This window comes from Pollicipes pollicipes, unplaced genomic scaffold (assembly GCF_011947565.3).
Source record: "Pollicipes pollicipes isolate AB1234 unplaced genomic scaffold, Ppol_2.1 Scaffold_56;HRSCAF=61_pilon_pilon_pilon, whole genome shotgun sequence".
NCBI classification, from domain to species: domain Eukaryota; kingdom Metazoa; phylum Arthropoda; class Thecostraca; order Pollicipedomorpha; family Pollicipedidae; genus Pollicipes; species Pollicipes pollicipes.
The window spans coordinates 342,931-414,851 of record NW_023596737.1 but is presented as its reverse complement, the minus strand read 5'-3'; the positions used below and the strand labels follow the sequence as shown (position 1 = coordinate 414,851).

Sequence of the window (71,921 nt, the reverse complement as noted above, 5' to 3'; positions counted from 1 at the left end):
AAATAAGTAGAATGAAATTCAGTTATCTAGCATCAGAAATCTGAGACATCTTTGGCATCTATACCCATCATTTTAAGTCCAGTAAAGCCCAAAGACATCATTTATTTCTGCAGAACAAACAAATAACACTGACATCAGCCCATATCAACGTATTTGAGCAGTAAAATTGTCTCAAACAATGCAGGCAAACCGCGGTAAAAGTTTGGAATGTATGTGTTGCAGCTGCAGAAGATGGCGACACTAACTGAAGTTTTTATGTACCACATTTTTAGCCTTCACAGATCAGTTACCTAGATCGCATTACACATTTGGTAGGGTGGCGTAGCCTGTCAAAGGGTTAAAAACATGCACAGTAAGGCTCTGAGAAGTGCCTGGGTCTTCGTTGCTTTGTTCTCCATCCATGCCCGAAAACCGAGGGATCTCGCGAGGAACGCCGACCAGGCGCACCTCCAACGAAACAGGGATTATGGCAGTCATGAACAATTCCAGGATTTGGGCAATGTGTCTTTGTGTGAATCATGTCATTGGTGTTACTCCGTTGCAAAGTGTCGAGTATGATCTCCGCTGGCATTCCAAGAAACACCAGAAATATCTGGTAATCGCGAATGACTGAACGAACTTTTTACGAGAACAAAGCGACTCCGAACTTCCGGGAAGTGCGGGCGGCAAACACAAAGCTGCAGAAGAGAACCAATCACAGCTGCCGAAGGAAACCGAACCTGACCCAATTGAGCGGAAGCGGCTACCTTTGACCACGAAGTCACGTTGCAGAGCATCAAGGCTGCAAGCGCCCCGTGGTATGACGTGGTCGCGGTGATGGTTTATCAGTCTGGCATTTTGGCTTGGGGCACGACAGGAGGCCAGGAGATTAGACCGAGAAGCAAGGATCGTGGACATAAGGAAGTTATATGAAATCCCTATGCCTTCAGTGCATTAATCAAATGGAAAGTTCCTACACCACTTACACTAGCATATATATATATATATATATATATATATATATATATATATATATATATATATATATAGTATAATTATTTTATCATGTAAATATTTACGGCTTTATGGATGAGAGTGGCATATAGAAGTGATATAAATATTCTGCGTGTGCATTTGTATACAACACTACGTTGGCAGTATTTCGAGATGCCCGTATCGCTTTTCGAAATACTGCAACATCTTTAATAAACTTTGCGCAGTCAATTTTGGGAATCGCCTTTTTGTTCTTCACACGGTACATAATAACTGCCACCGTGGTAAAAAATAATTATACTAGTATGGAACTGCTAACATCATTGGCATGTGGCCGCTGTCACAGTTCAACTGGCTTATAAACAAAAGGAGTGAAGAAGGGCAGAAGCTAGCATCAGGTAGTTTATGTTGCTTAACTTCTGTGTGTGGTCATTTTGCCGCCCCCACCCCTACTGAAATCTCCTAATCAACCGGCCGATATACCATCCAAGGTCTGAAACCGGCCGCCGAGCGAGAGGAGCACACTTGTAACGTATTAAAGTTCTGACACTTTTATCTATGGCACCCTCAACTGGTGAAGAAGTGAGGCAAGGACACATTTTGTACTGTCGTGTGTTTAGTGAAGCTAAACGATCTGTGAAAAAAGGGACCCACTCCTGCACTTATAATGTATAATATTATAAAAAGCACAAGTTGTATGCGTGTCAGTGGCTCATAAACCATACACAGGGGAAGAATTAACGCTTGTAGTTTATGCATTTTTCAAACATCCGACTTAGCATTCCTAGGAATCACTACGCATACTAAATGAAGTCATAAATCATCATTTTACTAAACAATAAACGGCTTAAATCCTCATTGACAGTCCGGTATGCTTAAAGTATGGTTAAAAGCACAGGTTATTAGTTCGTATTATTTCGGTGCTAACAAAATTATGACGATGACCTGGCTGTTTACACGGGAAAGTTTGCAAGAACACACTGGACAGTCACTTTTGTCTGTGGCGGGAATAGGAATGATCAACGGTAGGCCAATATAATCACCACTCAAGTTCTCAATTCAAAGCCTTTTACGCCAGTGTACACGAATTGCTTACCGAAGTAAAACGGATGACGCCCTTGCTTACGTTTCCTGACTCCCCCTTTAACGTATCGTCAGACAGGTGGAAAGCAATGTGGCAATGATCGACTGATCGTAGTGCCAGGCCCTAGAACTCCGTAAAAACTTGGTGTCAGAATGTTTGCGCCATCCATATTCCTTAGCATCGCCCTGGTTCATCCTGATGTGCCCCTCGGGCATGCTACTACTGTCCATGCGCTTGGTATTTCCTTCAATATGATTGCGTAGCGTCGCCTGTGCAGATGTAATCTTGTTAGCTGTGCCTGTGTATTACCTGCATGCACTTGATTGCTGGAAGTCTTTGGTAACCCCTACCGACAAGATTGCGCTGCTTCCAAAGATCTTAAGTATGGCTTATGAGGAAAAATTAGTGCCGAAACCCCTCCCCATGTTGCTCCGGAATACACCGGGGGCTCAATACGGGCCGAATAAAAATGGGGTTTGCCTTCTTTTTTCTATTCTTTTTGTCACATGGATGCTGTTAACTGTTGATGGGAGCGCAGGTTGTTAACCGTAGAGGTGCTCTCACTCAGCAAACCATTTCAGATCATTTACCTCGTCCAGGTCGCACGATATTATCTCTCATTAGCATTGCCTATGCATGACTGAAGCAGTTCGGCAATAGTTATTCATGCAAAATGTTTGTTTATGCATGAACGGGCGTGGTGCAGAATTTTTGTAACGAGGTGTCCAAACTTTGAAACGGAACCCATAGGTTTACAGGGGTGTCATTTACAGGTTCTCGATTTCGTGGACGGAAACTGGAGGACGTTGACACACCAGACGGCAACGATCAGTCGCATGAATTAATGGGTGGATGGTACTGGTGGTAATGCAATCCGGGGGAAGTTCTTATGTATGTTCACCAAACCAAAGGTCATAATCTTCAGGCAGGCGCGTTCATATCTGATTCATTAGTTATTAGCAGACCTGATGAGCCTGATGTTTTGACGCCATTACAACTGCTATCTCTCCTTCGCTCGGCGAGCCTGCGACTGCGGACTAACGACGGAACACAGCTTTGCAGTTTATTTTTGTGGAAGTTGCAACAGATTTGGCCGATGATGCTGAGCTCCCAGAAGCGGGGCTTTATCATCAGGCTTCATCATCAGGCTTCATCATCAGGTTTCTCATTTTATTCAGCCGATCCTGCTTTCCTCCAGAAACGGGACCGGCACGGTGTATGCTCCTAACATGCGGGAGCCATATAGGTTAATCGTTAGCAATCATTTTTGCGTGTCCTAGGTGAAAATGAAAGATGACAGATGGAGCGAAACCGTCTAATGCTTGGAGATTTAGACTCCGATCGTGAAAAGTCCGAGGAGTTGCTGACCCCTTCTGTGCCTTCCCGTCCATGCATAAACCTGGTCACTGTCAGAGCCGCTCCTTCCCGGGGGTATCTGACCACAGCCGCACAATGGAAGGAGCTCTCGTCTCCACCCTATGGATAGCGTGACTTGAGAAACCCCATTTCGGCAGCGTAGTGCTGTTAATAGAAGCTTTGCGCCTCACGCAATAGTAATGGCTGGCTATGTGCTGCACACGGAAACCGCAACGAAAGATACGAGCTCTCCGTGAGTTCTCCGCGCCCAACCGGTCTCAGCGTGGAGCGCCTGAGAACGCCGGCGATTGCGGCGAACGTGCGCAGTGTCGCGGCACGGGCGTCGCAACACTGCCACCGCATGGGCGCTGGAAGGGGTGTCGCACCGCGCCGGTTCACACACCGAGCGCAGGTCTTGCCGCACTACTCCTAAGCACCGCATCCGTACCCCCGTACACCAGTGGAAGGGGGGGGGGGGGTAGCCAGGGTTACCCACTGGCGTGCTTTGCGAATGCAGGATTCACTGAATGAACTGCCGGCCGAGGTTCATATGGGTGGTACTGCTGCATTGCGTGGCTTGCTCGGGAAATTGGAAGGCCAGGCGAATTTAGATTAAGCTTGGAAGTGGATATATATATATATATATATATATATATATATATATATATATATATATATATAGGCCCTGACCAAACCAAGCCAATCATTACAGCATCCGCAAGCTTATTGCTTTCGCATCGCGTGTCCCCATTCAGTACAGATTCAACCGGAAATTAAAACTATTGGCTAGGTACGGCAGTCGATTTACACTGTAAATGTGTGAGCTATTTCAGGCAAGTATGATTTGTGTGGCGACAGCGTTACAGTCTTCAACAGCATATAAGTCCTCAGCAATGCTAACGTGACCTAGTGAGAACTGTTTGGGTTCCGGAGGTACACAGTTTCGCGAGTGAATGGTGGATCCAGAACGCCGCCCTGGGTTGGAGGGGCCACAAAGGCGTGGGGTGCCGAAAGATCCCAAAGTGTCCTGATTTTCAAAAGCTCGTCGGGTTTCACCTCCTTGTATCTTGCTGATTGTTCTGAAACCAATCCCTCTCAGTAAAATTCCAAGTGTTACTCTGTCCTGTTCCAGTTCTAAGTGTCCTCTGTTACTGTCCGGAAATGTGTCGTTTTTGGCCTGAATTTCGCCATCTTGGAGCGGAGGGAAATGACACCGTTTACCCCGCCCCGGAATCCACTCTCGCCACGAGCAACATTCACCAGCCTTTCCATAGTTGTCTCAAATCAGCAACATAGTTACGTTCGTTAAAAAGTTATGTCGCACCGGCATTGGCAAATGCCAACAGTCTGATGAAACGCAGTGGGAATAGAACGACAGACCACTTTCCAGAAGCGAATACTTCTACGGTCCGCGACTTTATTGCAAGTTGAGTCACAGCTATGGATTCATGCCACTATGAACAATTGTGAATCACAATATAATGGATTCATGCAATTGTGAACAACTTATTCGGCGCAGCAACGTTCAGCAGCGCTTAAATAAAGTCAGTTACAAATAGGCGTGTAAATGTATCATGGATAGATCTATCTGTCCGTGGTTTATATATATATGTGTATCTACACATATATATATATAAAAAATATATGTATATACACATATATATGTGTATATACATATATCACGGAGAGAAAGGTAACGGCAGATATTGATACAACAACTTGAACCAATGGCTTCTCAATGCCTTACGTCATCCATAACATGGCACTGCCGGCCTCCCAGTAGCACTCGTGGCTCCTGTGGTTTCCACCACTGGTCGCGTGCCGCGGGAACGAGTCTTGCTGGTACACCCGCGTCTCCACAGCGGTCAAAACACGCGGCAACCCAGCACGACGACGGGGTCGCTAAGACGGCCACCACAGCACTACCAGACGGCGACCAAAGCATGTTGAATCATCATCATCACCTCGGTAAGCTTAACACACCCGTTTAAGCTGTTTATGTAGCGACGCGGCCGCCTGAGCACCAAACAAATTGGTCTGGACGAGCCCCAGCCCCGTGGCATGACTCTGCAGGGCCGGCCGCCGGGCCCGCGGCAGTCACGTTGCGTTGACAGCCGGCCCCCATGACCTGTCACCCGTCGCCCGTCACCCGGTGCCGCACCGTCGACCACCTGCGGCGCCGCTCGCTCCCCCGGCTCGCTGTCGCAACGGCCGGGCGACAGAAGCCGACAGAGGAGCGCGCCCGGCGGCTCCCGCGGACAGGAGCTGCCGGGCGCGCGGCTCCCAGCCCGGCTCCCGCAGTCAGCAGTAAGGAGTGGGGAGTGGGGTGGTTACTAAGGCTGTCCGGACGGTCCGCTGAGAGGCGGGCGGTTACCACGGCCGTCCGGACAGACCACCGGGAGGCGGTGATTACTACGGCTGTCCGGACAGCCCACCGAGATGCGGGTGGTTACTATGGCTGTCTGGACAGTCTACCAAGCGGCGGGAGGTTACTATGGCTGTCCGGACAGCCCACCCACAGGCGGGGCGGTTACCACGGCTGCCTTGCGCGCAGATTAGCATAGCTGGGGTGTGTGCGTGCGACGAGCACCGCGCACAGCAGCGAACGAACGGCGCTTTCCCATGGTCGAATACATTACGGGTCGGGCAGGTGACGGAGAGCGAAACCGTACAGGTCCCGGGTGATGAGAGAAATACCGCTCGCGCAAGGCGCAGTGATCACAATCGTGTGGGGTCTTATGTCGCACACCGCCAGAGGATGACGGCGACCATCTGGGGCGCGCCGTGTCGGTATGCTTCTGATCTGAGTGCGGCGTGTCGGCATGTTTCTGAGGACGATGTTGCCGGACTGGTCCAGCTGGGTCCGGTCGTGGCCCAGGCGTGTCGCTGTCAGTGGCACTGTTCGCCGCAGTCACTGATCCGGCTGATCACGGACGACTGACGGCGCTCAGCCAGCGGAGACCGCGGGTTAGTCCAGGGCTCTGCCAAGTCATTACTGACAGCTCTACATATGAAGCGTTGTCGTGTTTTTGCGCATGATTTCTGACAGAGTTCCGACAGACAGCATGTTCCACCCAGACTGACTAGCAGCAAACCCAGCGTTACGTCCACACAAGTCACCACCGGCCCCACCATCGCTCCGGGCTTGAACAGAGTCTTTTCAACAGAGCTCAGTAGGCGAGACAACTCTGAACACTTTCCAAATTCCAGTAGCTCCCACAAGTCTCACAGGCTCCGAGTCATCATCACGATCTCCTCCGCAGCGACATCGGATGCCCTGAGGGAGCTCAATGCATCACAGGCGCACTCGAGCCGTGCAGGGGGCTAGCGCCAGCTGCGTCACCGTCACCAGGCCTCTCCACCAGCCCTGACCGGCTCCTGCGTGCGTCGAGCCTCGTCGCGAGAAGCGCTCGCCCGATCGCACGCTCTCAGCGGCGCCGACCTGCCTGACGGCACGCCCGCCCGCGTGCAGCCCAGCGGGAAGCGGGCAGGTGCGCTCCGACGTGCCGTCCCCGCCCCGTCCGCACCGCCGTCTGCCGGTGGCGTACCTGAGCACGGCACGCCGCACCCGCGCCCCGCCCGCGCCGGGCCGCCGCGCCGGCTTTGTGCCCGCCCCGCCTCGCCATTGTGGCCATTGTGTCCGGGAGCGAGCCGTGGCACAGATCACCGACAAAACGTAACAAATGACACGAGCGCGCGCGCCGCCCGCCCGCCCGCCCGGCGCGCTCGGCGCAGTGGCCGGCGGCCGCATCCTGGTCTTGTGAGCGAGTGTCAGATGCCGTCGGTGGCGCGTGACAAATCTGGCCGCCTTGGAGGGGCGCCGAGCTCTGGATGGGAGGTGGATGTTGAGTCCGTGGGGCGGTGGCGCGATCGGCACGCCAGGAGAGTCCCCGATCGGTCTGCGAAGGCCGCGCAACACCGTCAAAGTTCAGGGTTGAAATAGTCTTGCGCGGAATCGTGTCAGCATCCGGATGCTTGGGAGCCCCGCGTCGCCACATCAAACGCGCTGGCTTCTCCTTTTTCGAAAAGCTCCCACCACCGACCATTGTTGCTCGTCTTTAGTGGAAGGTTTGCAGTACACGGCATGGTACAGCTTATGACTGATTGGCCGCAGATCATAGAACCATGTAATCACTGGTCTTCAATCATCTGGTGAGCGGGCTTCACACTCCGCGCAAATCGCGGTCTGACAGATTAGTTCCGTGTTATTGTCAACGGTCAATACCAATCGCTGCGTGGAAGGTGCAACCATTTGCTCAAGTAACGGTGGCAGTGTTGTCTTATTTGGTAGCGGAAGGTGGAGAAGTGCGGATCCGAACTGGACTCTAGAGAGCAGACCCAGAATTCGCGGAAAAACGTCGCGATGACCGTTGTGAAGCCGGTATTTTACGGCCTCATGTGGAGAGCTGCGGTCATAAGCCTGAGCTATGCACATTTCACGAAAACTTAAATGAAAGCCGAACGATTTAGCAGAGTGCTGTCAGGAGTCTGTTCCATGTTTGAGGATTCGGCGAAAGGTTTCGGGAGAAGTGAACTGCAAAATGAGTGTTGGCTGAACGTCTGAAATACTAAAACTTGTGTTTCATGATGACAGGCTATCCTACGAAATCGCTTTTAGTACACCGTGTTGGAACTGATGTGCTGCTGCAGTAGGCATCAGCAATGACAAGCTATCCACGCGTTACATCAACTAGACCGTGAACTCGCGCAGATGCTTGGTCTGCTGTTATTAGTACGGTAGACGTTTGCCCTGGTGGATTGCCCGCGTATGTTTGCCGGTCTCCTCTACGCTAAGATGGTTTTAGCTCGAATAAGAAGCGTTTATCCCAGTTAAGATCAAACATGAGACCCACAACTTAAAACTGCATGGATGGGTTTTGCGATGAGACGGCGGAACCCTGTTTGAGCTGATGAGTGTTTTGTTTTTTTGTGACAGAACTTTTGCAAACATGAATGTTCGCGCACCGAGATCTGTTTGATAAAACCAAGAAATCGAATCTGCATATTTGCGGCACAAATACTGGCAAGCCAAGTCTCGCGCAGCCTAAAATAAAACAATTTGCTCAGAAACTTCACATCGCGACTCCATCAATGCGTTATGCGTTGCGTCATGCTGCGGTACGGGCGCAAGGTACAGCCACACAACCAGCAGCAGCCCGGGGCATGCTCTAGTCCGCGCTGTGGTTCATATCCCGTCTGCAGCCGGACGGGACGGGGACCAACTGGTGCCCGTCCTGAGCAGCTCCTTGCTCACGGATGACGGCGGTCGGACAATCAGCGCCGCATCGCCGCGATTAGTGTGATTACTGGCGTGATCACCAGCTATTCTCCACAACACCGTAAGGACACAGCGCATCTGTCGCGTTTGCAGCCGCAGCACCTCCTCCGCGGATCTGGGGCTCTTTGTCATGCTTATCAAGTTGCCACGGCGTCTTAGGTGGGATATGATCAAACTTTTTTTGTAGATAAGGTCTGGTGTTGGCGAGGGTGCTAGGTGTCAGCAAGTATCAAGTCGTGACATCAGAGACTCAGCTGTATGTTGGCTGTGCAGAGATTCAAACCGGTTGTCTCACGATGGCACATTGTGGGTTAGCGGCGGGCTCAAAGGCATGACAGAAACTAGTCATGTGCCTTCCCTGGTCGGGCTTTGTGTACTCTTACTGAGAGCACCAAACTTTCGAATTACTTCCGCTAAGGCTTTGATCTAATGACGATGGGGTCCCGACTGAAGCTGCGTTATGTAATCTACCGCAGTGACGTGGCGTCTCTTGGCTTGATTGAGGTCTCTATAATACATAATTTAGCGGTCGAATCATAGCAAACTCATAGCACAGCTCAAACCTTTGAGTCAGCTGATGAGGACCTACGTAGCATGCCAGGCGCAGAGATAACGTGGGCACAAGCGCAACCTCAGCAGGTTATTTATGTCATTTCATAAAAAGCGAGCAGCCATCCAGCGTGTTAGTGCAAAAGACGAGTGCGAGAAATCGAGATATCAGCAAACGTCATGTGCCGACAACAGTTCGAGGAGCGTGCAGATCTCCGGCGCGATTGGCCACGAGATCCAACGTTTAGCTGGCACTCCAAACGCCGGGAGCGGCAGACGGTCGGGGCCAGCTCGGTCCCCGTTTCCGGCGCGGCCCCAGCCGGCCCCGCCCCGTCCTCCGCCAGACCCGCGCGGGCCGCGACCCCAGCGGCCGGGGCCCGGCGGGGCCGCGCGGTCGCCGGCGCGACGCCTGCAGCCAGCCGCCGGCAGCGGCGCCGTATGGTAGCCGGCGCCCACCGGGCCGGCGGAATGCGGCCGTCCTGAGGAAAACGGCGGCGCGCTGGCCGCCTGCGTCACACGGGCCGTTTTCCTCCGCCGGCGGACCGGCGGGCGGCGGTCCGTCACTGGCGCCGCGCGCCGCCGCCGAGCGGCCGCCGCCGGCGACGCGACGTCGGGCGCCGACAGGTCACGGCCGGACGACGCGCGCCGCCGCCCGCCGGCCCAACGGCACGGAACACTCCGCAGGCCCGCGCGCCACGACAGTCTCGTTACCGTGCCGGCGACTTCCAGATGGCAAATTCCGACAGCTTCAACGTGTTCTGTTCCGTCCCATTAAACAGCGACAGCTTGGCCAATCAAAGCGCCGCGACATGGGACATTCGTTCCACCCCCACAAACCAGCGGTTCCAAACCAGCCGGCCCCGCAAGCGGCATCAGCAGAGACAGCGGTCGCATTTCCGGTGGTCTGGGCAGGCTCAGCGGATGCAGGTCAGGGCTGCGGCGCCAGCTGCTCCCCAGCGGCCGCTCCCCGACAGATGGACGTCGCGTGGATGGTCAGATTCCATCATAAAGACGGCGTCCATCTGCCCGCGAGAGCGTAGCAGCGTAACATTCCGGGCGGCACACGCCTCTGAGGCCGGCAGCAGCGGCGCCCGACGGCCCGCCGCCCGCCGGATGTGAGACCGGCGAGGCGCGCGCGACCGCGGCTGGCGCACGGCCGCCGCTGTTATCGTTACACCGTTCAGGTCCATGGAGTACCCGGACGTCACGCTGCACGTGTTAGACGCGAAGAAGGCTTAATTGCTGGATGCTTTAACGCATGCGGCGTACTAGGCCAATTTCACAACATTCTGCTCCAATTGGTATCTCTTTACGGCTCAAAGAAAGTTTCGCCAGATGTGTAGTTGGTGACGGAGTGTCACCGAACAACTCCGGAGCATCGCGGTTGGCGCAAAGAGCATGAGCACTAAAGTTCTCGACGCAGGCAGCTGCCGAGGTCACTTGCGTTGCAGTCTCCCTCGTCGGTTGCAGCGGGGGCACCGAAACGTGTTTGACGGCAGGTCTCGAACCCATAACCGAATGGTCGTGATTCGCTCTTTCCACCGGCGCGCGATGGCATCCCATTGAAAAGTTCCCTGCGTCGCAAATTAACCGACCTTCAGAAGACATTTTTCCATTCGCGCAGACGCCTCAGCGGCCAAGGCTTCGCTCCCACCTACCCCTCCCTTCTCCGGAAGTCGATGGTATTTCCTCGGACCACTGACCGTGAGCTGGTTAATCTTAGTTATCTGATGCTGGATGTTCTCACGGGCTGCACAGGTGGTGCACGCCCGCTCGGTGCGCTTTCGAATCATATCCGTGCTGGCGCACCCCCGACAGGCGGTGAAAAACAAAGCAACGGATAATGATGCATGTATCTGAGGTCAGACACCGGTCCGTTTCTGCGATGAAGAAATACATAGATGAAGTTGTGAATCAAATAATGAATGAAGTGGTCTCCGAATAAATCAATAGGGTGTGAACTGGCCAATAAAGTAAGTTACGTTTTGATAAGACTTAATAGCCTTATTCCTCTAAGAATAACCAAGGAAGTAGAGTTTGTGTGTATATTTGTACGCATTATGTTTGTCTGTTGTTTCTTTCTCACGTGCATTATTTGCATGTATTTTGTATCCATTGATGTTTCGGCTACACGTCTTTATCAAAGGGAATATCAGTAGCGATGTCCTAAGCACGCGGTGAGCGGACGATATCAGTGGTCTGACATCAATGGACCTGTGATATTCGTTTCGACAAACGCATGTAGCCGTCAACACATCTGTCTTTCCGTGGTCGTGGTTATTTTACGGGGAATTAAGTTATTCATACTGTCTTATCTATATGTACAACGTTCCTCGCAAATGCTATTAACCACTTACGTGAGTTACGTTTCGATACACGTTTTGAGCTCTATGTAAGCGTCAAACAAAAAAAAGTTTTGAACTCTATATAAGCGTCAAAAAAACAGCACTAATTTAGAACAACGCTTTAAGGGTTAAATTACAGCTGACTTAGATATCCGGTATGCTATCCTGACTGGGGAGCACCAAAGCTTAGGTCAGCCGTTGCGTGTGATAAACGCATGTATTTAGTTGAGGTTCGTCTCATTCGAACACTAGAGGCATGTCCTCAACTTGTTTCCGAGTGTTTACGTCGTCCACATGAAATCTGATTTTCGCGGAATTCCTTCCTGAGACAGTTTTGCAAATCACTATCAAAATGCACACTTCTTGCTTGACAATATTAACCATGACTTCATCTTCTGGGCAAAATATTTAATTAGTGCACTCTGACATCATACTACTTCACATGAAGACTAGTGTGAACACTTAATGCCTTGCTTGGATCTAGCCGCTTTATTGATTTAAATTATTCAGCGGGGTCGTGATACACTAAGGATTCCAAGCATGCGATTTAATCACGTGAGCACTTCGGCATCGCTGAACCTCTCAGTCATCTATTCTCTGATTAGCTATGGGCCAGCACACTGGTGCTGCCAGTCTTGGCTGTGGTCGAGTTGCGTTGTTTAGTTTTTGCCGCTCTGAATGCCTTTTTACGCTTGAAATTAATCCAAATGGTTTGTTTACCTTGGGCCCAGGTAAGCTTTCTAGCGTAACGTAAAGTGCTCGTTAGTGCCGTGCTTGTGCTGCATATGGTTTTTGTAACAGTCTCCAAAGATGCTACTCTCCCTTTAATGCCATGTTGATGATGAATTAGCCTGCGGCATGGCGACAGCCAGCACCAGAGAAAACTTCCCAGGTGTCTTTAGTGTTTATAATGGGTTGTTAACTAGCTCCGCGCCTGGCCATTATCAGCGTCACCTGGCTTCTCCCACGCGGCGGCTGACGGAGGACGCATTGTTCGCGGCCGGGTAGCCCGGCTCAGAAGCCAGCTCAGCAGCCAGCTCAGCAGCCAGCTCGCGGCCCGGCTCAGCAGTGCAATATTCGGGCCGAGAGCTGAGAGCCGGCGCAGGACGGGACGGAAGCTGTCGTCGGCCAGCTGACGCGACTTCTCTGGACTACTGTGACGACTGTCAGACAGATTGGCCGCCAGACGGGACGGTCATCGGCGAAGCGGAGGAGCGAGGCCGACCCGCTGCTGCCGCCGGGCCGGAGAAAGCCGGCGCCGGTCGGCCGCACCCGCCGGCGTACGGCGGCCCGGGTCAGACTCAGGTTGGGGTCAGGCTGCGGCCCGGATCAGGCTCTGACTCGGGTCAGGCTCCCGCTCGGGTCAGGCTTCGGCCCGTGTCAGGCTCCCGTTCGGGTTAGGCTCCCGCCCGGGTTAGGCTCCCGCCCGGGTCAGGCTCCGGTTCGGTTCAAGCTTGGGCTCGGGTCAGGCTTCGGCTCGGGTCAGGCTCCGGCCCGGGTCAGGCTCCCGCCCATGTCAGGCTCCGGCCCGGGTCAGGCTCCGGATCGGGTCAAACTTCGGCTCGGGTCAGACTTCTGTCCGGGTCAAGCTCCCGCTCGGGTCAGGTTCCTGCCCGGGTCAGGTTCCTGCCCGGGTGAGGCTCCCGCCCGGGTCAGGCTCCCGCCCGGGTCAGGCTCCGGCTCGGGTCAGGCTCCCGCCTGGGTCAGGCTCCAGCCCGTGTCAGGCTCCGGCTAGGGTCAGGCCGCTCGTCGCCCCCGGCCATTGTTCCATTGTGCACGGCATTGACGAATCAGGCATTGTTCCCGCCGGGGAGGCGAGCGGTCGAAAAACTGATCAACAAGGCCGGCGCGCGGGCGTGCAGCGAGTCAGCTCGCGGTGAGAGCGACTGGTCGCCGGCCGGACGTCAAAACAGATTTGTCTGTGTCGAGCGAATTAGGGGCGCTAATAGGCCGACAGTCGGCATCTCCATCCGTCTCTGGCGGGGCCACGTCAGGACAGGGCGGCTGGGGGGACACAGCGTGCGTGGGCTCCCACGCCGTGGCCCCCGGCCGCTCTCACGCGCTTTATGCGAGAGTCCACTCCACACAGCGAAGGCCATGGGCATAACGCACGGTGCATGCACCGAGCACACGCCGGGATGAGGGAATGCGGGCTGGACAAAGAGCGTGTGAAGTCAAGGACGTGAAATCAGGTTAAGAAAATGCTGTGTCCACGCCGTAATACACGTAGCTCGCTCATATGATTATGTTGTGACGCGAGGTTGATACTACTTCTACCTGGTGCTCGTACTTCGTGACTACGGATTCAACCGACCATCCATAAACTGCCTCCATAAGCTTGCTTAATTCCTCGAATTGCTACTGAACAACATGAAGCACTGAAGGCAACATCACTTTGTCGAATTGGTCGCAACTATAGCGCCCTCTTCACACAGACTATCCTAAATGTGGCAGGGCTTAGGGAAAATGATAGCCGATGGGAAGCATTCCACGTATTTTTCAGCATTGCTTTTGGTTTCTCTGTGATTGCTAGCTGGGGGGAGGGACGCTGTCCAAACAAAATAATAATGAAAACAAAACGGGTCTGGACGGGAATGCATTGAAGAGACAACGCACATTGAACCAGCAGCAACAGTGAAGAACCACCACGTGAAGAGTCCATTATCAGTCAACGCTCAGCACGTTCCAAGCGAGACCATGCCATAGCAGCCAGCTGAAGCCGACGGGTATGCAATAAATCAGAACGTGTTGGCGCAGTACGGGACGCCGGAAATGCCCGCGGTGCATTGTCTAGTGGGGGGCAGTCGCGCGAGCGGGGACAGGACTTACAAAACAGGAATCCCGTGCACTTCTCTGTTATCTGACATCAGGAAGGCCGGAGAGGCACATGTTCGGGCGGCGGCAGCACGCTCCCACACGATGCCGGTCGACGAGGGCAGTAAGTCGTGCAGAAGTCCCCCATCGTTAACCGAATAGATGCGATCGTTACAGGAGTTTCGTGACAGGCGAAGGGAATGTTCCACATTTGTGCGCGATTCCGATCACTTGCATAGTCGGATTGCTTCGAGGGCTTGGTTATGTAGCCTTTTGACAAGGGCATGTCACACATAACCCATTTGCAGAGCTAAGATTATGATCTGCAAGCTGTCGTAAATCTCCTTGAATTTCGCAAAACCTTAGTTTCACATGGACTCGGCATACGCTGTCCGTCACCCACCCCGCAAAACAAGCTCAAGCTTCACAATGAACGAGATATTGGAACTTGATGGCAACGTTATCATTCAAAATTACCCAACTCCCGATAAAAAATGTGTTTCAAAGCTTTTCACAACTATCTAAGACGATGGTGGCCATATGAAGCAATAATTGGCCACCACCGTCATAGATACGTTTTCCTCTTGTACTTAAACGAAACAAGTATAATATACATATATATATATATATATATATATATATATATATATGTATATATATATATATATATATGTGTGTGTGTGTGTGTGTGTGTGTGTGTGTGTGTGTGTGTGTGTGTGTGTGTGTGTGTGTGTGTGCGTGTGTGTATATATGCGAGAGACGTACCCGTAAGCCAGATGAGAAGCAGACAGCACTGCAGACAGGTCTCAGGCGGACGCGCGGTGCAAGAAAGTCGATGGAGAAAAAGCAGGCGACGCAATTGCGATTTTAAGCCATCGTTTCTCATTTCCCAGTCTCAATTTGCACGATGCGCGAACAATTTGCAGAATCACTCAACCAAGTGGTTTAACCCGATTAAGTATAAGTGCAAAAATTCCGTCGGTCATAAACAACGTGGAGGCATCGCAAAAGCAAACGCAGAACTTACCACACCGGTCAGAGATGGAGCGGAAGGGCAGCAAGAGACAGATCTGAGCTGTTCATATTGGACGCACAAAACAAGCTCAGAATACGATGTCACGGTCACACATCGACGAACTCACGATGAACAGTGGCAATGCATCAAAGTCAATGTCCACAATGTCCAAAGCCCAATATTCCAGTCCATAATACTGAGCACTGGGGTCGTAAATTACGGAAAAAGGCGAGAGGCTTGTCTCAGGAGAATAAAATGCTGAAATAATTGACTTGAAAACTATTTTCATTTTGACCCCCCACCCCCACCCACTTCTTGTGATACAATCCACCTGTGGGTTTCACTGTCCTATTTTCGCTAAAGCCACAGAAGTGTGGGGTTTATTGATGCGTTAAGAAGAGCGCTGCACGTGTACCAGAATAGACTGGCGGGAGTAAAGGGTATTCGATCACCGGCGATCTCTTTGAGGGCCAAGAATACTAAGGGGGAATGAGTTTACAACGCGGTGAGATTGGAACTGCAATTACTTGCCGTGCGCTAGTGTAAAGCTTGCCGTTAAGTATGAGACAGCACACACAGCCTGCTGATTGATTGATTGATTGTTGACACAACCTGTTGACTGAAAAATAACGAACAGGCTGGTTTTAATGCTTGTTTACTTTTTCCGTTCGAAGGAAATAAAACTGCCCGTAAAATACGGGCTCGTCCGCCGTGTTCCGTCTGGTGTGCGAGATCGATGTGCACAGTAGCTTGCCACATTGGTTTTCAGTATAAACTTGTAATAAGAGTCCTTACAACAAACGCGTCCATGTTTATAAAAGATGACAGATTGTATTTCTGTCGCGAATTGCCGGAGTCGTTGCATCACCCTTGTGACATGCTGGTGCTGTGCCAGTGTTTTGAAGAGGGGTCCAAAGTTCCTTAACTCCTTGCAATGTGATTTTGAATAATCAACAGCCCGTTTTCGGTGGCCCTAGTCATGCCACTTCATCCCATGGTGATAATATTAGAGCGTGAGGTTAAAGTGACAAAAAAATAAGTGTGTACAAATAAATTATATGGAATCGGTTAAAACCCTAAGGTAAGCACCTTTAAAAGCATGAACACGGTGAGGATTGTTTCAACAAAAGCGCTGTTCTTTGTCTTCAGCGACTCCAACACTGATTCATCCATAGAAAGACTGCGATTGGTTTCAACGAGACAATGAATGGATGCAAGACGCATTCATAGTACAAACTTCGTGGCATCTTTTCCAGATCGGCACCGTGCCAATGGCGTGTGGCGGGGAGCATGAGTGTAAATTGGGCAATCCCGTTTGCAGCAAGCTGATGGTCATCAGGTCTACTAGTCAATAATGGAGAGGGACTCCTCCACTGTATGACAAAAGCACGTTCAGACAATGAGAGAGAGCTTGTCTTCTTTGTACATGCAGGCTAGGGGTGGAGAAGGTCAGCAAAATTGGGAGTGTCAATGCCGACAAGATAGACACTTTTCAAACGACAAAAAAGGTTAAGTGTTAAAATGATGACCACTTAAATAAGCGTTCATGGCATGACCGCTGCCATATCTGCCATATCGCACCCTCGTCTTGTGCTTGCAAAGTGTACAAAGATGACGCCAAATGTCCCTTATAGGGGAATCTGGATCGTCACATCGATCTACATGATATACAAAGATTCGTATCGTATAGAACTGCACTTGTTTCGATGTATTTTCCTCGTTTCATTTTGCCTGTGGCCTCTAGCCAGCTTAGCCGCCCACAAAAATCTGAACTTGCGTCTAAGCGTGTTTTCACTCCGTGCCTGCACAGGGGTTGCAGTGACGGTTCAACCTTCCGAGCCTGCTTTTTGCCTTTATAAGGAATAGTTCATAGTTCACGGTGATGTGAACTTTTACACCAAACAGCAGATAACATCTCAGCCGTCGGTTGTGCAAAGTAGCAAAAGGGGCATGCGACGCTCCTGTAAAGTCTCAGTCATGACAGTCTCCGAGACCTAATGTCAACCCAATCAGAGCTGTTTTGTATCAGGCCGAGGATAAATACGCACTCGTTCGCCATGCGTGGCCGTTTAGCCACGCTTTTAGAAGCTTGGGTTGCGCAATAGGCAACGGGTTCAATTACACATGGACATCTCAAGGCCTGTACGAGCATGCACAGGTCTGGTGTGTGGACACCCGACACACCCAGACAGACCGCAGCTGACAAAAATACATGATCGCCGCAGCATCGTCTTGCAGCGCCCAGAGGTTACGGCTGAACATCCGCCAATTACGAGCCGGTGTCACCACACAGACCACACCGCACCAGTCACCACACAGACCTGTGCGTCCGCTCACACGGCGTGGTGGGCGGCGCGCGCGATCCGGTGCTGTATCGCTGCCGCTGGTCCGCGCAATCGCCATGCGCATCCTTGATTGGCATCCGAAAATGTCCGTGCCAGTTCCCGACCGGTGTCATTGGACGGTCGCTTATTGAGCTCCAGTCGCTAATTATTCGCCGGGTGTACGCCACGACTTCCTCCAAAGGTCGTTACGGGAGGAGGCCTCGGGGCCGCGGCGTGTATGGGTGGCGCAGTCCGCGTCTCGCGCCACTTGGACGGCGGAGGGCGCCGCCCGGGAGCCGCGGCGCAGTCGGCTCCGATCCGACGCAATGACGAAATTTAATTAGACGGTGCGAGTCACAGGCAGAGAACGCTGAACGACGACATCGGGCCTCACAACGTGACAGATTGCGCAAATTAATCGGTATAAAGAATGGTGCAGTAAGCGTTCTGTCCAATAGTACACGGCTGTGTTTAACCTTTGTGGCCTTCTGTGTTTCAAAACGCCAGTCCGGGGTGAAAGAGGCCTGGCTGTACCAATTAGCACTAGGAACACCCATAACGCTATCCGGTGTGGTCGCTGTTGCGCGAGAAGACCAATTAGCTGCGGTTTTGGAGCAAGAGGCGGTCGGGGCGCCCACATAAACTTAATGCCTCACAAACAGACCGCATGCGCCGAGCGAGCGTAATGCCAGGTAAATCATATTAAGTCGGCATGGTCTGGCGCCCGAGATTCAATTTGCAATGCAGAGGCGGTACGTGTCGGGCGGCGGCGGCCTGACTCGTGTTGAAACGCGCCTGAGACGTGCAGCCCGCGCGCTCGGCGATGAGACGCGTCCGCACTGCCGGGCCTGTCGGCGCGCTGACGGCGCTCAGTCACGCGCGCGCCCGTCCGCCCCCTCTCAGACGCGCTAAATATAGCACGGCGACAGCGATTCACGGCGATGCGACTGGCGTGAGCGTGCGAGCGAGCGAGCGTGCGTGCGTGAGGGGGACTCGGAAAAGGTGCTGGAATGTGGATTCTCTCCGTGTCCTAATTGGCGTAATCTTATTGCACGACTGGGAGAAGCTCTGCTGATGACTCCACCAGCTAAGTGGCGTCTAACCTTATGCCCACTGTGTACACACTGTTAGCGGGAGTATGTGCACAAGCGGTCCAGTGACGACGATCTGACATGCTCTGGGACTGCAGCAGAGATGTCGGCAGACGCACTTTTTCGCCCGAAGAGTACAGCGTGTGTAGATCGTGGTGGTGGCTGATTAGCGAACAAGGAACAGCAGGATACCTGTGGCCAGTGCAAACGCAGCCCGACCAACCGAAAATGACGAGAACACCGACCATGCTCCGGTGTGCGCTCGCTCCCTCCGGAGCCGCTGGCGTGTGAGGCTGCGCGCGCGCTGTCCACGCCCTGCAAGACTACGCGCCGGCCTCGCAGGGCGCTGGCACGTCCGCTTCCCCGCGTAGAGCGGACACCGCGAAGATGGAACACGTCCGGCTTACATTGACAAGCGGGAGGCCGGCGTTTCCTCTCGGCAGAACAACACCGCCTTGTTAATCGACCCCAGTGGGACTCCACCGCCTACAACGCCACTTTATAACGGGTCATTGTGCGGCGGCAGGAGCCGGGCCGGCGCCGCGGGCCATCCCTCGGCAGGCAGAAGCCAGAACAGCTCCTGGTGGCACACTTCAGTCGACAGAGGAAGCCTGAAGCCGGTGTTTTAACCATTTACCGGACGGCGAGAGCGGAGATTTTCACTGGCGCGCCGGGGAAGGAATGAGGTGGTTCGCTGTTCGGTCTCAAATTGAAAGCCCACGGGACAAGAAAGCAGAGGGTGTGTGCACCCAAGGAATTCGACAACGCGTACAGTTTCTTTTTGTGTTCATCCAGACACTGAATCTGATGCAGGACGGGCCGCCACGTGCTCATTCCACCATTGAAGTAGAATTATTACGTGGCCCTGATGCCTGTCGTGATGGCCCCACCGCCGTGACGGGCCCAGCCACCGGCCGCCGACAGGGACCCACCCGGCCGTCGTGACGGGCCCAGCCGTCGGCCGCCGACGGGGACCCAACCGGCCGTCGTGACGGGCCCAGCCGCCGGCCGCCGACAGGGACCCGCCCAGCCGTCGTGACGGGCCCAGCCGTCGGCCGCCGACAGGGACCCACCCGGCCGCCGCGGCCCCGGCTGGTGGCCAGACCGATTGTCAGCCTGATTGGCCCACGGCCCGGCCCGGCCCCGACCGTAATTCACCGCATTACGCGTAATTGAATGATGCGGCGGCCATGTTTCGGCTGCGTGTCAGAGGTGGTGCCGCCGGCCGTACCGGCACCTTACCGGGTCACCGGCACAGCGGGCCGGCCGGGAGGACCGCTCCGGCCGCCCGGCCGCCGCACCCACAGCCCAGTGGAGGCCGCGCGGCGGCCAAGGTCGGCCAATCAGGCTCATTTCCTGACGACATCGACGACGAGATTGCTTCTGATTTCGACGCTGTTAACGGTTTAATTGAGCGGCGAAAAAAACGCGCCGGCCGTTTCACACGGGGTCGGAAGGTCGTCCACGAGATGACACCCGGTCTCAAATTCGTTGTTTGGAGGCTGTGTGACACGTATGCTGGGGTTCGATCCAGGCAGTACTTCCCACCGCGGTGCAGCTTTCGATGCCGCCCAAATTCATAGTAAAGTATGTTTGAAACCCAGGCTCTGAGCATCGTGATTGTCTACATTTAATTGGTGGTCAACAAGCGCTAGTATTTAGTGAGTGCCTGCACCGATCCAGTACAAGTACCTGTAACTGACAATGAAAACCTCTCCCATGATTATCTAATCATGTGGAACTCAGCTCTCACGTTTGGCTTGTTTATCCGCATAAGGTCGTGCCCCGTTTTTGCGCGGTGCTCATAATTTCTTCACATCGGCACGCCAATGCTGATTGAGTTCGAGTGGGTAGGCACGTGAGGGGAGGGCATCATATCACTTACATGCTTTCCACGCATCACTTTGCGGTAAATGATGGCCTTTCAAGAGAATCATGAGAGCGTTTCTCTCCTTGTTCGTGTGCCAACGGTTTGGCTCCAAGTGTGTCTCCATTTCTCACATGTGCTCGAGTAAAAGGAGCGTTACATTTTTACAGCGACACATGTAATGGCAATAGCGCGAAATGCTCCTGCGTTGCTTAACCCTACCAAGGCAATGCCATGAAATTTGTACGATACAAGACATCTCGTACAAGTACCGTTGGCCCTGGTTTAGAAATCTGTAAAACCTAAAGGAACACACAACGGCATATGGGTTAGATATAAATGAATCAAAGTCTCAGTGTCTTATGTTTGCAACTGCCCGTTTTGTACACCTTTCGGCGAAGCGGGGTGGGTTTCTCCATCGACGAGGATGCAAATGATAACGTACCGCTTGATCTTTGCACACGCCTCAAAGCGTGAAAAACCTGCGCGGATTGCGCCGAAACCAAAGCGGAACACAACTGACACACATTGCCACCCTTGGTCCCCTAGAAAATGGGTTTAAACAACGGACACTCGGTTAAGCAAAGGATGCAGTTAGGATTTGTATGGCCCTTGGCCATAGCACTGCTCCGGCTGTGGATGACTATAGCGGTAGCTATGTACCATGATAGCAACAGGACAGCCGCAATGTCAGGGTGCTGGAATTCGAATTACCGCTTTGATCCATGATTGATGGTCTATCCAACCCGAAAAAACATAACAGAATGCGACATGTCCGCCTGGGTATGTAATCCACATTCAAATGTTTGTCTCTTTGCCACGATTAGAAAGGCAAAAACGGCACGGCCGGTACAGTCCGAGTCGCGTGGCTCAGACTTTCCGCATTTTCAACATGCAGGTTAATGAGAACGAAGTCATAAATCAGTGACTCCTTGACATGGTCATGGTGCATTTGGCACTGCTTCATCTGTACCGACAGTCGTGGATGATGACGCTAGCGCCTCTCACGTCTCCGTCGCCGTGAGACCTGAAGTGTCGACACGATAGTATTCTAACACCGCCAACGTCCTCATAAACAAATTAAAACACGGGCATCCGAGATGCTTTAGCCCTCGCCGAAACAGCCCAGGAGAAACCCATGCCCGTGTGGGTGTCGAAACAGCAGTGCTGCAGAACAGAGGACTATTGATTAAACGGATATCACTGCCGGGCAAAACTATCAAACCAGCGCCCTTCCCATCTTCCGAGCAAAACTGATAAGTTCATGATATTATGCAATGGTGATGGGGAGTTGCGCGCCTCCACTGCTCATCATCACCAGATTGCCACCAGCGGCCATCGGCCAGTGGGCTCACCAGCAGCGGCTCATCACTCGGGGGATTATCGCCAGATGTCAAACCGCGGCACCTCCCGGGCGGAAACTTGTCACCGTTTTCAGCCGGCAAGTGCTCCCAGATGGGGACCGTCGTGGGGACAACAGCCCTCCTTCTGGTGACCTTGTCTCTTTCAGAGCACTCGAAATGCATAGCGCTCTAACGCGCTTAATGCGTTGTCATGGAATACGTTTATCGTATTGCTTCGACCGTAGATCGGTCTCCTCAAATGATTAGGGGCAATGTTGACTAGTGTAGTAAAATATCAGCTACAAGGGGTGGTAAGCACACACTGTGTGCTTACCACCCGTTGTAACCCGTCGTACCCGTGTAAACCCGTTGTAATGTACCGCGTTTTGCATGTCAGTCTGCGGCCCATGATTATCCCTTCGTGTGCGCTTCTACTGTGCGCGATGTACATTTATCGCCTTGCATGGTCAAATCATGACAAATCGGTAAGGCTGCTCATATTGGCTGCAATGATGCAATACAGGAAAGGCGTAGGAAAACGCTTGAAAAATGCGAGTTCATTCCTTTTACGAACACAGTGCCTTGAGTTCATATCAAGTATTGTTATCGGTTGCAGGATAAGGCTATGGATATGCTGATAAGGATTTGCAACACCACAGGCTTGTAATGTGTGTCATGGCCAGGTCTGGCCCTGACATTGGGGCTTAAGCCCTATTGGGGCTTTACGACGCACCCAGCTGCTGAGGCTACATGGCTTCGCCTGCCTCCCACCCTGGCAGGAAGGACGGATACCACGGGGAATCGAACCCCGAACCTCTGGTTTCCCAGACGCGCAGCGGTTAACACAGACGCGTTAACCATCATACTACCGGCACCCTTCCATGTCTTGGTGCCGCGGTATTCTGACATAAAATAAGACAGTCTGGGCTACACTACACATTATGCGGGCACGAAGGCCACCACTCATGACAAAACTTCGGAGGCAAATAATATACTACTCCGTTGATGGTGTGCTCCAAATACTGATCAGCCATTTGACGCACAGCGAACCGAAAATCGATTAGACTTATGACGGGCCGTTTCAGCCTTGGATGAGCTTTGCAAATGCGTTTGAATCCGATCTTCTTTCGTCTCCGGTTTGAGATGAACAGGAAGATCCTGCAACAGCCTCGGGTTCCACTTCACTTCAATGGTCCTCAAAATAGAGTCGAATCTTGCTCACAATCATCGAACCGACTGTGAAACGCAGTTGCAGGCAGGAAGTTCCCGACGATGAGGCACCGTCCAAAACTTGATTCTAAATGGATCCAAAGAACGGACCAAACTCCGCGAACTTCACCTGACCGTACTCGAGAGATTCTCTCGCTCATGTCAGCTGGTTGACATTTGAATGCCGCGCTCGCCGATGACAGCAGAATAATGGAGCCTCGAGCCAGCCGCAAGTGGACGCGCGCCCACAGCTGAAGCGAAGGGGAAGCCATTGAGCGGTCCCGGGTGAAAGCGCTGAACGCCGAACTGCTTCAGTTCTGATGTTGTCACGAGCGCACACACGCCGCGAACTGTGGCGCTTGGGAGTCGCAGCTCGCGCGGTAGAAATCACCTCTGAAATTCATGTTCGCGCATGCAGATGTGGGACGACGTTTTAGAGAGTTTCCCGTGACCGAATGGTTCGTGTTCCCGTCTGACGCGGTGGCGATGACTGGCGCATTTACGAAGGTAGCTTGCTGCTGCTAAAATGTTAAACATTCGTAAATATGCTTAGAAACTTCCCATGGTGCGCTCGACAATGACCTTTGAAGTACTGTTCTAAGCTTCAACAAAACAAAACTCCGTAGGTTAGCCGTTGCGCACGCATAAGCGTGACAAGTCGGCGTGACGCGCTTCTAAGCCACCTCCCCAAAAACCTCATGCACTTCCATGCCGAGGCCTCGCGTTTTGCAGTCGTGAATCACCTGCAGTGTGTGGCGCAGTACTGCCAGTCCCGGATCACCCTTCAAATGTTCCTCGGATTGTAACCGGCGGATGCGCCGCCGGGCTGCGCACTGGTCTGACGCCCGGCCGGTAAGTACGGCTGGCGCCGGCTCATTTCGCTCACTCGCCATCCATTAGTGAGTGGCGCGTGGTCCAGAGGTGGCCGCCTGATGAATGGCCGCGCGGATCAGGCGGCGGCCCACCCCCCGCCAGCTGCCACGCGCCGACCTCGCCGCCCGCCCCGGCCCGGTTAGCGTGCCCGGTCCGGCCGCCGGCGCCGGCGCGCTCGATTAGCCGCGCTCGCGGCCCGTGACCGGCTGGGCGGCACACATTCGACACCGCCGCGCCGTCCGCCCGGCGGCCGGCCGCGACCGGCGCCGAGGTCATGACGTCAGCCGCCGGACGGTCGCCGTCTGTACGCCTCGTCTTAGCTGCATGCTCGTCATTCTGCTCTCTGTCGCCACCTTCTCTGATCATGAGCCTCGTACTTTCTCAGATGTTGTGTTTTCCTTTCTTCACATGGATCTTCCCTGTCCTCACGGAATTTCATTCACTTCAATAGGTGCGCCTTTCCCAAACTCTACACAAACGTTTCAGACGAATTTTTGTGTATGCCTTACATATATGGCTTTTGGTTCGGTGCTTGCTAAGCGTGGTTTATTGGACCCTGGCTCAATAACCCTGGTACACCGATACCAACGAGTCATGGAACAGGGCCTTCTTGAAATATTGTGGTGGGGAAGGGAAAATCCCGACAATATGACCGATCTCAAATAAGGATTCATCTAGCGTACCACTAAATTCCGATTTCTGTTCGGATTCAGGCCATTTTATTCTTGTGTTCAGATGAAAAGCGAAGACAAAGATGTAGCAAATTGGCCGCGTTGTATGACGGGGCTAAAACCCAAGCAGCAAAAGCACGTGCTACATTGAAAATGGTTGTTGTAATGGCGAACCATGCGCAATCACTTTAGCGCATGTACACCAGCACTCTGGTGATCCAAGTTTGGTACACAGTCGCCACTCATTTCATCACATGAAGGGCAAGGTTTTCAGGGCATTATAATATTGTAACGGTCGTTTCTGGCAAAAATGTACATTGTAAAGGTGAGCACAGTTTGACCTGAGCTCATTTTTTCGCATACGTGGCGAGCGGATACAGTTGTCCGCAGACCGAGCTTGGTCACAGCTAGAATAGCTGTGAGCAGGACGATAATTGGTCCGGGGGGGGGGGGGGGCAGAACTTGACCGAGTGCAGGGCATTCTCCCCCCTCCCCTCCACACACACACACAAACCCTCCACATGTTGAAAAATGTTCTGCCTTGCCATGTATCGCCAACACGGCTACCAACATCAGTCTGACTCTCCCATCCTTCGCTCGCAATGCGGGTCATGTAGTGCTGTTTCTTGAACACATACCTACATGTTCCTGGGCGTCTGCCCGGCTCAACGTACTGACAGCTGAGCTGCACGGCCGGCCGTCAGGCTGATTCTTACGGCAGGAAATCGTGTGATTTGTGTCTACTGATCACTTCAGCCGCGCACGAAATCATCCTTTTCGGCCTTAGATGCCTTGATCTTTCTCCCGCCACTGCTCCCGCATGACTTCCTTCGCGCTGGCCTTGCCCAGCACGCATCCTTAACAGCCTGTCGCCCCACAGCCAGGCCAATACACTCGAGCACGCTCCGGTTTACGAAAGAGAACGGTGCGGCACTGTGACGGGTTAATAACCCACGATAATGTTGCCGCGTCCCAAAGTAAACGTAGGAAATGTGACATGTTACGAAAGGGAGCGCGAAGCATTGGTATGGCTGAACAATAACTAGGTTCATCGGTACAACATCCCAAAATAAATTCAGGAAAGAGCGGACTGTGACACTGTTCGCAGTACTCACACCGAAGAACTGGTACTGCGAGCCTCTGTTTATAACCATGGAAAGTGACGAGCGTCTTCACAAGACCGCCCTGTTCCCTGTTCATCCGCGTGCTCCCACCGTTCATCAGCCCCTGCCGAGCCGTTAAGGTCGCTGCCAGACCGCTCGTGTCGCCGGTGACGGGCGCAGCGGCACCACGACAAAACAGAGCGTGCCGGGGCGCGCGGCCTGCGCTGACAATGGAGCACGGCGGCGGCCGGGGGCCGGGCCCGGTGACCCAGGTCACGCGGCAGCCACCGACAGACAAAGGCGAGCGGTGGTCGCCGCACAACACTTTCCTTTTTATCGACGCATTGAGATGAGTCTGGGCGCGCCCGGCGCGGGGCCCTGGCCTAGGGGTCAGCGTCGAGCAGGCCAGAAATTGAGCTGTCATCCGAGCGGCACCGGCCGAGGTCAGGGGTCAAGCGACGGCCGGCGGCGGCCCTGGGGGCCGACGGGCCGGCAGGGGGGCCACGGCCGGCGCTGTCTCGCTCACCACGACCGGCACGACCTGGTGCGGCCGGCACGACCAGCACGCCCGGCAAGGTCTGCAAGGCCAGCCCGACACGACCTGCCAGGTCGGCCTTAAGGACCGGCACGACCAAGCGATTTTGCGCACCCAGAACGCACAGCGGGTCAGGCCGGCGCTGCGAAGTCGGCACAACCCACACAGGCTCGCTGCAGCGCGACAAAAAGGGGCCAGTGTTCAGTATCGGTTCGTCCAAACAGACGGCGTTGTTTGTATACGCGCCGATGTCGCCTCAGGGCTAGTGGCGTAGCCGGTACGCCCGCCTGTCCCTGCACCCAGCTGGCGGTGCCTCAACTGTCTCAACTGTCTCGGTGTTCGGACTGTCTTAACTGTCTGCACAGTCCGAAGCGGGCGAGCGGTCTGAAGCCAGTGGTGTGTCTGAAAACTGCTTCGAGTCGCTGGTGTGTCTGCCTATCTAGGCGCGAAAGAGCGAGTCGTCTCAGTGCGGCGGCGCCTCCGAGCCGTTTGGGGACCGAGATGCGTCTACAGTCACGCCAGCCTTTCGACCAGTTCGACCCACCGCTTAAACCGCTTCGGCCACCTCGCGCACAGACGGCGGCGGGTTCTTTTGGAGAGGCGCAATGATTTACTGCGGCACAAATACGGCGATTATGCCATGAGCGTTTTGGCATGAGCCACGAACTCGTCAGTCGGCCTCGCTTTGGCAAGCAGCAAGCGATCACAGTGGTCGACGCTCGGGCGGAGTGCTCCATCTCCGGCGACGTCTGACTGCATATTCAGCCAGACGTTCCTGACGAATTAATTCCTCGCGCGGCTTCAGTGGGCGGCAACAGGCTACACCGGGCGGCTCTTGAACTGCCAACACGTCTGAAAGTTAAGCTGTTTCGTCTGGTCCATCCGGGCCTGTCTCGACCACGGCGCTGTTTACAAGCGTAATCTTGACAGGCGCAGATCATATATCCGTTCAGGTTTTCACCACCACGGGTCGAATATCCTTGACGGTGGCATGAGACGAGAGTGTTAAATCCCACAGATCAATGTTGATGTGTGGGGCGGAGTTACTTTGACAATGCCAATGCCTTTGACAGCACCTTGTGACGACAAATCACGCTCGTTTGTAACTGCGAAAAAGCGTTATCAAGATTTTTCAACACGATAAGAAGCAAGGTAATACTCCCAGCATAACCCATGCCCGCAAAACATGCATGACAAAGTCCATTGAGACAGCTTGATCATTCGAGCCTGATGAAAAACAGTGTATAGGAATCGTACAACAAAAAGGGTCGTCAAAGATAAAGCAATGCATTAACTAACGAATAAATGATAACAAAGTGTTTCGCTCGTGCGTGGCGTGGATTACTCCAAGCAGCACTGGCGAGAGTTGGCGTTTATTTGCCATCACATTTCAACCAGTAGGCTGCCGTTTAGCGGGGCGCCTTACCGAGAGTCGCCAGGGGTCATGTTCGCGTCGCTTCTCCAGTTGCTAAGGGTGTCAGTTTAGGCTGCGGTCAAACGCGCTACTTATAAATAAATATATATATATATATATATATATATATATATATATATATATATAGTTCATGAAACTCATTCTTGCGGGCAAGACAAAATAAGAGACTTAAATGTCAACAAATGAGGAGCTTTCAGCGCGGATTTGCTCGTTTTGAGACAGTTATATGTTTACAACGAGTAGCTAAACACACACGTCATCAACGATGGAGCACCATTGAGGAAAAACTAGCCTCTTCGTGCCATGATGACTCATGATGCAAAGTTCAGCACCTCATTCAGAATCTGAAAGCATCTGGGAGCAACAATGCCGCCGACTAGACGACAAGAGCGCAGCTGATGATGGCCTTGATGACTGGCAGTTTGCCATGACCTTTCGGGCGCCCCCGGATGACCAAAGGACCCAGTAACGAGCCACGAGGCGAGTACCCGGACCGTACACACCTTGTCGCATACCTGGGCCCGCCAATTCCCAAGTGCAAACATGCCTTTAATCACATGCTGTACACAGGATTTGCCAGTGCAATGTTAAGTGGCGCTTCAAAGCTGCATTTCGGAGTCGGCGGACGAGTCAGTGACGGGTTAGTCAAGGGGCGAGGGCTGACGACGGGTCCCAAGGCGCCCGGCCGGACGATATAGCGGGATTGAATCCAGCTGGGGTGCCTGGCGGGCTGCACCTCCTCTGCCCCCTCCCCGCCCCCGCCCGGGTCACATGCCTGCTGCAGCGTTCGCCCGTCCGGAACTCCATGGGAAGCGAGCCGGACTGACGCCGTGTACCGGGATGACACAGCGCCGCGACACGGCCGACCCGACCGTGAGGAGGTCGCGTGTCCGGGCTCGGTCCGGAGCTTCGGCCGCGGTGGCCGAGCGTCCGTGTTCAGAGCGATTCAGGGGGACAGCAGGGAGTGTGGCTCCAGGTGCAGTGGGCGGCGCCCGCCTCGTCATCCGGGCTAACTCTGCCAAACGGCGGAACTGGAGCACATGCCCACGAGACATGTGTCATGCGCGAGCACAACACTCATTCGTGGTCAGAGCTCCAGATCAGTTCCAGGGAGCTATGGATGACCTTTTGTACACGAGCTCTCGTGTCATGCGTGATTGCTCCGTATCAGGCCAGGCTGGCAGCTCTAACGCTCGTCATCAGATCCCCAGACGTGTAAATGTCTTCTCCGATGCAGCTCACTGTGCGACGCGCCGCTCACTGTAACTGAACCCGATCGCAGCAGACTTCATCGCGCCTTATATCGCGTCGAGACAATGCGGACATCCCGCTCATTGACGCTGCGGCGCAGCAGCTGACCATCTCTGTCGAAATGCGGGCGCTGTGTGATGCGGAACACGGCATATCTGACTGTCGCCCAAGAAGTGCGGCGCGCTCGGCAACGTAGCCGTCTGTGCTCAGCCGTGGCTCTCGTGGAGTCCGCCCTGCTGGGCTTCAGCCGTCGAGGGTCAGCCAGCGCCCATGCTTTGCATAATGGTTTATTAAGCTAATTAGCTCGACGGGAGGAAATTACGCTGGATCTGGCTGCGGATATCGTCGCGCTCCACGCACGCTTCCAGGCGCGGGTGCCGCCTACAAACGAGCCGCCGTGCAGCCCGTGCACCCCGGCATGCTTCAGCACACACACACACCAGACATCCCGGACTCGGTGGCCGCTGCCGCCACCGCGAGCGTTCTCACATCCGGGCCGGCGGAGGGGAGGCCCGGCTCGGCCCGCGGCCCGGCGGCGACCGAGAGCCGCGGCGGCCAAATATACAGATGATGTCACCGCCGGCCGTCGCCTCGCCCGGCCCAGATCTGCGAAGGCGGGGCGGCAGGCGCGCGCCGGCGCCGCCGTACACCATGTGTCGGCGCCAGCCGCGGCGGGGGCTCGAGCCGGCCAGCCAACAGCGCACCCGCTAAATGGGCCGCGCATTTACCAGCTGGTTTCCTGACAGTAAACTCATTAGAGCCCGGTCAGCTCCGCGGCGTTATCGTCTCACCGTTTGGAGGAGTGTAGCACCGTGATGCATGGCTCTTTGTCGGCACAGCGCGGCCGGCTGATAGCCAATTTGGGGCCTGTGTGCGCCTGTCCACCCTTCCACGCCCCGTCCGATAGAGTCATCTGTAGTGTACAAACAGCTGGCCGGCCCGGTGGACCGTTCGACGGCGGACGCGCGCGCCGCCAGCCGGCCCTGATCTATGGAGCCGCTCGCCGGAGCCCGCGGCGGGTCTGTCGGCTCTGGCGGGGGTGGCGCCGCCGGGCTGCGGCTGACCTTCCTCCACCCACTTTGCCGGCGCACGGACGCCATGGCGAGCCCCCGGGTCATGCCGGCCGGACGGTGACCCGCCCCGCGCTGCCGAAAAAGGACGTTTCTGGACAAAATGTGTGTTCAATATAAGGCACGCGGGTGGGTGACCACTTCAATTGTGATGTCAGTTTGGAAGGTGTTCGGTTTGATTCAAATCATTATAGCACTTCGAATGCGCAGGTCGTATTGCATACTCAAGGCTTCGCACGCGCGTCGGTACAGAATGGAAAACTGCTCTTAAACCGCAAGGATGGACGTAGTAGTAAACCATGTTTGAAACCAACTAACCATTAAAGGGTCGTTGGCTTATTTTTTCCCACCGCAAGAGAGATGATTGGCTTTATAGCCATCGCCAGAGTTGGTTGTCGCGTGGAGCGGGTGAAACCTGGTACAGCTGAGAACTGCACCCTCCACTTACCCGGCCGTTACCAAACGCCGCTTCAAATAGTATTTGCTTTGGAAATAAACACAACGATGGCAAACATCGTCCCACAGCATCCTTCAAGTACCTTTGCTAAATCCAGCAGGAAAGTTTATCCTTTTTGCACCATCTTCAGAACACGACGGACATTAAGTCTCAAACTGTTGTTACATTTCATTACCTGCATACCTAGCCACTTGCTTGAAATCGCGCAAGCATAATTGCATATCCCTTCGTCAACGCTGATCGAATGAACATGTGGGAGACAAGACCAAATACTTGTATGCACAACAGTGATTAATTTAATGTCCGGGTCTGGCGGCTTAACATGTATCAAGCTGAAATATTGCTGTCATTTGTATCCGGACGCCTCGACATTATCCACTTCAGTGGCATGATGCAACTGCCTCTAGAACATGGTTTAGGACACACATATTTAACGGGCTAGATGCTTCTCGAGTCCGTAAATACCAACAACGTCAAATGGTTGGCCTATGAGGCCTCCAACATGAGTCTGATCGTAGCTGAACACAACCCGAATAGAATTACAAACGATGAACCTATTTTTTAAATAGCTATGCTGGTGTGGGGTCATTTTACCGTTGTGTGCTTCTAAGAAAATAGCGTTTTAACGCAGGGGTAGCTGACATACTCAAGTTTTAAACGGTTACACATGCAAGCTAAACGGAGACATCTCAGTTAGATGTCTCTCATCTTTTACCTGCTATGTCGACAGTTACCATTTGACGGAGGGGTTCCGTAGACTTAAAACGGCACGCTTGAGGACATTGGCGTGTGTCAGGGTTACTGCTGTCTGGAATGCGCTCTAGGTGGTATAGTTTTCGGTATCCAAAATGTCATATCGATATCTGTCACTGCTTAAACTAGTAAGATGTGACTCTACTAGGGAAACCGGCAAGCAGCAGAACCTGACGGACCAGCATACAGCGTCAGCCGACCAACGCCACTCCCAATCCGTCTGCGATGGGTTGCTGGGCAGGGTCAGAGTCAAACGAAGCCACATCGCCACAAAAACGATCACTTCAAAGGCGCCATCCGCAGAGGTCATGTGTATGGGAGCCAGACCGCGTCTGTTGGTCAGGGCCAGACCGCCTTCACTGAGACTGGCGGGGCCTCGCCAGACTCGTCCGAGCCGCCCGAGCGGCGCTGGCGGGGTGGGCGTGCTGACCTGTGCTGCTGTGCCGGCTGCCGGGCGTCCTCCTCCTCTCGGGTCTCGCGGCGGGCCGGGCCCAGGTCGTGCTCGCTGACCTGCGGCAGCGGCGGCCACGGCTGGCGTCGCCGCCGGCCCGGCAGCGGGCTCCGCGCCACGCTGATGCCTAGGTGCACGCGGCTCGGTGGCGGCGGCGGCTCCATGTCCGACGGCATGTGCTCCAGCAGGTGGACCCGCAGCATCACACGCTCACCATCGCTCCCGCGTCCGGTCGCGCTCTGTCACGGTCGGTCACTGTGTCCGGGACGGTCGCGCGCCCACCTCCGGCAGCGTGCGTCAGCGTGGCCCGCGCGTGGTCCGACCAGGCCCGGGTGGTCGCGCACCTCCACACCCGCCCGGCTATTGGCAACTGGGTGTTCTTCGCGCGGGCTGGTGGCGCGCCGCTCATTCATGCCCCGTGCTGCCACCTGTCGCCGCAGGCTGCAACTAGCTGCGAGCACGCACAGCCAGGGCCGCCGGCGGCGGGAGGTGCGGTACTCCCAGGCGGAACAGACGGTGGGCGGGTGGTTCGTTTTGCACTAGTCCTTGAAATGCAGACCTCTGTGAAGGTCGATGAGATGTCCATGGCGGTTAGCGATTTAGTTCGTCAGTTAAATCGTCGAACACATAAGTAACCACGTCGAAGTTTAATCGCGGGGGTCAGATGTGTGGCGGCGTAGAGACCGTGGGCGACTGTGGGGCTGGGCCCTCCAATATTTGAGTTAGACGTTTATAAGGAATTTATAGCCGAAGCTGTCCTCGTTTCATGCAAGAATAAAACAAAGGTAAAAGGAACGAAAGAAACCTCGCCAGCTACTGAAATATTAAAATTTATTGGCTGCGGGGTGATGCAAAAGTTCATTCAGGGAATATGCTAGGCTGGCTATTCAAACCTAGCGCCCATAACTGATAAACCTCACTTGTGTATGCACACATAGGTGTGCCCACTCTTGTGCGATCATAACTTTAAAAAACTAGAAATGGCATGATTTGACGGAAAGTAGCTTATGCAGTGAGTACGTCGTCCTCCATTTCATAACCGGATGACACATGGCGTCATCCAAAACTACGCCGGGGAATAACATCCTGCGTGCAGTCCGTGCGGGGCTTATGATAGCCGGAGCCCGGACAGCCACCGGTTAAGCCCTTGCGCGGGCCAACGGCCGCTGTCCCATCAGAGCGTGCATCTAGTGTGGGGCTTATGATGGCCGCAGCCCGGACAGCCACCGATTAAGCCCATGCGCAGGCCAGCGCCGCTGTCCCAGCAGAGCGTGCATCCAGTGCGGGGCTTATGATGGCCACAGCCCGGACAGCCACCGATTAAGCCCTTGCGCAGGCCAACGGCCGCTGTCCCAGCAGAGCGTGCATCCAGTGCGGGGCTTATGATAGCCGCAGCCCGGACAGCCACCGATTAAGCCCTTGCGCAGGCCAACGGCCGCTGTCCCAGCAGACCGCGCCCGACCTCATGGTTCTCACGTGAGGCTGCAGCCAGCCAAGCCCCACTCAACCCATTTGCGTCCTGCAGCACAATAGCGGCAGAGCAGAGACAATAGCGAATTGGGTGATTCTGAAATCGGCTAGGTCACTACAAAGCCCGATCGCTCGAAATCACCGCATTTGGGTATGATATAGGGCCTAGGCTGTTATCATAAGGAAACATTACTGCTATCTTTCGTTGGCCTATTATAGCCGCTTACTGCTTAGTCGTGTACTCGGTGCCCCAGATAATCGTGCGGTTTCATCACAGTTATCCGATATAGACGAGCCTAATTGTCGAAGCTCACTGAATATAACTACCACTTAAAGTAATCGGTCACAGCGTCCTTGTACACGAGCACCGGCTGCAAAGGAGCTCGAGTGCCCATAGACCTTTTGGCATGGGTCGAGCTTACGCTTGTCCAGGCGTTCGCACCGTATCCTTGATTGCCTGGCATCATTAAGCCATCTGGTGTGCAGGTATTCACGCTGCGGACACCGCTCTGTTCGGCGCCGCGCCTCGTTCTGCCGCCGCACCCTTGCCAGTCGCCGTCGGGCCCAGTGCTCCCCGATATGCCAGCGGGGGTGACGCTGCGGCACCAGACATGGACCAGATTTCAACCGTTCGCCGTTTATTTGTCCAGTCGGTTTCCGGGAGGGTAGCTGGCCGTCATACTGGGTCGTTTCTCCTTGGCTGGAGCACAGGATGGCTCTGTATTCGCTGACCCTAGATATCCGGTTGACTCAGCTCTGGCTGGCATCGGTCCTGTTGGAAGACGTCAGCCCTGTATTCCCTGACCCCAGACATCCGGTCGGCTCAGGTCTGTCCGGCTGACATCAGCCCTGATAGACTGAGCTCAGCTCTGTCCGGCTGACATCAGCACTGTCAGACCGACAACAGCTCTGTCAGACCGACCTCAGCTCTGTCCGGCTGACATCAGCTCTATGCAGGTGACATCAGCTCCGTCCGGCTGACATCAGCTCTGTCCAGACCGACGTCAGCTCTGTCTGGCTGGTATCAGTTCTGTCAGATCGACCTCAGCTCTCTCTCTGGCTGACATCATCTTTTCCAGATCGACCTCAGCACTGCCCAGTCAACATCAGTTCTGTCCGGCTGACATCAGCTCTGTCAGACCGTGTCACCTGTGTGCGGCTGAAAATAGCACTGTGGAGCACCAACGTGGTTGGCCCACGCGTGGTCCTGTCTTAGATTATGCGATTTAGTTGACGCTGTTAGCGAGTTTAACGGTTTTGCTGCAATATTTCCGCAGCCGGGTGCACGTTGCAGCTGGTGTTCATCTAGTCACTCGATCAAACGTTTGCACAACAAAGAAGACCCAAAGTGTCTACAGTATGTTCAGATTTATCGCAGATCGTTTATGTTCAGGTACATAATTCTTGATGCCGCACCCGGATGAGCCACTCCGGGTGAGAGGCGAGAGGTGTTACCAAGGTGTGACGAGTCGCGTGCTGTTGTCGGCTGATATCTCGCCCATCAGTGATGGGTTGGGTGTGACAGGAGCGACCGCCACACGCGTGTCATCCCCGGCCGGGGCTGGCACCGAAGGCGGCTCTAACCGGTTAGCGACGGCCAGCTGCCGACAGGACGAGAGCGCGGCCTGGGGCCCCCCCGAGGCCCCGAGGCCCGCGAGCCCGAACTTAAGCCCATGACCTTACGGTGAGCGACGACCCCTCGCCGGCGAGCTCCACACCCGTGACCCGATCGACGCTGACCCCGCGCGCCCCTCGCACTAATTAACGAGCCGGCGGCTTATAATGGCCGCTCGTGATCGTTTCACTTTCCAGCCGCGGTGATTTCGTGTTTGAGGGAACGGAGACCGGGACCCGAGTGAAATATGAAAATAGCTGTCATCATTACGTCAAGGAGGTGGTTGTCTGTCGGCCAGCAGACGGCTGGGTGCCTTACGCATTGTCTCAGTCAGCGCGCGCGCGTGTGTGTGTTTTCTCTCTCGACCATTGATCATGGATAAGGGTCCGATTATAGACCGGCGTCACTTTCGCGGCCATAGTGGTGAATAGGCACGTGTGGGGGAGGGGACGCAGCTTAGTTGGACAGGAAGTGGACCTCACGCCCGGGCGGACAGAGCGTCGGGCGGAGTGATGTTGAGTGGCAGGCTGGAATGGACTGTTTTGCAGGCTGGGCTGGACTGAATGACGGGCTGTGGTGGACTGGGTGGCAGGCTGAGATGGGCTGGGTGGCAGGCTGGAATGGACTGAGTGGCGGGCTGTGCTGGACTGGGTGGCAGGCTGGTATGGACTGGGTTGCAGGCTGGGATGGACTGGTGGCAGGCTGGGATGGGCTGGGTGGCAGGCTGTGTTGGACTGAGTGGAGGGCTGTGCTGGACTGGGTGGCAGGCTGGGCTGGACTGGGTGGCAGGCTGGGATGGACTGGGGGCAGGCTGGAATGGACTGAGTGGCAGGCTGTGCCGGACTGGGTGGCAGGCTGGGCTGGACTGAGTGGCAGGCTGGGATGGACTGGCGGCAGGCTGGGATGAACGGAATGACAGGCTGGGCTGGACTGGGTGGCAGAATGGGGTGGACTGAAAGGCAGTCTGGGATGAACCAGGTGGCAGGCTGAACTGGGCTAGGTGACAGACTGGGGTGGATCGGGTGCCATGTTGCGAGGACCTCTACGTCCGTCACGGGTGGACTGAGTCTCAGAGAGGCATGGCTCGTGTCACACCGCACTGGACGGTGGTCTCGAACAAGCTCCGGCAACGGAAATGACTCGATAGTGGACTTCTCAGAATGATGACCGTCACCAGCCATGCAGCGTCTGCAGCGATCAACAGCTGTCACATTTTTGCAGCCATGCGACTGGCATCACGTTGACCATGCGAGAACCGGACCGTTTCCCCCAAAAGTTCAGCGACGGTTGACGAATGCATCCCAGCTGCGTGCCATGACCTGTGCAAGCCGCCAGACGGGCGGGGCCGCCGCTCGAGACAACGGCGGCTCGGCCGGGGTCGGCTCGTTCCCGCGGGCGGCCGGCCGGGGTGGGGAGGGGAGGGGGGTCACGCCCGCCCGTCACGCGGCCACCCCGGCCGGCCGCGGCGTGAGCTGAGCACGCCCCGCCCCCCGCAGTTGACCTGCGCATTGCAGCACGAGCAGGCCCGCTTGCGAAACCCGCGCGAATCCGGCGCGCGCGCCGGGCGGCGGCCGTGTCCGGGTACGCCGCCGCCGTCCGCGAGCCGGCGGGGGAGCCGGCGCCGACGCGTGCCGCCCGCGGCGGCCGGCGCGGCGCCGGGCGGAGTCGACGCTGCGTGGCCTGGGGTCAGCCGGGGGGCGCCGCCGCTCGACGGGGTCGCGACCTGGCGCCCGGTCGATTAGGAAACGGGCAGCGCCGCCGTGCGCCGGGGCGCTCGTTTGTCCCGATGGGCATCGGTGCTGACGGGCTGACCAGGGCGTGATGCGCGCGGCCCTGATGCAACGGCGTCGGTCGGATGCCGGCCGAGCTTCGCCGCGCGAGATCCGGATCGCGCCGCGCAGCGTGAGCCCCGTCGGCCGACCGATACCGCGCCAGATTTGTATCGTAATGCATTGCTGTTTTCCGTTATCGCTATCATCGTGTTGAAAGAGCGGGATGTGTACAAAGCGTGAGATGTGAACGATAGGCTCTGCATGGCATAAGGTGTGGATTATCGCACACCGTGTGAAATATTCATCGTGCCCCTTGTGCCGCATGGCATGCGGTGGGCTCTGCGTCGCGTGAGACGCAGACGTCAGTGCCCTGCGTGAGATCCCCAGAGGTTAATGCAGCACTTGACATGCGAATGGTGGTATTCTCGTGAGACGTGGAGGACGCTGCACGGCGTGGGCGGTGGATGACTGTGCGCTGCGTGTGACGCGGGCGGTATAGCCTGCGCGAGACGTGAAATCGCTCGTGTGAGACGTGAGGGATGAGATGGCGCCTCACGGCGTGAGACGGCGAAATGTGTGAAATGGAGAAGAGAAAGAAATGCATGCGTAGTTCAGAAGCAAATTTATGAAACTGGAAACATCTTTGGGTTATGTAGGTAAGCTAAGAGGTAAATCCGTAGCGACGGCTTAAATGCATGATATGATATCATCTTCAGTTGGGCTCTCCTTCTTCACACATATTGGAGTGCCTATGAACCAAGACAAGCTCTTATCTCACTTGGTCTAAGACGTGCCTAACGCACCCTGCGGATCGCTATATGATCCTTCATACGTCATCAACCAGCATCAATCCCCTTCCCCAAGCCCTGCCTTTCCTCTGCCGATCTCGAGGAAGGCGAAAGTGAAGCGCTACGGACAGTGCAATTTGCTCTCCAAAGCCAGTCCTGCCGCCCCTGCCGCTGATTTGAGGGAGGGTGAAAGCGCCAGGTCGGCCAGGTCGGCTCGCCGGCCGGGCCAGGGCGGGCCGCCACCGTCCTGGGGACGGCACGAGGTCGGACGCCGCTGCCGGCCGCCGGCCGACACCTCGCACTAATGGGATTTAGATCAGAAATAAATGAGCTCATCGGAGAGCCAAAAGACCAGCCGGGCGAACGCCGGCGCTGGGTGGGGCTGCCTCCAGCGAGCTCAACTCCCACACGCCCTTCTAATGGGGCACCTCGAGACGCTTTGCACATAATCGCGCTGCAGACGGCTAGAAACACGCCTCCCGCGAGTGCTGATCAAATGTTGATACGTTTTGTTTCCGATAGCTTGACGCATCCATGAATGCATAGAATTATCGATGTTTCTGCCCTTGGTTTCGAAGGACGGCATCGGAGCCTAGCTTCAGAACGTCTTGGGCGTTTCGAAGCCCGCCCTAAATCCACCACCTGCATTTAAGTGGGAGTGGCGCTTGATTTGGAGCCGACTCAGGTTAACGTATGTGAAAGTGCCAAGGTCATCTTGAGATGATAGGGAAACCATCCAGGGGCTTGTCATTCCCGGCGGCAGACAAACTACTCAGGTCGTGCGTATATTTTCAGATACTGCGTATTGTCACTCGCTGACGTTCCACTTCCAACAGAAACGCCATCCTTACATTTATAATTTGTAAAGCCCATATCGCGACAAGCTGCTGGCTCAGTGTGGGCACATCTCTAGCGCGTGTGATGGTCCCTTTCGCGGAGGGATTAGCCCGCGGCAAGGATGGGGCCAATGTACAATGTATTCCTCTGAGCACCTCAAGATCGACCTCACTCCCGTGTCACGAGAATGACAGCCGGTAGGCACGCCGCGTTGGCACGAAATGACCCTTCACCCTTTGGTTGGGAAGGGTAATGTGCCCCTTAGTGTTGACCTTTGCCCGGAAAGTGGGAAGAGGTCTCAAGTGTTCAATGGAGAGGATCAAAATGAGATCAAAAATAAAGAAAAGTTCAGCTCACGTTTGCCTGAGAACGTCCATCCTCTTGCAGAATCGACATGTGAAACCAATACATGAAAAGGGTTAAGCCCGCGCGCTCGCAATCTCAGAATCAAGAACAGCTATGGCAGGTGTTGCAGTTTCCATAAAACCAAACGTCGTTGGTTGCTGCGGATGACAACAGGCGGCGGGTGGATGGCGCGAGAACGACCAACGCGAAAGCATGTTTCCAAAAGGCCTTTCAAAATCATTTCGTACCGATTGGACTCGGCATATAACTCATTATCATGTATTTGAGATTGTCCTTTGAATAAATTAACAGATATTCTACTATTGCTTCCAGATCCACCACCAGACTCCAACACCAGTTTGCGTTGTCGTGAACGCTGATCCGTTCCAATTATCAATCTAAAAATCACACTGATGAAATATCCACCTGGACTGCCTTCTAGACGTATAAATGATTGTTTTAAGCATGCGAATGTACTTTTTGAGACACGCCATTATCATTGCCCGTTTGTCAGCCGTCACCTAACCTCAGCCACATGACCGACGCCGAGCGGCCCACGGAGACTGCAATGCCGAGCGTTTGGTTTTTTAGCTCTGAGGCGTGTGAGCGTGCAATGTTCAAAACTATGCTTTTTCGTCCTTTTTCGTCAACCAATCCCAACAGAACGTTTCCACATTAAAGAGTTTCCTCACGAACATGGCTTGGCTGCGTAAATACAAATTTGTGTTCCCGATTCGATCTACTGCCAACGTTTACGGGGTCGTCAATATGTCTGTACAAACCAGAAAAAAAACTGGCAAAGCCACTGTGTGCCGTCGATTATCGGGCTTCCTTTTCCAGTTTGCGAGTTTAGAACAAGTTCACTTAATCGCAGTAAAATGAATAGTGCGGGTGATTTATTCCATGCGGCCATTTAACGCCCACTTGCTTCAGATTATCTATTTTCAAAAAATGAACAGAATTGCATCTGCCGGTATTTTCCCCGGCTTCTTGTTCCAGTTTAAGAAGTACACAATAGCAATAAACTTAGAAAGTCGTGTTGTCTATAAATCAAGTGGGCCAAATCCGGTGACATGCGAATTTCCTTTTTTCTTTTTTGGGAAGGGCTTTCATCAACAGGGAAGGCCAACAAGCCTTTTCGGCCCTGTGTCCCCCTCCTCCCCCCCCCCCCCTCCTTTCCAAGTCCCTAGCTGCGCCCCTGTTTGTATCGATTTCACTCGGCGAGATTAACCACCTGTCAGCCATGTCATGCAATTCACCGCATACTTGATTGCTCTTTCAACACTTCCCTTTGCTCTCGACATCAATATCCCTCCTCCACATCAATATCCGGTCCTCGAACAAGCGAGCCGACTCACAACGATTGCAAAACTGAACAAACATCGTGTGTTATTGGGACGGGGAGTGATGGTACTGGTTTAAGGACACCCGACTCTTGTGTCGTATAACAGCTGTCCCGCCGATATATCATCGCTCACTTGAAGAACGTTGTTGACATTTGCACTCCGCTCAAAAAGCAGATATCCCCCCTTGATTGCCACATGTTTTTCCGTCCCGGGTAGTTATAACCAGACTTGGAGCGGTGCAACTGAAAGCGAGCTGTTTGCCGATGACCTTCAAAACACGAACCAATCAGAGAGCGTTGCTGGGCGCCAGCAGAACAGCTTGTGACAGCACTTCCGAGCGCGAGCAGCTCCGGGGCTCGCCCACGGCCAACAGCTTATAGCCAGTGGAACGAGCTTCAGGTGCCAAGTTTTCACACCGGCTTCGTGTCGGGCTCCTCGGGCGCGATCTGTCGCCGCGGGTCTATCACAAATGACGCCTTCGTAAATCCATCACCGTGAGGGCCATTTCAGCGGATCGCGGCGACGGCTGATCCGTTTTTGTTTGCGTCAGTCGGTCCATGGCCGATTAGCGGTCCCCGAGACACGTGACCGAGTCATTTCGCCGCCCCGATAGCCGGGTAGCGCGATAGCTCGACAGCGTGGCCAAGCAGGACGGGATTAGCCGGGATCGCGCCGTGATAACGACGGTCTTCCAACACGGGCCGCATCAAGGTCATGTGCAGAGGCCGAGCACCTGAGCGGCGACGAGAGCTCGTACTTCGGTAGTAAGGGTGCACACGACGTGAGTTGGTTGTGCACACGACGTGGGTTTTTTAGGTTGTCGACAGAGCGACAGGCGAGAGTCACCGACCAGTCTAGCAGTGACGTGATGAGTTGATGAGGGTATGCGTTTCTCCCGTATGCACTTATCCAGATCGCTCATATAAACCTGGAGTGTGACCCCGGATCTAGTGTTCATCCCAGTACCGCGTCAGAAGATGAACGCCTGACTCGATGTCTGTTTGTGAGCATCTAACACCATAGTGCAAAAACGCAATCAAGATTTATTCACTTACTGATCAACGCATGTTCTTTGTCGAACTAAATGTTCAAACGATCAGCTGTGCGGTTCAGTGACCACCCTAGTACGTTAACACTTCCGTACGAGCAGCGCAATAATGTTAGAGATATGCTGGGTATGGTGACTATCCGCGCACGAATGACGTTAAACGGTGCTTCTGTTTTGCAGTTCTTGGCCACATTACCATCAAAATCCTTTCTATTCATCTACATTCATCATCATTAATTTGCATTCGTTCCTTATCTTATTCAACTGAACAAACATCTTCACGTGCGGCAATATCGCACGAGAGAACTTGGCCCGCAGCAGACAAAAACGCTCCCCCCACGCGACCAGCTTCGCTCCCGACATAAGGTTACCCTGTCACTCGACCGGCGTCCAATAGCACTCGCAGCATCAAGTTAATCGCCAGCACTCAACGCTTTCTCGTCCTCCGAGTTGGTGGCGGCCTGCGTCGACCCGGGCGGAGATATATTCTCTCCGCAATTACGCGGCCGAACCTCGGTCGGATTTCGATCTGGAACTTTTCCTTTCGGCCTTGCGGTGCGATCGTCTGCCGCCGCGGGGGTGCGCCACGAGTGTCGACACGCTATCATTGGCGCTCTCTGGGCGGAGGCTGAGGGGCAAGTTATGCAGAGTGAACATAATGGATGAGATCACGCACGGCTGCAGAAAAATGATTGCGGAGGGTCGGATAGTCCAAGAGCGTCATGTGAGAATCAGCTCGAATGGTGCACTTGGATGGGGAGGGAAGCGTGGGTAAACAAAGTCATCCATCCCGTTAGTCAGCTCCGAGACACATCAGCATCGTTCATCGCTCACTACAGTGACGCGCGCGAGAATAGGTACGCATTATGGTAATTTTCTACGGTCTTAAAACATGCCAGTTTCTATGGTCTTAAAACGCAGTGTTACCACCAGTTAAGTATAAATTAGATGCATAACGTTATATTGTTTGCGTCAGTAGTTGCACTTGTGTGGATTTACGACCTCCGAAGACTTCCGTTCTCACGCATCGTTCGCAGGACTATTTCGGCTTTCTTGCTGAGTGTCAACGTCTCGCCTCTGATCGACTTGTGCGGAGGCTGACGTCTGCTCTGGCGCCAGGCCGCGGCGGCTGGCGTCTGTTCCGGCGCCAGGCCGCGCCAGCTGACGTCTGCTCCGGCGCCAGGCCGCGGCGGCTGACGTTTGCTCCGGCGCCAGGCCGCGGCGGCTGACGTCTGCTCCGGCACCAGGCCGCGGCGGCTGACGTCTGTTCCGGCGCTAGGCCGTGGAGGCTGACGTCTGCTCCGGCCCCAGGCCGCGGCGGCTGACCCCTACTCCAGCGCCAGGCCGCGGCGGCTGACGTCTGCTCCGGCGCCAGGCCGCGGCGGCTGACGTCTGCTCCGGCGCCAGGCCGCGGCGGCTGACGTCTGTTCCGGCGCTAGGCCGTGGCGGCTGACGTCTGCTCCGGCGCCAGGCCGCGGCGGCTGACGTCTGCTCCGGCGCCAGGCCGCGGCGGCTGACGTCTGTTCCGGCGCTAGGCCGTGGCGGCTGACGTCTGCTCCGGCGCCAGGCCGCGGCGGCTGACCCCTACTCCAGCGCCAGGGCGCGGCGGCTGACGTCTGCTCCGGCGCTAGGCCGCGGCGGCTGACCCCTACTCCAGCGCCAGACCGCGGCGGCTGACGTCTGCTCCGGCGCCAGGCCGCGGCGGCTGACGTCTGCTCTATCGCCAGGCCGCGGCGGCTGACGTCTGCTCCGGCGCCAGGCCGCGGCTGACGTCTGCTCTGGTGTCAGGCTTTGACGTCTGCTGCGGCGCCAGGCCGCCGCGACTGAAGTCTGCTCTATCGCCAGGCCGCGGCGGCTGACGTCTGCTCCGGCGCCAGGCCGCGGCTGACGTCTGCTCTGGTGTCAGGCTTTGACGTCTGCTGCGGCGCCAGGCCGCCGCGACTGACCCCTGACCCCGTGTCAGGGCTGGAGGCACACGGCGGCGCGGTGTCGCACCACGCACCTCAGCCCAACGCATCACTTTCGCCGCCGAAGCCATGAATAATACCGCCGGGAAATGTACTCTGATACGCGACGGCGGCGGCGGCGGCGGGCGCGGGGGGCGGAGGGAGGGCGCGGGTTGACCGCCGCCGGCCGCCGGCCAGCTTTAATCGATGGTGGGGCGCGCAGGCCGCCGCCGCCGCCGTCGCCGCTGCCCGATGACGCCCACTCTGTTGTGTAAGGCGCGATTGGACGCCGGCCAGCCGCCGCGGCGCGCTGGCCGCCCGTGACCGATGGCTGCGCGTGCCCTTGACGTTGAGAGATGCCGCTGCGTCGGCACGGCTTGTCCGGGCAGAGCCGCAGATCGCCGCGGCGCCACACACGGTCGATGGACGCCGAAGGAGGGAGCGGGGGGCGAGGGGCTGGCTTGCTGGGGCACCAGCCAGCCTGCTCAGAAACGCAAGTTGGGCCGATCTGCTAATTTGCCACTATGGCCAATCTGCGCCGATGTGCCGAGATATGCGGCGAATGGTTTTGGCGTGACGCGTTCGACCTCAGAAAGCTAATTTCTTTTTCTCTCTGATAGTAGCCGTAAATGGCCGGCGAGTTGGGTAACTTCTGTCACGTTCCATCGATCCCCGCTGGGCAGGTGGCCAATTTATCTGTGTTCATGTCTGGGAATTGAATCAGTTTAGGATCGCCGATTAATGTGAGTGGTATCGGCTGGCCAGTGATAAAGTAGAAGCCAAACTTGGAATGCAGCCATAAAAAGCTACGCGCAAACATGCCAGTATAATAGCATGAAACTATACCCTACTCCTCGACCCGACAAGGCGGTTAGTAACCGTCTTGCCAACCTAACTTGAGTGCCACATTGGCGGCATTTTGGAACGTTCTATATGCCAAAAAAACTCATGTTCCGGTGGCCAGTGTGAGCCCCAGAAACACGGAACAAGTGGGACACATTCCAAGTATTCAGGCCGTCAAATCCCTCTCAAGCACACAACTTAAACATTTCGACTGATGAAGACGTGGCGTAGATTCCTTGCTCCTTATCGACGTGATTGCTATGTTTATGCTCTCTGATGCTTCCTGAATGCCGCACGGCTCGACTTCAGGTTCATCAGACCGCCGTGACCAACTGGTCTTGTTAATGTTTCTTGGCGCAATAGCGTTTTGCGTTGCCTGTCCTGCTATACATCGCACATGATCAGTGGTAAGTGATATAGTTTTTGCATGCGTTATCACGCATACACTGACGATTTCAACCCACATGCTGATTCTAAACCACCTGCTGCACTAAGTACCGTTCTGGGAGTTCCATTTTGCCATAAAATGTTATGTGCTGCTGTGGAAAGGAAATGTGTTTCACGGCCTGCTGCTGAGCAAGGGGACCTCGTCTAGAAACTCAGCAGCTAATCTGGCTTGAAGAAATGAGAAATTGCATTTTGAGCCATTCAGCTACCAACCGCTTGCTACTGCCATCTGAAGTTCATCCATTTCTTCTACAGCTCGAATGGTGACAGACTGCTTGCCAAACCCACATTATCACTTTCGTCTGTCGCAGGCGGGAAAAAGCTCGCTTTCCCGCGGGATTTCAACATTTCGGGAGGTCCCTTCCGGTATTCCGGCCTCTATTGCCAGCACGGCCAGAGCTGCACTCGTAAATATGCAGATCATCGCGTGACGGCCCTGTGAGCGCATACGACTCCACTCTCCACTGAATAGTAAGCAGGCGGCATAGCGAAACAAGCTGTCAGAGAACTAGTAAGCAGCCTCGAGCACTGCAGTCCACGCACATTCATTTAAGCAGAGGAGCTCCCGGCATGTCATATTCATGGAATTTATCTCCTTCCCACGGCACTGGTGTCACTTGGTGTGAGTGTGATGACGTAATTGTGACAAGCCTCTCATGTATGCAGTAGACAGCCGGTGTGAAAAGCGGCTACGACTGGCGACCCAAGAGACCCAATCAAGTCAATTAGGAGTCACGACGTTCAACACAGCACTCGATCAGGCTAATCGATATATTGTTTGTGATTCCAGTAAAACACACGCACAGCCCTCGCATCGTATTTGCGCACAGCGGTCAGCCAGTAACACCCGAGCACGCGACATACTCCAACGTAACAGTTCATTTCACCCAGGACCGCGTGCCATCGCGTGACTAGCGAGCACAGGAGAGCGTTCGTTGTATCAGGCACGTTTTAATCAAGCTGGGCGATGGAGTTTATTTCAGCAATATTGGACACTGCCAAGAGGATGGCCATTACAACACGACTCACATTCCCGTTTGCAATCACCGAACATTCGTGTGCTTCTTGGGCTGTCTGACTAGTTGCCAGCGTTCGGAATGTAACCGAGTAGCAACGTCCGCGACAGATGGCCGCGCACTGCGACCGAATACGCACTCACAATGCGCTCAAGGCTTGCAAGGAACGATCGAATGTGCATTGTGCAGGTCCCGGGCATCTGACAAATTGATGCACACAAACAAAAATGATGACGATGTTTTTCGCATTTTGAAGCAGAAATCGACAACCAGAACTTCATGCTCAATATTAATGATAAATTATCATCGTACAACAATTGTGTAGGACTTGAAAACGATAACGTTGATTTCAGGCGTAGCGGCAATGCAAATATCATTGACGCCATGGCCATGTATTTCTTACAAAACAATCTGCATGCGCCAGTCAGCAGCGGCTGTTCTCGCAACATGCCGGAAAACAAGATGGCGGGCGTTAGCCGCAGCCGTCAAAGGTTTGGTGAGTAGATCTGAACGACAGGGAAAAATATTAACGGTGCAAAGCGCATGCTACAGCATGAAATGTAGGTACGTCCAATCTTTAAGCCTGCCAATCGCGTATCCATGACTGTTGAAAATAGCTTGTATAAGTTAAAAGCAGCGCCGTCATGTCGGATCATCAAATAATTCCCTTTTTGGCAGGAGCTGTGAGAATGTCACCAAAGAATGAATCGACGGCAAAGTCTGGCAGTCCTTGTCGTCTCCCACACCTCTCATGAAAGCGTCTAACGTCATCCCAAAATCCTTCGACTTCGTCTTTGCATGCGGGATCTGACTGAATGGTTTATATAGGTGCAGGTGTGAACCGTAGGCATGCTTACGGCAAACATTAGTACCGCTACCCCAGCAGCCAGCCACACCAACCAACCGCACCTGGACCCCTATGCAGCGGTTATTCCTCGTTAAAGCTAGATATCTGGAGCTATTAATTGCCTATCCGTTCTACGCGCCCAACTGGCGTATCTCTGGACCGCTAACTGGGCGACCCTTGCGGCGGCGGAGTCCGCGGATCGGCCTCTAGCGAGCGACATCGGTCGACGCGGCTCGCCGCCCCGGTCCATCCGTGCTGCCGCCGCCGACTCCGTCCGCCGGCCGGCGCAGGCTGCCGTCTAGCAGAACCCGACTAGGAGGCCGTCCACCATGCCGCAGAGGGAGGCCACCGCGGCGCCGGGCAGCCGGTGACGACGCGGCAGCGGCAGCGGCCCGGCCGCCGGCCGCCATCGCGTCGGGCTGGCCGCCGCCGGCGCCCCCTTCGTCCTCATCTGCGGTCGAACCATGACCGGCGCAGTGTTGCCGGCGATGCTCCGCTGCGGTCAGAGGTCAGAGCTCAGCGGTGGCGACGGCACGCCGTCAACACTCATTCATAATGTTTATTTTGCACGAAAAAGAGTTTTAATTGCATGATATGACATTCTCCTAATGCCTGATGTCTTATGCCAGGCCTAGAACGAAAGCCTGTTATTCCTGTCGTCGCCTCGGTATTGGACGGATGTGGACCGATCCCCATGTTTCAGTTTTCAGAACGGGGCGCTGTGACAGACAAATGGAGCGTGTGGCAGTGGCCTCCTGTGGTGAAGAAACGGCCAGGGGTACTGGAGTTCGCTGAGGATTGGTCATGGGAGGAAGCTGCCTCTCTTGCCCCTTCACAGCGAGATTGTCGGGTCTAGCAGCGAGGCGGACCCTCAAGCGCGGAGACCTTTAGAGAAAAGTGAGGTGGCAAGAGCCCCTGGTGGCAGGTGATAAAGCTAAATTGCAGGTGGCGCTGCACTCGCGCGCACCTGAAACACGACACGCGAAGCTGGCGGACAGGAAACTGGCCAGATAAAACAGCGTGCTAGGTCCACATGTAAACTATTAACAAGCAACTTCCAGGAGAAAATGACCATGGAGTCAGCGATTGCATGACATTGGCACGCAGCTGGGGATATCTTTTCTCTCGGTTTCGCCACCGTACGGGCACGGAACGGAGCCAATATTTGCGCTATCGCATGACAGTGCTGGTTATCAGCAGATTGGTATGGAGGGCAGTGGCAGCTGTTTGTGCTTATCGAGCCAAGCCTGACACCCAACGGGCGTAGCTGGCGGCCTGAGCCAGCAGCAGCCGCGGCTATGTGACATGACGTCACTTTCACTCTCTAGTCCGGCTGCGAAGCCCGGTACACGTTATGTGACGCCATATAACGTCAAGAAGTCTCATGTAAGATCAGAGTCCCCAAATTACTACTGAGTGCACGTGCGCATGACTGAAATCTGGAGAATTTCAACATAATTTTTTACGCAATTAGTTCCACCTGGTGCAAAAGTCTATTCCGGCCGTGGATTGCGTTTTTTTCGTGTTGTTTTTTGTTGTTGTTTCGGAACTGTGCTCGGGTTAAAACTTTACTAGCGAGAGGGAACTCATTTCAAAATATACTTTTAGAAGGCATTTCCGTTGTGGTCTTTCCATTAACTTTGCAATTTACGGAACAGACCTACAGTCCAAACCCTACACTGTCAAATATGAGATACAATAGTAAAATTGAACCAAAAACATAAGGTTGGTAACTTAATACAACGCTCCAGCGGCAAAAGGCCTTGCTTCACGTGGGACGAACCAGACGATGACAGTGATTCATATTATCGACAAAAAGATGCTTTCAGAACCTAACAGGACGCCGTCAGCTATCTCTGAGCTCTGAAACAGCGTCGATTTGACCAATTACCTGTTAATTACTAGTAATCGTATGTAATAGCCAGCGTTGAGTACCTCGGTGAACTGTATGCAGAAAAATATTTTCCCTAAGATTGACCTCGATTTGGCTGCATCGATATACAGACTATAAGGGCTCTAAGTTTACACTTAGCTTACATTTACACGCACACGAATGGGGTAATTTCACCGCCGAACGTTTTTTCGTAATAATTTCCGAACGGCGTGGTGTAGGCGCGCCAAATTTGGCATGTGGTAGATAACTGAGTAGTGAATCTTTTGGTATGCAAAATTAAGGCGTCCATTTGTAAGGTTCGTGACTTACAGCAAGTCAAATTCAGGCCATGGATGCAGCGAAGACGTTTTATGGGGTACCATTTTATGTAATGAAACAGCCGAAAGTTAGATGAAACCAAATAACTCTGAGATAGTTTCTCAGGAAACACAACGATTGGATTAACATATTCCATTGGCCTTGTTGCACGCATTAAGTTCAAATCAAGGTCAAAACCAGTCTGTTTTTTACTCTAGAGTTTCGCTGTGTGGAGTAGCTTCTGGTGCTCATTTTGCATTTATGGATGATAGGAACATTATACGTCTTCCATTGACTTTTTTAAAGATCAGACAGGGCGGTGGCCTTAGCTGGCCCAGGTCAACATTTAGTTTTAAGAACATACCACCTATCGTGATTCTTGGCGTTTATTAAAATGCCCAAATCCGTGCAGTCTTGTATGATTTTGTTCACCATTACGTTCTTAAGGTTACTGACCTTAAATAAACACCAGTGAGCTTTTGCTTATAAAATGCATCCAGGTTCACGGTGGCTGCATGACAAGGTTTGGGGTCACTCTGGACATCAATCTGGAGTTTGACCTTGTGTGACGTAAGATGACCCAAAAATCATGACCTTGGAACTGAAAATTTTGGCATATGAGAGCTTACGTACAAACCAACACACCCTGTGAACTTGGTGCCTTTAGGTCTCTTAGTTTCCAAGATCTCAGAAGTCAAATTGACCCCCTCCCACTCGAGCGAAGGGAATGCTACCGACCGCCCGGATGCGTATTAAGCTGGTTTGTTTTGGTTTAGCTGATAGGAAAGAGAACCTGCTTTTGCAGCAGTACTTAGTTCGTTCACTTTGCAAGGTTTTGCGCCAAGGAACGGGTTCATGCTGAGGCCATTTTCTGCAATGTTTTAGCGTTCGCCATTACGATAATTTAAAGCATCGAAGATGGTGGTATCCAGTTCTCATATTTAAACCCCAGCATTCATAGCATCCCAAATGCGTCTAAACCGTCCTCATTGCCTGGGTTTGTAGCATTCAAGCGTGCAGCGTCCAATGTCAAAACATCCAATGTTCACAACATCCAGTGATCACGATGTCCAGCTGATAAGTTTTGGTTGACACTGTTCTCCAATTTTTGAACGTCATGAACGCTGGATGTTATGAGCTTTGAAACTGCCATTTTGGATGTTGCGAGCTTGGGTATTGCCATTCTCCCTTGTCCACAGCCATAGGACGATTTGTGCATGCTATGGCCGCTGTATGTAGCGATTTCTTACATTTTGACCGTTTGACGTCATGAACAATAGATGTTTCAATACGCATCCAATGATTTGACAAACCTTGGTGCCCATAGTGTAGGGTGTAGGGTGCCAATAGTTTAAAAGTTAACGCGTCTGCGTTAACGTCTAAAAAACCAGAGCTATGCCGCTTCATGCCGCACGTACACGCTCTTCCTGCCAGGGTGAGAGGCAGGCGACGCCATAAAGCCTGAGCAGCTGAGTGTGTCGTAAAGGCCCAAATGACACGACACAAACCTTGGCACCGCGCTCATTAAGCTCACACGCACGAGGCCCCGCACGCTACTCGTGGACGTGCGCCGTTGTATAGCGCTCGAACGTACGCCGTTGCAGCAATCCGCACGTGTTTGGTGGCGTGCGGCGCAAAGTGAAGTGGCTGTGTAACGGTCTTCGATTGTTTGGACGCAACTGATCGAATTGACAAGGGACTTGTATCTAATTACACCTTCGTACTTTCGCTGACGTAAGTCCACGGCAGGAACAGGACACATCGTCGCAGGAGAGGTCATCGGTGAAGAAGACAAGTCCCGGAGGACCAGGCAACAACAAAACTATCAGAAGATGAAAAAGCGTGATTGGGTGATGAGGAATTAATTGTCAGCCTAGTGCGTGTCGTTTGCAAAGGCCACCAATTCTGCAGGATAATCATGCTGTTTTTTTTTTTGCAGCCCGCATCCGGCTGTCCTGCCATCCACTTACAAATTGTGTGCAGCGAACACAATTTCACAAACGTAAACAAAAATAAACGCATGTTTTGAAAAATTTCAAAGCTTGTATCTACCCATGTATCATCAGGCAGCCTTGATTCTGGCATCTTTTGTATCAAACCGTAGCTTTTAACACGAACTCCGTCAGCACCGTTTACTTTCCAAACGACTTGCATACAACAATTCAGATATAGTCCCCACTAGCGACAGTTCACAGACATCAACACTAAACGTGATTGTTGTGGTCCGCTGAGTATGCCAACCTTTTGTATTGACTCAGCATAGGCAGCATGCAGCTGAGCTGGGCGATACATCTATGCTCAGTCCGGAGTTTGTCGCGGTGTGCTCGGCCGTTCGACACACTCACGCTGCAGCTTCAGCCACCAGCTCCGACCACGTGGTGACTGGCCACCCCGGGGTTTGTGTTTAATTTGTCGGACGTCGGGGCATAGTTCGTTACGGCTTGGATAACAGGGCACTTCCTGGTTTGGGCTTAGAAAGGTGACGATATTTTAGAACGTACGCAAGGTTTGCATTTTTCAGGACTTTGTTGATCGCGTTGTAGTCAGCTATTTTTTTACAGCGTTTACGGCACGTTCACCTACACCACACAGTTACCCTCAAGTCCTGATATGCTCTAGTAGCCGAAGTCTGGCGTGAATGCTGAGAAGACAAAAAAAGCAACAGCAAACCGGTAGATCTATTAGTTAGCGCTTCAGTGCGAGTGGCATGCCGAAAACGCCGGCTCACGTCTGTGCACATACCATAATGCGCTCTTTTGCTTATTTTATTTGGTTTTGTTATTATTTTATTTTGTTTTGTTTATTATTTTGTGGAGCCAATTTTCGCTCCTAGGTTCGTTGAGTAAGGTTTGTGAATCTGAGAATACACTGCGATGTAGCAGGAATACCAAACGTGATCATTGCGCTTACATTCGAATACACTTGGAAGACTGACTCCCAATTTCTAAAGAATTGTCATAAAAAATCAATATGTCAAGGAATGCGCTGCGTACAGACTTGTTGGTTAACACCGGTTCTTGAAGGATGCAATTTAAAATAATCGGATATGCGCGAGAAGCGCAAAACATTCAAGTGACATCAAAATAAAGTAGCGTGCCTGCCAAAACGCGGTCCTTTACGGCCTTTGATACATTTGCAAGTCCGATTTTGGCAAAGGACCAAAAAGCAAATGTCAGGGAAAATGAAAACATGACATAGATGGAGCTCGACTTGTTTGAGAATGAAGAGCAAAACAATAAAGCACAGCAATGCATTAGCATCACCGTGCGCACGACAGACCCCCAGATACCTATGAGTACAGCGCTGTTCACACCACACAGCGGACCCCACTGTCGAAAAACAAGCATCGCAACACAAATATTAACAACGGTAGCACAGATCCCTTACCCCTCCACCCGAGCTTTCGCTCCAGCGCCCTCCCAACCCTCGCCCTACATCCGAAAGTCACAGCTCATTCATTCGGTTGCCTCGATCGCCCCCAGGGCACTCACCTGCCCCCCGACGGCGCCGCCTCGACTGGAAGGGCAGTAGCGCACAGCTGTTCCTGGCCCGCCGCCCGCCACCGAATCGATGCACTGGGCCTTGGGTGCGCCATCCACAAGAGCCAAAATCGCCCGACGGCCGCCTGCGTGACGCCGGAGCGCGACCTTGCTGGATGCTGCACCAGTGTCAGATTTCCCATACTGAGATCGATCGGGCCGAGAGGGCGAGGGTGCGCGGCGAATGTGGGTCATACCGACGCATAAGTGTGCGTGCAGACCGACTCGGTGCGACGCTGGTAGAGGCGGTGCCCCGCTGTTACCGCGCGTGCTGCTGCATAACACATTCTCGGTCAACGATTTCAAGGCCTGTTTCGGAATGCCAAATTCGCAGTATGTCCTTTGGCACCGATTTTACACGCGTAGTTGCCTTTGGGACCAGAGTGCCGTTATTCTTGTAAGGAGGGTACCGGAGAGGGCAAAGACTGCCTGTTATCCGGAATAAAATGACTTGCGACTTTTTCACAAAAGTTATATGCTAGCAGAACATCTAATTTAATTTGAGCATCAGTGGAAACGTGGGCACTCAAAAAGATCCGTGACCTTGGAGACAGTGACGGATGGTAGCACGTGCATTCAATACTTCCTAGTGCCGCACCCATCCTCCGTGCAAGAACTGCATTGCAGCTAGCCACCGACAGAGAGCGTATCGCGGACCGTGTAAAAAATCAGCCGCAGAGAAGTCACAGCTTGGCCTCAAGCCTGCACCTCACTCAGCTTGGCCCCAAGCCCGCACTTCACTCCGCTTGGCCCCAAGCCTGCACTTGACTTCTCTTCCTGTTAAGACTGACTCAGGAGTCAAACCTGTCTTTGTGGAGCCAGGCTGAAATTGATTGGGTTCAACATAATTTTAGTCAGAGTGTAGAGGAATCAACCAAATTATGGTTATTAACTGAACGAGACATGCCAACAACAGGTTACAGGTTACAGATAGCGATAATAGCTTGACAGCTTGCATGCCCACCAGATCGAATGGCGTTGCCATCAGTTGTTAACGAAATAAATACGCAAGCCTTAATAGCATTTGTCTGCATTTGGAAGCTCATATGATAGTTTATCTTTTAGGCCGCTGTCACAGGAACAGACTCCATCAGAATAGAGTCAGGAAGTGGGTCTCTCCCATCGTTCGGGGTGGTCGGGGTAGACTAACGTGACTCCACTGCCCGGAGTCCGAGACAGAATAAGCACCATGCAGCGTGCGCCGAGTGGAAATAGATTCCGCTGAAGCACAATGAACTGCAGACTTACGCAGTTCCTAACTCCGTCCTGCCTGATCTTGTGCGTTTGCTTACTTCGAGCTTATATCCTTGTAAGTACCTTGACACGAATAGTTCTTCTCGGCGTGCAAGGCTTGTGCTGCAGCTGTCGACCAGCCGAGAACGCTTCGCGAACAGCGTGCATAATCATCCACACTTAAAACTGCCGCTGCGGATCAGCTTATGTGCTTAGTATGCTCGGGAGCTCAGAAACTCGACAAAAGTGGGGCGACGTGATGAGAATGCGTCTCCAACCGCCTTGAGCACATTGCTAACTACGTAACGCCTTAGTTCCGTCCGTTTGTGCCGTAGTTCAGAGGCAGCACACATGGCATTGTCTAACAAGTCCATTAGTAAGTCAAGCGTAGACACCAGACCAATTCTGCGGAAAAACACCCAAACATCCAGGAGATGAATGACACCGAGCTCTAACGCCAATGGACTCTCCTTTCCCGTAGGCCCAGAAGGAACAGCTCGAGATCCATCATCATCAGACCCCGGCTCGAATCCTAGCCACTCCAATGAGAGGATTTGGGTTGTTACACGCACATGCATCAGCAGCAAACGTCATCAAATCCTTCTCACCGTTCAGTAACATTCCATGACGGCCGTGTAATTGTCTGGCCGAAGCGTTGCCTACGTTCTTCACGTCAGACGTGATAGACCGCAAATTATTCCATCCGTGATATTAATTCGTCTCCATCGTTCCACACAACTACAACTTGCGAGGCTTTGTTTCCTTTCCTCCCGCCCGCCCGGTTATGACACCTCTGGCTTTGCCCCGCTCCGACCCAGCTGCACCCCTGGGCTCTGGTGAGCCCACTGGACTGACCTGATCTGGCAGTCCCCGACCTCGAGCAGAATCTGGCACCTGAAAAGGAAGCGACGTCAATCCCAGTCATCGGTCCAAAGAAGTGATGTTCTAATGCTCTGTCACTTAGGTCCCCCAACGCAACTTAAGATGCTCGGGAACGCATCAAGCCGCGTCGTTGCCCAGACCGTCGGCGCATCAGCACTGCCAGCCGGCCAGGTCAGGGTCAGCCATCGGGCTAGCCCCGCCATTCAGCATTTTGCTGAGACCGATGTGCACTTAGGTAGAATGCCAAGAAGCACAGCCAATGTCGTAAGACGTCTCGAAGCAGGCAATACCCGACATAGCATGACGGATAGCAGCCGAGATAGTGTGGCCGCGTACTAGACTCACAGTAACGGCATTGGGGAAAGATCAAGAGACGATCAGCCTCGAAAACTTCCGACCGAAATCGGTGGATTCCGATTTCCCGGAAACATTGCTTCAGGCTTAAGCACCATTTTCACTGTTTGTTAACGTCTTCCTATAAACCATTGAGGCCTGCTGCCTCCGCACGCCGATTATGTCAACGGTTTCCATTTAACTTTATCTTCCCATGCGACCGCCCGCGGCCGCGACAGGGCGTCTTCAGTGCTTGACTGCGTGATCCGGCAAAAGGCGACCATCCCCTGGCCATCAGGCCGGCCATCTGATCTGGTCCACCAGAGGCTTCACTTTACTTTACTTTACTTTGTTTTTCAAACTCCACGCTTAATAGGATACAGCCCGCTCGGCATGAGCATCATGCGTGGCCACGTCCAGGTCAAGTATTATCAGTCAGTGCAAACCAAACAGTAAAACGTGCGAGAAACCACGAGTTGGGTGCTCTCCCCCCCCCCCCCCCCCTCCACATACGAACTCAAAAATTGCCTTTGCTGCCCAATTTTCAGCACGACCACTCGCATCAATCGGGTAGTAGGTATCATCGTACAATGCTTTCAAGTCAGCTCCAACCGGTCCGAAGCAAACCGAGGGATATTTCTGGCTGCTTATTTAGCCGTGCTTTGACCAATGTTGGGACAGTATTTCATTCGCTTTGGCTTTGGATTTCGTAATTTATTTTGGATTTTGATAACCGGTCTTGGGTTTCGATGATCGGCTTTTTATTTTATTTTGCATTTGTTTGTGCGAAACGTTGTTTAAGAACAATTAGACTCCCTTTGCCCTAATGCCGCCATTTACGTGTGCCTACCCAAAGGGCGTACCCTAAGGACACTCTTACAGACTGGTTGCCCTAGTTATGGACACTGAATAACCTAAATCAACTGCATTGGCTGTCACGCCACGAGGGAGAGCAAACAGGGTTCTGGCTGATTTGTTCTTTGTAACCACCAAATGTCCAAAATGCCTTTAAAGCTTGCCGTGCTACTGTAAACAGCTTTCCTGATGGTAGTAAAGCACTTTTAGACCAAGTCTTCAAACACTTTATAGCGCACACTACGTGTAGTGTTCAGTTGCTTACTCTTTATGTGACTGCCGTGTTTTATTTGCGTGTTCCACGTTTTACGGAATGCCTTCAACTGTGCGTTATGTACCTTTGACGTGTGAACGATGCCAGTAAAGACAAAAATAGACCAACATACAGGATAGTGTTTGGATGGGACGGCTTGTCGCAGCACGGCCAAACCGGAGGTGTTCTGAGAAGTAATGCAACATATTTAAACTACACCGAGGTCAAACGGCTTGCAAGTAAAACAATAGGGAAAGGGAACGACACAGGCTCAGACATTGGACTTCCGTCAGGACCGAGTCGCAGTAATGCAGCGCTCTGTCTACGTGCGAAGTCTGGACAACATAACCGTCCGCGTATTCGACAGATGACAGATGAACACCAAGCCGAAGCAATCCGTGCCTCCATCGGCCTGACAGGTTAGCGTTAGCTTGATGCAGACAACGGTAAATCAAAAATATGATCGCAAGAAAATATGATTAAAGTAAGTCATGAGATGGAGCCACGCAAATCCGTTGTCATGTGTTGCATGCCCCACAAGCCCGCCCCGCGTGTGACCTGGCGCCGCCAGGGGGGCAGAGGGCCCGCTGCCCGGGCCGTGGTGCTGGCGTGTGTTGCGTGCCCCACAAGCCCGTCCCACGTGTGACCTGGCGCCGCCAGGAGGGCAGAGGGCCCGCTGCCCGGGCCGTGGTGCTGGCGTGTGTTCCGTGCCCCACAAGCCCGTCCCGCGTATTGCCAGGCACTGTCAGCGGGACAGAGAGCCCGCTGCCCAGACCGTGGTAGCGGGGCCAGCACAGCCGGAGCCGTGCTCTTTCCTACAGCGCCGCTCTTCTCCTGAATCGGATGAACCCATATTGTTGATGCGCGAAGCTCGCTGGAGGAACGGAAAAGACGAAAAAAATGTGCGCTATCATTCACGGGTGCATATTCCCCGAGGGCCCGTTCACTAACACAAGAGTGACGGGGCCTGGTGCATAGTGCTGTCTACACTATATGGGCAGCAATGAGCTTTAGACACTCTTGCCAGGGTGGAGCTCTATTACTTCATCGATTCCGATTCGAGAAATAGGGTCAGTGGCCAAATTGGTATTCACAGGTAGATGGCCAGCGATGTGCGATATCTTCATTATCCATTCTACGATCTGGCGGAGCTACGCCCTTGATAATTTTACATGAGATGCCTTCGTCACGCATACGGATTGTACCAAAATAACAACATCCTGGTAAAGATACTGAAGCCCACGACGCAGAACACACTTGGGCACGCAATGCGCCACCAGACGGCACCAGAACCGGTAGCTCACGATTGGGCCGCACCCGGGACACCAGCCCGACACTGGTGTCGCCCACATGAGGGACACTCAGATGTGGTAATGAGGCTGAGTTCATCAGTAGAGGGCAGCAGAGCCGGCAGATCATGATTGGGCAGCACCCGGGACACCAGCCCAACACTGGTGTCGCTCACCTGAGGGACACTCAGCTGTGGCAATGAGGATGAGTTCATCAGTAGAGGGCAGCAGAGCCGGCAGATCATGATTGGGCAGCACCCGGGACACCAGCCCAACACTGGTGTTGCCCGCATGAGGGACACTCAGCCGTGGCAATGAGGCCGAGTTCAGGAGCTTGTGGTAGAATGGCAGTCGCAGAGTCGCCAATCAACGGCCCTCAGCGGCCAGCCCTCCCCACCGCGGCCTTCCACCGGCGGGCGGGCCCGCTTCGCCTCGTCGAGCTGCCGCACCGGCCCGGGACGAGCTTCGCGTCTCTACAGAGCCACGCCAGGGCTCGCCTCTAACCGGCGGCGTTCCCCCGTTCATTGTCCTCTGTGGGACAATGAACACATTGTCTTGCAGTGTTGTCTTAAGCTGCCACTTGCTTTTGGCTTTATGCCCGTTTTAATCACCTCACAACGTGTTACGCCGTTGATGCCTTCAGATGTCTCTAGGATGGTTCGTTTCTTTTACTGCCAAGGTGTCAGGCCACCCAGTTAGAGTGTTCAGAAGTTTACAATGGCTCCTAAAAATGTCCACTAAGGCTGTTGTGCCGGTGTGTGAGAACAATGCCACTGATGCAGCCTTAAGAAGTGCTGGGCCTTCTCTGCGTCGCATGCTACATATAGCCGAACATCGCGCCCAGAACGGCGCCAACGTCCCAGCACCCGTACACTTACTGCGGCTGTGTTGTCTGCGCGTTACCATCAGTCGCCTCCAGGGAGCTGGATCGGACTGTGGAGGGTACCTCCAGCGACCTGGTCGCCGCCCGTCCTTGTGCAGCCCCACTGGCAGTCAAGGGCAGGCCGTCCCAGTCCATCGGGCGTACCATGGAGCGGAGTCGCACACCGCCGTCCGCCTCCACCAAGGCCTCGGGGGCCCGCCGGCCGGCCCAGCCGCCGCCCACCGCCAGCATGTCCGGCAGCGTCTCCAGCAGGCGGCTGCGCTGCCGCTGCATTCGCTCCTGGGCCGGCCGCAGCAGCGCCCGGCGGTCCTCGCGCAGCAGAAAGTGGCTCCGGTAGGCGGCGCCTGGTTCGCCGGCCGGCCGCGGCGCGCCGCCACCGGCGCTGTCCAGCACGCTGAGCGAGCGCGGGACCGAGCTGGAGCGGCGCAGCACACCGGCCGGCGCGCGCGGTTCGTCCAGCTGACGCTCGAAATTGGTGAGCGGAGCGCTGACCGGCTCGGCCGGGGGCAGGTCGAGGGAGAAGCGGGCGCTATTTAGGCACGCGCGACGCACCAGGCTGTTGTGGCTTCGGCCGTCCACGCTGACCGGCCGCGGCGGGCGGCCCCGCTCCACCGCCCTCCGCGACCTCCGACCCTCCATCGGGGTCACTGGCTGCGCACGGCCGGCGTCCGCAGAAGACCACGCCGACCGAGAGATCACTACGAGCACTCAGCGGCGCCGTCCGCTCGCGTGCTAACCCGCGGCCGGCAAGCACCCTCCGGACCGAGTTCACGATCGATTTTCGGCACAGATGGCAGCTCGGCGTCGGCCCGGTCGGCGCTCTGCCACCGTCGGGTGACCTCACCACACTGTGGCCGCGCCACCGCGACCGCTGGGGCGCGGCCGGACGGCGCAGCATCCTATCGGCCGGAGCTGGGCATCCGGTCTGCCCTCCCCCGCGTCCTGTTGTCGGCCGCAGCCGAGCGGCCGCCGCCGGCTCGGACCGACTCTGCCGACAGCGCGCGGAGGGCGGCCACCGGGAGATGCGGCGAGAGCCCCAGAGCCTGCGCCAGCCGCCCGGTGTCCGTTAGCAGGTTTGGCATTGCTCGGGCCTTTGAAGTGGTCACGCGTTACGATAGAATCGAGTGTTATGCTGAGCTCCGTATGTCGTGTGCGTTTAGCAGGTGAAAGGCATTTGCATTTAATTGTGCATCTTTCTGCGTTGCCATCATAAGGTGCTCCAAATAATTGTCTTCACGCTAAGCTTTTTTAAAGTAAATTGATTACAAGTATTTTGCATGGGTGGTTTTGGGTAAGGAGAAAATGTTAAGCATAGTTTGTTACGTGTTCCCCGAACGTCACCACCCAGGTTGCGCCGTCCTGTCCAACGGATAATTTTGTTTTCACTCTTTCGCCAGACAGGAATGCGGGGCTTTTAGGAGCCGCACAATGCTGCAGTATAACAGATCCGAGCCTGCGTTAACCCTCGTTGGCCAGTTGCCAGCTGACCTTTCCATTTCAGTCGGGTCAAACAATGCACCAGCTCTGCTCTGAGACTCGCACCTAGTGACACCGGGTTACGGGTCCAGCAGCTTTCCTCTACACCGCGGAAAAACCGAATTTTCGCATTGCATTGAGCCGACCGAAATTATGTTATACCTTAAGATAAAATCATGAACTATACATGACATGAATATCTACATGGCATACGACGTCAAAAAATGTTGGGTTTTCCCGTAGATTACAACGTGAAAGGCATCATCGCTCACGATAAATGTGCCGTGCCGTACTATGCCGTACTATGGATGTTTGATGTTGCGTTGCATACGTGGACTCGGACATACGTGTTCTTGTCCTTACCATTCGTATTGCCCTTTGCACCGTTGCATATAATGTTCCAAATTAAATTATACATATTGTTCCTAAGATAATGTCTCGTACAATGTTTCTAAATCTAACATGGATTTATTACCATACAGAATGTCTCCCGCCTGGCGCTGCACGGTATCTCTGACCTGCCTGAGTACCGCGCATCTCTTGCCTGGCGCAGTGCCGATGGTCTGTACTGTCTCATCTCGTGATAAGGACTTAAGTACACGCCGACAGCTTGGATACATGGGACGGCTTTCTCACCTGGCGCAGCGCAGACAGTTGATGTGCAGACGGACCCCGTGCACGACCACGAAGCCGGTGTTATACGTGCTCCTGGTGCAGAGGAAGCAGGCCAGCGTCTCGCTGCCCTTCGCCGCCTTCCTCGGCTTCAGCGAGCGGTACACCTTCTGGTGCCAGGTGGTGGCGGCGGCGACGGCATTGGCCTCCCTGCGGGGCGCAGGATCGAGCTCATCCGAGCGCAGGTCCACCACGTTGCGAGCCAGGCTGGCCAGACTGGTGGCCAGTCGAGCGCTGCGGTTCGGCCGGCGGTGCAGGCTCAGCAGCGAGGTGGAGAGCAGCGGCCGGCGACCGCGGCTGGCCGGCCGCTGGTCCACCTCCTCGCGCGGGAGGCTGGAGGCCTTCCACATGATCATGGACCGTCAGCCGACCCGACCCGGTCTGCTTGACGCACGGCGCCAGCCACGCCAGCTCCGTTCAATCGCACAACGCTGTTACACGTACGCAAGGACGCGGCTCGCGTCCTCGCCACGTCGCCCGTCGGGTCCACGCGTCCGGCGCGGCAACGCCGATCTGCTAAACATCTCCAGTGCCCCGCCGCCGTGCCCCCGGCGCCCCCACTGCGCAGCTCCCTCAGTCGTCCGTCACGGCCACTCTCGGACCGGTGCAGGTGGTGCCGCACCTGCCTGTCCGTCAACAGCGGCGGCGGCGGCCGGCGCGCGCCCGCGCCGGCCGGCGGCGCCGCCCTGGCCCGCGGCCCGGCCGCTGGCGGCGCCGCTGCCCGTGCCCGCCTGACCCTGAACGACAGCGTGTCCCGACAAACTGACTCAGCGTCAGCTGCTGCAGGCGCGAGGTGCGACGGCTCCGTCTTGCTTCACTATGCGCGAGCACTCAACGCCGGCATGCTCGGGGTTCCCGGCCAAACGTGGCGCAACAGCGGGAAGAATCGCGAAAGCGCAGCGCCTTTACAACCCGTGCTGTCCGAACCCCGGCTGATGACGCCTACACGTGTCGTACCTTCGGTGAAGCGTTAGTGGATGAGCATCAGCATGTCAGTGCCTTGTTGTCGTTTGAAGCTGACACCGTTCCGCGGAAGTCCATCACGACATGCCACGACGTAAACACCACGCATCACACGCAGCCGGTCGTTTATTTGTTCCCAAGGATCAAATGCAGCAGCTGACGTTTCACACGCTTCGCTATATCTTCGAGCATTAATGCCAAACGCAAAAAGAATGAAGGCCGAACAAACTCCACCAACATCGTTGTGGACATCATCAAGTCCATCAAAATGTCGACAAATGTCTCCTAGTATCCTACAAAGAGCGTCTACGCTCCAAATAACGAGCCTCCGTCCACTGAGGTCAGAGCTGATTGAACGCACACACTGCAGGCAGCCGACATCTCAGTGACGGCAGGCTCTGACTGATGCTAGAGAGCGCTGCTCACCAGCGAGGCGACGGCCGACCACGGCGCACAGGGCCCCGGCGCCACAACCTCCCCGACCAGCAGCTCCACAAGTGGCGGCCGTGTCCGACACGGCCGCACACCCAGCGCTGGCGTCTGGCTGAGCTCCAGCCCAGACGCTGACGACGGAACTCCAAACCCGACACCGGCGTCTCACACAGATCCACATCACGCACTAACGGGGGAGCTTCACAACTGACACCGGCGTCTGACACAGCTCCAGCCCAGACGCTGACGACGGAGCTCAACACCTGATACCGGCGTCTCACACAGATCCACATCACGCACTTACGGGGGAGCTTCACAACTGACACCGGCGTCTGACTGAGCACCAGCCCAGACGCTGACGACGGAACTCAGCACCTGACGCCGGTGTCTCACACAGATCCACATCACGCACTAACGAGGGAGCTTCACACCTGACACCGGCGTCTGACACAGCTCCAGCCCAGACACTGACGACAGCGCTCCACACCAGATACCGGCGTCCGACAAAGCTTCAACCCAGACGCTGGCGGCAGAGCTCCAAACCTGACACCGGCGTCTGACACAGCTCCAACCCAGACGCTGACGACAGAGCTCCACACCTGACACCGGAGTCTGACACAGCTCCAACCCAGACGCTGACGACAGAGCTCCAAACCTGACACCGGAGTCTGACACAGCTCCAACCCAGACGCTGGCGACAGAGCTCCAAACCTGACACCGGCGTCTGACACAGCTTCAACCCAGACGCTGACGACAGAGCTCCACACCTGACACCGGCGTCTGACACAGCTTCAACCCAGACGCTGGCGACAGAGCTCCAAACCTGACACCGGAGTCTGACACAGCTCCAACCCAGACGCTGACGACAGAGCTCCACACCTGACACCGGGGTCTGACAAAGCTCCACACCAGGCACCGGGGACGGAGCTCCACACCTGACACCGGGGTCTGACAAAGCTTCACACCAGACGCTGACGACGGAGCTCCACACCTGACACCGGCGTCTGACACAGCTCCACACCCGACACTGACGACGGAGCCCCTCGCCTCACACTGGCGTCTGACACAGCTCCACACCAGACACCGGCGTCTGACACAGCTCCACACCAGACACCGACGACGGAGCGCAAGCCGGCAGGGCCCGCCGACCGGTCGCCGGCGGCCGTGCCGTGCCGTAGCACCGCCCGGCGCCGACCGCCACACAGCGCCGACCGCATCACAGCGACGGTCAACCCGGCGCCCCGCCCGGCCGGAGCCACCCGCGCCGCTCCGCAGCGGTCACCACCGGCTACGGCCCGGCGCGGTCCGGCAGACCTACGGCGGTACCCTAGACGGACTCGGTCCGCTGGCTGGTCCGGCGCCGCCGGCCGGCCGGGGCGGTAGGCCGCGCACGGGGAGCGGTGCCAGTGACAGCCCCCTGCCCGTCGGCCAAGCGGCGTCAGTGGCCGTGCTTGGGGCCGTACATCTTGACGCCGCGTCGCGCCGTCATGCGGCAGTGCTTGGCCAGCAGCGAGCCCAGCTTCAGAGTGGGCGACGTCAGGTCCCTGGAACACCGGCCCACGTCAGGCGGCCCACGTCAGCCAGCCACGCCGCGCCCCAGTCGCAGCCACGCCGCGCTCCAGTCGCAGCCACACACGGCCACGGCAAGTCACGCGTAACCGGGCGGTCTGCGCGGCGGTCCGTTACAGTTCAGAACCGGCCCAGAATAGACTTGGTATCTGGATAACCAGGACAGCGTATTTAAGCATTTGAATGACAGGCCACGGTGCTGTTACGGACTACTACAACGCTCTACATGCTGGGTCCATTTCAACGTTACCCGGTCGCACAAGCATAACAAGTTAAAATATTTTTCTCCAGAATAACCTCCAGCAGAAAATCAACATAGTACCTAGGTACAACAAATCGTTATTCCACTTCAAACAGCAATTTTTATAATCTGGCCGATGCCCTTCATGAAGAGAAGCATCGATCACTTTTTTCATCGCCCTGGCGTTTCCGACCACGGCGGCAGAGGCCCTCAGCCAGAGGGCGACACTCACTCGACATAAGGCAGCAGCTCGTCGCCGGTCCACAGCTGTTTGATCGCGAACAGGGCCTGGAAGCGGCCGACCGCCTCCTCCGGCAGGTCGGTCGCCTGCAGCCGCACCACTAGCTCGGGGCTGGCCTCTCTGTTGACCACGGCCAGACCCCGCAGCTGCTCCAGGTCGGTGGTCACTCCTGCAGCAGCGCGTCAGGCCGCCGTCAGGGCTCAACAGCGTCCAACACGACCGCTCGTGCTAGTTCGCCGCTAATAAAATCGAGTTACCTCCCCATTATCAATCGGTTGTGCGGGTTCGAGCCACTTTAACATTGGCATCAGCATGTACACGCGTCGCCATATGGTAGTGTGTGCTGACCAAACATACTCGACGAGAATCTGAAGTTGATAACGCGGATACCGCATGGCACGCCGACAAAGCCGCGCGCTGGCAGCTGTAATCCCCAGGGCGTGACTAGCCCGACCGCAGCTATAATCCCCAGAGCGTACCCAGCCCGACCGCAGCCATAATCCCCAGAGCGTAACTAGCCCGACCGCAACCATAATCCCCAGAGCGTACCCAGCCCGACCGCAGCCATAATCCCCAGAGCGTACCCAGCCCGACCGCAGCCATAATCCCCAGAGCGTACCCAGCCCGACCGCAGCCATAATCCCCAGAGCGTACCCAGCCCGACCGCAGCCATAATCCCCAGAGCGTACCCAGCCCGACCGCAGCTATAATCCCCAGAGCGTACCCAGCCCGACCGCAGCCATAATCCCCAGGGCGTAACTAGCCCGACCACAGCTATAATCCCCAGGGCGTAACTAGCCCGACCGCAGCCATAATCCCCAGAGCGTACCCAGCCCGATCGCAGCCATAATCCCCAGAGCGCACCCAGCCCGACCGCAGCCATAATCCCCAGAGCGTACCCAGCCCGACCGCAGCCATAATCCCCAGAGCGTACCCAGCCCGACCGCAGCCATAATCCCCAGAGCGCACCCAGCCCGACCGCAGCCATAATCCCCAGAGCGTACCCCGCCCGACCGCAGCTATAATCCCCAGAGCGTACCCAGCCCGACCGCAGCCATAATCCCCAGAGCGTAACTAGCCCGACCGCAGCTATAATCCCCAGGGCGTAACTAGCCCGACCGCAGCCATAATCCCCAGAGCGCACCCAGCCCGACCGCAGCCATAATCCCCAGAGCGCACCCAGCCCGACCGCAGCCATAATCCCCAGAGCGTACCCAGCCCGACCGCAGCCATAATCCCCAGAGCGCACCCAGCCCGACCGCAGCCATAATCCCCAGAGCGTACCCAGCCCGACCGCAGCCATAATCCCCAGAGCGTAACTAGCCCGACCGCAGCCATAATCCCCAGAGCGCACCCAGCCCGACCGCAGCCATAATCCCCAGAGCGTAACTAGCCCGACCGCAGCTATAATCCCCAGGGCGTAACTAGCCCGACCGCAGCCATAATCCCCAGAGCGCACCCAGCCCGACCGCAGCCATAATCCCCAGAGCGCACCCAGCCCGACCGCAGCCATAATCCCCAGAGCGTACCCAGCCCGACCACGGCCATAATCCCCAGAGCGCACCCAGCCCGACCGCAGCCATAATCCCCAGAGCGTACCCAGCCCGACCGCAGCCATAATCCCCAGAGCGCACCCAGCCCGACCGCAGCCATAATCCCCAGAGCGTACCCAGCCCGACCGCAGCCATAATCCCCAGAGCGTAACTAGGCCGACCGCAGCCATGATCCCCACAGCATACCCAACCAGACCGCGAACAAGACGCCCTTATAAATCAGCTCGAGAGCGCCCAAATAACCGGCCAGGAACTGTCTTCAATGCATCTGAGAACGCGAGTGCTATGCGTGGCGGCAGACAACTTTCAGATCCCGCCACAAGACGCCATTACCGAACATTCCCCGTTTGGTTGGAATCCATTGTGGCTGAGCCCTCATACCCAGACCAGACCGAGCCCGTCTCGGCGTGCCCCCAGGGAGGCAGGCGACGGAGATGATTCGCCCTCGGGCACGCTCTGGCGTCGGGAAGGGGTGTAGTCCCGCCTGTTCACCCGACTCACCCTCGGGCACGCTCTGGCGTCGGGAAGGGGTGTAGTCCCGCCTGTTCACCCGACTCACCCTCGGGCACGCTCTGGCGTCGGGAAGGGGTGTAGTCCCGCCTGTTCACCCGACTCACCCTCGGGCACGCTCTGGCGTCGGGAAGGGGTGTAGTCCCGCCTGTTCACCCGACTCACCCTCGGGCACACTCTGGCGTCAGGGGGCGGTGTAGTCCTGACTGTTCACCCTACTCACCCTCGGGCACGCTCTGCCGCCAGGAGGCGGTGAAGTCGGCCAGGTTGAACGTCTTCATGGTGTGCAGAAGCAGCCGGGCGAACAGCCGGGCCACCTCGTCCTCGTGGAGCGTGAACAGCTGCTCACCTGACAGGCGGCGACAGGCGGCACCGTGTTTGACGACACTCTGGTACAGTGTTCCCCGGGCCGACAGCAGTATCTGACGTGTCAGCCGATACTCAGACACCGACGGCATACCGCGCGACGCACGGCGGAGTGTAAGGCAGCTGTGCACACACCGCAGGCTGCAGCAGCGACGGCAGAGAACAGGCTGCTACAGCGTGCCTAAAGGAGCCGGAAAAAAGGTGCCAACACGCCGCCAACTGAGTTTATCTGAGGGCGCCAGCGTCGCTATATGCTACGCTTCTCCATGGACAGTTCCGCACGTTAGAGCGACTTAGACGTGAGCATCGGCAGCTGGGGCAACGCTTTCGAGCGAGATACAAGCTGTTGGGCAGCGCTCAAACGTCCCCAAACTGGCTCAGTCCTCGAGTCCAGGTTAGGTCAGGTCAGGGCAGGTCAGGTCAGGTCAGAGCAGGGCCTGGCTGCGCACCTGGCTGCTCCGCCGGCTCGGTGACGGGCCGCAGGTAGCGGTCGAAGCAGGCGGTCACCACGGCCTCCGGCTCCAGCTCTGAGAGCGTCTCCAGCGTCGGCGGCCGCCGCACCGCGTCGGCCGACCACGAGTTCTCGTCGATGAACTTCATGACCAGGCTGAACACGTGGAACTCGTACTCGCACTCCAGCTGTCGGTACTGGCCTGTGACGTCACACGCGCCGGTCAGACGCGGTCGGATGGTCAGAGGCAGCTGGATGGTCAGATACAAGAACAGTTAAGACAGCCCCTGTACGTGACGCTGGGGTGTGTCGTCACACAAGTCCGAGGCAGGCCGACAGTTTTTGGAACATGCATAATACACCACAGGAAACCACCCAGGTCTGGTCGAATTAAAGGGCGACTCAGAATGGCGAACAATCATTGTGACTGACGAAGGGGGGGGGGGGGGGAGATACTTCATAGACATCCACGTGCTGATCACGTCTGCGTAGCATTTCCAGACTGTGTTCAATATGCACAGCAATATGTATAAAACATGCAGTTTACATGAACTTACTGAAAAAATCAATGAAGGCAATCTTGGAACACCGATCAGATGCCACCTACAGATCACCTTTTCAGTAGTCAAAACCACGTGATGTCTCGTCATTGAACTACGTTCTCAAGCCAGTTAAACTCACAGAGGGGATGTGCGCCAAAATCCGCCTTTGTGTCGATACGTATGCAGACAGGCACGACAAAACCGGCGTGCGATGGCTTGGTGCATTGTATCGGACGAGACGACGACCACATCTGTCTTGACCTAGGACCGCATCGGTTTGCTGCAAAAGCAGCATTGTCCCCTCTGACCGCAGCACCGAGACCGGAGTGGAGTGGAGCGTGTCGAGCCGGCCGCGCGGCCGCCGGGCGTACCGTCCATCAGCAGGGCGTGGCATTGCCGGAGCGCCGCCTCCAGCTCGGCGTCGCTGGCCTGGACCGTGTGCGCCAGCTGCGCGGCCGTGAAGCCGCGGCCCGGCTGCAGCCGGCCGGCGTACGGCTCGGCCGCCAGCAGCCGCCGCAGCCGCCGCAGCCGCGCGCGACACTCGCGCAGCTCCAGGTACGTGCCGAACGTGCCCTGCACCTGTCGGGGGGGGGGGGGGGGGGGGCGGGGAGACTCAGGACGCCGCCCGCCGCCGCGGCTCCCGTCAGCAGGCGAGGCGCCAGCGGCGGGTGCGGTGCACGTATACCAGGCGTCAAACGTCGACGTTTGCGGTCGGCCTTGATAACCACATTGACGTAACAGGCCGTTGAGGTGGCGCGTTCCACTCATCTACTGACAATGTATCAAGTCCCACCTGTTGGCCCATCACACCTGTCGGACCGCCATTTCCGGCCTGCTGGTCCGTGATGGCGGCCATGGTGAGCGGCCATGTCCCACCTGCCGGTCGGTGACGTGTCGCGGCTGGTCGGCGGCCACCTCCTCCGGCCAGCTGAGCGTGTCCAGCAGCAGCAGCGCGTTGGACGTCTCGGCCTCCCGCACCTCGTACGTCCGCTGGCCGGTGCAGATGACGGCCGCGTCCGACGGCTCGCCGCGGATCACCAGACTGACGGAGTGGGGCCAGCACACAGGGTACAGACGGGCCGGAGCAGAGGCTCGGTACACAGGGTACAGACGGGCCGTAGCAGGGGGCCGGTACACAGGGTACAGACTGATGGAGCGGCGCCGGCACACAGAGTGCAGACTGAGGGAGCGGCGCTGGCACACAGGGTACAGACTGATGGAGTGGTGCCGCCACACAGGGTACAGACTGACAGAGCAGCGCCGGTACACAGAGTGTAGACTGATGGAGCGGAGCCAGCACACAGAGTGCAGACTGATGGAGCGGCGCCGGCAAACAGAGTGCAGACTGATGGAGCAGCGCCAGCACAGAGTGCAGACTGATGGAGCGGCGCCAGCACACAGAGTGCAGACTGATGGAGCAGCGCCAGCACACAGAGTGTAGACTGATGGAGCGGCGCCGGCACACAGAGTGCAGACTGATGGAGCGGCGCCAGCACACAGAGTGCAGACTGATGGAGCGGCGCCGGCACACAGAGTGCAGACTGATGGAGCGGCGCCAGCACACAGAGTGTAGACTGATGGAGTGGCGCTGGCACACAGCGTGCAGACTGATGGAGTGGCGCCGGCACACAGGGTATGGATGGGCTGGAGCAGAGGGCCAGCACACAGGGTACAAACTGATGTAGCGGCTCTGCCACACAGGGTACGGACTGATGGAGCAGTGCCGACACACACACACAGCCTGCACACTGATGGAGCGGCACTGGCACGCAGGGTACAGACTGATGGAGCGCCGCCGGCACACGGTGTAAAGCTGATGGAATGGTGCCACCACACAGGGTACAGATGGGTTGGAGCAGAGGGCCAGAACACAAGGTACAAACTGATGTAGCAGCTCTGGCACACAATGTAGACTGATGGAGCGGCGCTGGCACACAGGGTACAGACTGATGGAGCGGCGCCAGCACACAGGGTACAAACTGATGGTGTGGCTCTGACACACAGGGTGATCTCTGGCATACAGGGTGATCTCTACAGGGTACAGATAAGCAGGAGCAGGGGCTGGCTGGCACACAGGGTACAGACTGACTGAGCTGCACCAGCACACAGGGTACAGACTGATGGAACAGCACCAGAACACAGTACAGACTGATGGAGCAGCACCAGCACACAAGATACAGACTGATGGAACAGCACCCGCACACAAGGTACAGACTGATGGAGTGGTGCCACCACACAGGGTACAGACAGACAGGAGCAGGGGGCTGGCACACAGGATACAGACAGGCAGGGGCAGGGGGGTGGCACACAAGGTATAGATGAGCCAGAGTAGAGGGCCAGCACACAAGGTACAGACAGGCATGAGCGGGGAGCTGGCACACAAAGTACAGATGAGCTGGAGTAGAGGGCCAGCACACAGCATACAGATGGGCAGGAGCAGGGGGCTGTCACACAGGGTATGGATGGGTCAGAGCTGGGGCTGGCACACATGATGGACATGTGCCAGAGCAGAGCTCAGGCCATGGAGAAGAGATAGGCTGAAGTGCCAGCTGGCCCCCAGGGTGGACCAGGGCCCAGGCAGGCTCACAGGATAGGTGGGCCAAAGGAACTCCCCAAAAATCATCATGAGATGCAGGCTGGCTGGAGGTTCATACAGCTCCTGACATTATTTCCATGCAGAGTCCTCCCCTGATGGTATTGCATTATCTGGCCGCATCATGGACCCTACACTTATGGTTGCATATGGTCAGATTGCATAGCATGCTTGAGGTTAGGTGCCAAAAAAGCAATGTATTCAATGAAGAAGATTTCACCTCACCAGCTGGCTTATGCCACAATAACAGTGAAGCTGTGGTGTGATTGGCATGATTCACACAAATCACCACTCACCTGCCTCCTTGTACAACATGTTCCAAGATGTGGTTGTCAGCTTCAACCAATGTCATCTGTGATGCATTTGAAAGGCAGCCCTTAGCAAAATACAGGGTCTGTGCCTTGGGCAAAAGTTCTGCAACTTGCAGCTTTGCCTTCTCAGCAATGATGTCAACATTCTGAATTGACCTAGAAAAGATAGCATGCACAACATTTAGAATAACATATTATCAAAGGTGTCTTATGTGAAGTGAGATAAATAAATGCAATTTTGTTACTAAAGACATGTTTTCCAAACATAAAGACAGTATTGAGCTCAGCCCACATGTCATGCACAGCTGGTAACTTTATATTCAACCCACCATCCAGCCAGGTGAAGATAGATATATGTTGCACTTATCAATGCAGCATGCTATGAAACAGGTGCCTGCATTAAGTTGACCATTTCTAGCAGGTTGCCATGCTAATCATCATGTTTATGGATGGGCCACACAGATACCCAGCTTGGTGAAATGAATCCCAGGCCAATAGCTGGCTTTATAAATTGTATTCAGCCACCTGACTATATGAAGTGATAATGAATGCCACAAAATAAATTATTTCAGGGCCGATCATATTTTGCGGGACCAGACTTGCTCAACAATATTCACATGTTTATCAATACCAACAGAACCTTTAATCAAATGTATTACTGCATTGCACAATGTGGTATTAATTGAAAAATTTACATGGATCAAGAAAATCTAGAGCCAAGCCTGAACAGCTGTATTTGAGACCAATTTTAGATTTCTAGATATTGCACAAGCATAGTTTTAGACCGAACAACACACAAGGTAACACAACTATTGGCCATTTCCCAATTTTTTACTGACACCAATAAGACATGCAATACCATTAACCAGATACCTGACACAAGAGGAAGATAGTGATATTTGTTTTCAGATCACAAGTGTCTAAGCCATCACATCCCAACCTGTACAAGAGCACAAACCTGGATCCAAGGCAATCCTGCATCCTGCTGCTATGTTGAAGCAAATGATCCGAAGGTATATAAATGACACGCTAACCCTGCCTTCAAAGGTTAGGTACGTCCGCGTCTTGTTGTGGATTCACACCCACGCCGCCTTCCCTAATGGTCTTGAACTGTCAGTGAGTAGGGCCAGGAGCCCTCGCTAGGAGCCTGCCGCTCATCATTAAAGAATATCGTGCGCCATGACTGAAACTAGCGCGGCATTTTGCCAGCGAGATCTCAAAATTGCGCGAAGTCGGCCAGCCTAATCGTCTGCCTGAGCTCAGAAAATGCAACTTTTACGGAAGCTGTTAAGTTTAGGACCATGCTAGCTCGTGAGCAGTAATGCGACCAGTAGCTCAACGCTAAAACACATCCAAACACGGCCCAGTCATGTATCCACCGTACTTGTTGCTATTATATTAGGCTCACCCGTTCAGCGTGCCGTGGTACTCTCGATTGCTCAGGGGTCGTTCACATTGGTCTCGGGTTCGGAGGACCATGCGCTGTTACGGGGGGGGGGGGGGGGGGGGCATGCAAGGTAAATTACCGAGGCACTCGATGCTTGAAATTATCTACAATAGCTTAGGGTTCTTTTCATTTGACTTCATTTGCGAGGACACTATTCTCTTTTCGGGGATTTTTCCGTTAACCTGCCCGGGCACCCATGATCGTACAGGAGTCCGCCACATTGGCCCTGGACGCTTCCCATTTGCTCGGAGGGTTCTATGCTATTGTCGGGAGCACTGTACCTTCATCTTTCAAGGCGCCTTTGATCGATCAGGAGCACTGATGCATGTGCACTGGCCTTGGCAGTTCTTCCCGCTTGCTCGGATATTTCTGCTTAAAACTGCCAGGGAATTCCCAATCGTTCAGGGGCGCACCACTTTGGTCCTGAATTATTCTGGCTTGCTCGGAAGACCCTACACTGTTAACGGGAGCCTCTTTGGGGACCTACTATTGCAACCGCGATCACTGGGTCACTCACGAGATGTCGTCTCCTCGCCTTGGGTGTTCCCATTTCATCAGACCTAAAATCGGCTGTTGACAGGGACCTAAATGTTACGCGGCTGGAGCACTCTTGCTTGCTCCAGGGCCCTCATTGGTTTTGGGTTCTGCTGGTGAAATCAAGGAGGCCTGTTAGCGGAAGCCCCACGTGTACTTGTGAGCGTCAGCGCAGCACAGAGCAACAGCTGGGTATGCTCTGATGCAATTGTACATGCACATGCCTAAAAGACTTGCTGGCCGACGTCACTTCCGTTGGCTATTGAATTTTTGATACTGATTTAACTGTACACTACTCTCTTAACACATTGCGAATGCTGGGGCGTTTTGCACTTCCTCATTGCAGTCAAATCAAAAACTCTGCATTAGTCATAAGCCATCAGCTTCAGCTGATCA

At 54.9% G+C, this 71,921-nt stretch overlaps 2 protein-coding genes across 2 annotated transcripts; both read right to left on the bottom strand.

Moving 5' to 3' along the window:
- Window positions 1-53,911: 53,911 nt before the first annotated feature.
- Window positions 53,912-60,318, bottom strand: LOC119102175 (uncharacterized). Its single transcript, XM_037225525.1, has 2 exons — window positions 59,737-60,318; window positions 53,912-54,023 (listed from the first exon to the last, which is right to left on the bottom strand). The coding sequence occupies exons 1-2, from the start codon at window positions 60,126-60,128 to the stop codon at window positions 53,912-53,914; spliced, it is 504 nt and encodes a 167-aa protein (XP_037081420.1). The 5' UTR covers window positions 60,129-60,318.
- A 2,983-nt stretch (window positions 60,319-63,301) lies between these two features.
- LOC119102173 (sister chromatid cohesion protein DCC1) lies at window positions 63,302-70,653 on the bottom strand (the record flags this gene model as incomplete). The annotated part of the gene is made up of 8 exons (XM_037225524.1): window positions 70,503-70,653; window positions 69,530-69,700; window positions 67,517-67,682; window positions 67,175-67,219; window positions 67,012-67,081; window positions 66,097-66,300; window positions 65,505-65,630; window positions 63,302-63,387 (listed from the first exon to the last, which is right to left on the bottom strand). Coding segments are annotated over exons 1-8 (891 nt in total), but the record flags the coding sequence as incomplete, so codon positions are not given.
- Between the last annotated feature and the right edge of the window lie 1,268 nt (window positions 70,654-71,921).

Coding starts and splice junctions, on each gene's coding strand:
- LOC119102175 (XM_037225525.1), bottom strand. CDS start 60,128: ATGATCATGTGGAAGGCCTCCAGCCTCCCGCGCGAGGAGGTGGACCAG. Junction 54,024..59,736: donor AACTGTCTGCGCTGCGCCAG/GTGAGAAAGCCG, acceptor CTTCCTTTTCAG/GTGCCAGATTCTGCTCGAGG.